At 42.7% G+C, this 60948-nt stretch overlaps 2 protein-coding genes across 2 annotated transcripts in view; both read right to left on the bottom strand.

Annotated features, from left to right (window-relative positions):
• Positions 1-1605: 1605 nt before the first annotated feature.
• Positions 1606-14386, bottom strand: Ier3ip1 (immediate early response 3 interacting protein 1). Its single transcript, XM_059245863.1, has 3 exons — positions 14196-14386; positions 2612-2713; positions 1606-1800 (listed from the first exon to the last, which is right to left on the bottom strand). Exons 1-3 carry the CDS (start codon positions 14284-14286, stop codon positions 1745-1747), a joined length of 249 nt encoding a protein of 82 aa, XP_059101846.1. The 5' UTR covers positions 14287-14386; the 3' UTR covers positions 1606-1744.
• Positions 14387-35481: 21095 nt separating this feature from the next.
• Positions 35482-60948, bottom strand: part of Skor2 (SKI family transcriptional corepressor 2) — a 38537-nt gene continuing 13070 nt past the window's right edge. Inside the window, exons 5-8 of the mRNA XM_059246504.1 lie at positions 54174-54239; positions 53697-53795; positions 43405-43472; positions 35482-35642 (exon numbers count right to left, since the gene is read on the bottom strand). Coding sequence (XP_059102487.1) covers positions 35580-35642; positions 43405-43472; positions 53697-53795; positions 54174-54239 — 296 coding nt within the window. The 3' untranslated portion in view covers positions 35482-35579. The remainder of the gene's footprint in view (positions 35643-43404; positions 43473-53696; positions 53796-54173; positions 54240-60948) is intronic.

The raw sequence follows: 60948 nt of genomic DNA, 5'->3' as shown, positions 1-60948 counted from the left end.
TGTTCTGGAGCCAGTGCTTCATGCTCTCAGAACTGCTTTGCTACAGAGTACGCTGGTCTTGCTGGGCTCCGAGTAGAGTGAACTTGAACAATATTCCAAACTAAATCAATGGAAAGGTGTGCTGTTATGCCTTATATGAACAGTGGGGTTAGGACCAAAGTCTCTGAAAATTTTGTATGACTCAGTACATAGGAACAGGAATGCCCTGAATTGATCGCTTTTTAAAGATCTGAATAGAGGCTCAAACTTGGACTTAATCATCTTCAATGTTTTAAAAAAATAAAATTTGGTGTGAGTCACCGAGACTGGCTTATTAACTCTTAAGCTAGAGGAACATTCTAGTACCAAGTATGCTAGTTCCTCATAGAAGCCAAGCATTCAAAGGCATCTTCCTGGTCCAGCTGCCAATCCTTACGTCCAAATGAAAGATCAGCCCTCTCCAATTGAGACATGACCAGAAGGTCTTCAGCACCTGCTTCAGTTTTAGATCCTGAGTTGAGGATCCTCTTCATTTATGTCAGCAATTCAGTTAATTCACTGAAGAAGTAAATGAATTACGAATATTAATTTTATTACATCTCTATTCAGCAATTTTACAGTAAAGAACAAAACAGACATCAACAAATTAATAGTGCTAGGTTTATACTAAAGCACAAACCAAATGCTTGAGTTGAAAAGTCAACTTTATTTATAAAAGTTTTCCTACACAGAAAGATGCTATCCCACCCCTTTAAAATATTGTAACTGAAACATTTCACACAATAGTTGCACAGTTTAAATCTTCCCATATAAAACTGTACTGTAGTATTATGGGATGAGCAAAGAACTTCACAAAGTTGGCCTAAAACATTAACAAAAGACATAAAAACAAACCAACAAACGTTATCTACCATAAATGGTCTACTGACAGACAGAATGAGCAACCAAGAATCATACCTTTACCATGCTCCTCCACCAAGAAATAGAAATATGACTTGGGAGCAGGGAGCACTTCAGGCCTGCTCCTACAGCTTACTTTGTGATTGTATGGGCTGATTTTGTCAACTAACAGTTATACTGATTTTATCAAACAAATCACTGTTGTAAAAAGGGAAGACTTTCTACCAATGAAAATACGTAAATACTCTGGTCTCACTGTTCAGGTCAACAGCAGCATAAAAAGAACTTAAAACCACAGTTACCAAACAACTGATTTACAGAATTAGAATTCTCCCTGAAATCAGGGTACTGCCCCATGTAGTTATCTATACATTTCTTTATAGCAGAGATGACGTAGACTAGTTAACCAAAGAGCTCAAAATAAATTCCAAAATTACCAATTTGTCAATTATATGTAATTGTTCCTTTAAAAAACTCTTTAAGTTTATATAGGAAGTTAATTACTCTTAGTTCATACCTAAACGACAAGGAATTCCAAAACTTTGGAGAAAAGTCCATCCCTGAGTTGTGAGACAGAACAGTATCTAACAAGGCCGAGACGGCAGCCCTTTAACAACCTCTACCTTTTCTAACCCTAACAAGCGTGTGCAATCCTGGAGCATTCCTGCCTCTGATGATCTCATCTTTTTGTACTGAAACTACAAGTGCAACATTAAAAAAATCAGATAAATAGAAACTGGTTTTATTGTCAACTTTACATTTTCTTGTCAGCTGCAAGATGAGCCTGTTAAAACATGAATATTCCAGTCACGATGGAAAGAGGAACTTCTGGGGCATCTCTTCTGAGTCTCTGGTTTCCCAATGTTCAGCCAAATAACAAAAGCAATACAATAGTAATTGAGTTTACTATTATCAGTGGCACTGAAAGAGAAAAAAAGTTTGTTATAGAATATAACAAAAATAGAAGAAAAAAATTAAACAGTAGCAAGCAGCTTCCAAGGAGGATGGAAGTATCTAAAAATATGCCATCACAATCACACTGTAATAGTAATAATAGAGAAAAAATAAATAAGTAAATAAATAAATATTAAAAAAATAGTAATAATAGAAAAATACACTATCATAAAAACCTAACACATTTTCCTCTGTACCCCAAGCTGGCATGGAACTTGCAACAACCTTCTTTCCTTGCCTCCCAAAGGATGAGATTATAGGTGTGGACCACCACACTGCATGTCTACATGCATGGAGGCATCTTTGGAGGTGCTGGTGCAGCTCTGGGAACACAGAGGAACAGGCACATCCACATGGCTGCACACTTGAGCAGAAATACAGTGCAAAGACAGTTCTGCAGTTCCATCAAGTATAAACTTATTAACAATGAATCCAAAGTTATTATAAAGACATGAAAAGTCTCTAATCTCAATTTTTAAATACAATCTGTCTGCACTCTTTCTTGATTGAAGAATTGCTTCAAAGTATTGTCCAATACAATGGCAAATGCAGAACCTTTATTTCTGCTTTACAATGTGGAGTCACTAGTAACATTCCATCTCCTAGAAATCAGATGCAATGTAAGAAAGAGACCAGCACCCTTCAAGCAGTAAATCCAGGTTAACAAAGAGTTCCCACTACAAATGAGAACCCGATAGTTCTCACTCTCAAAAGCTTTGCTACTTAAATCCTACCACAAAACTGTACCTTAAAGTGCCCTGCACAGTTTTCTTCTTACCTCTCATCACGGTTCTTACAGATCGAATAAGGTTCATTAGCTGAGATTTAATCCCTGGCTCCTCTCCGAATCCGCCAATTCCCTGGTCTGTTCCCCAGCCAACTGTGCAAGATAAAGATGATTAGCTGAGTTAAATGTATTATGTGCTTGTCTTGTTCCCTCATTAGTCATCTTTTAAAAGATTAGTTTGAGCCCTGTAAAGACAAAGTCATACATCTTAAAGTTAAGATACTGAGTTTGATAGTTTTTTTTCCCTCTTTTGATAGTGGCAACAATCATATTCTCTTCATTCCACTTTGAGTTTATAAAATAATCTGTAATTCAAATGATTCCATGGTGTTCAATTCACCAAAGACGGTTACTGTGTCAACCTGATTTTTTTCCCCCCTTTCTTTAAAATTATCAAAGGAACCTTTTCAGTGCAGAACTGAAAATATGCTAGGGCAAAGAATTACTAACTCAATTAAAAAGTTAAATCAGCTGGGCAGCACTTGGGAGGCAGAGCCAGGTGGATCTCTGTGAGTTCAAGGCCAGCCTGGCCTACAGAGCGAGGTCCAGAACAGGCACCAAAGCTACACAAAGAAACCTTGTCTTTGGGGGGGGGGGGGAGTTAAATCATCTAATAAAGTATCTATGGAAATGCAGTAGCTGGGAATCATGTGGGCAAATTTTAAGGTGAAGTTTGGGCATGCCTTCAGAGCACAGAGTTTTCCATTTTCCTTGATCATTCTTCATCTCTGCGTTCTGAGCCATTCTCTACAAATGAGTCTTTTCCCTCCTCTGTCATTTCCCCATGCAAACACTTTCATCGTTATTAGTTACTAGTTCTTTTTGTGTCTTTCTTCTAGAGACATGTCCTCATTTCAGCAATGTGTCCTTCTCCTGTCCTCATTTCAGGGCCACTGTTACTCTCACATGACTACAGAGTTAATTAATTCCTGGCATGCTAACCTCTAAACCTAAAGACAGAGAACAAGTCTATTTTATACACGAGAGAACCAGGCGTCAGGAAACTCTCACTTCATCAGCTCTTGCTGGGTTGAGATAACAGTTAAATAATGGCTGGCTGCACTTCTGTCCTGCACTTCTGTTATGGCGTGAAACCAATTTCAAATTCAACTTCACAGAGCTGACTTTAGTTCCCACCCCCCACCCCCAAGCCTGACTGAGGGTCTGCTTCCAGTCCTTTAGCTCTCAAGGGCGTCAGAGGTTTTCTACTTCCACAGTGCACTCCATTAGAGTTGTTAATACCAGACTTTCAAGTTAGATGTCTCTTAAACCTCACTGTTTCAATCCCTTTAGATTTTCTTTAAACTCAGAATTCAGTGACAATGGTCACTGGACTGCAAACCCCTTAAACTGGCACTGTGGAGCATGTTAAGCACCCCCCCCCCACACACACACACACTAAGGGTCAATGGCCCAGCCAATTACCCATCGACTGTTAAAGGCAGTTTCTGATCTGGGTCTGACTGGCACATCAGGCCCAGGTACAGTAAACCCTCTTTCTCCTTGTTCCCCAAATCCCACTGATCATAGGGCCTTTCTTCTCCTTGGTTAGGGGTTTTCAAGAATTTCCCATTAGATTACAAATTCCTGGAGGATAGGGCTGTAATTCAGTCACCTATCTTCATGTTTCCACTTTGCCCCATACCACAGCAAGTACTCACCAAATGGTCAAGGAACTGAATTACAGTGGACTGAGCTAATCTGGGATAATGGGAGATAAGATGAATTCTTGGCTGTGGAATTGAACTAAACTATAGTAGACTGAGTTAAAACCGAGAAAAGGGAAGATAATGTGAAATCTAGGATCATAAAATCTCTGAATAACCCTATTTCTTTATTCCTAATACACAGGAATTATACTATGAACAAATCCTTCAACCACAGTTTTAGGGACGAGGTGGATGGTTCAGTGGGTAGAGCACTTGCTGTACAAGCACAGAGACCTGAGTTCAGATCCCCAGCTCCCACATAAACCAGCTGCACATCTGTACTGCCAGTGTTCCTGTGGAGAGATGGGAGGTGGAAACAGGAAAATCTCTGGATGCTTAAAGACCAGCAACGCTGGTCTGTGCAGCAACAAACAGGACATCCTGTCTCAAACAGGGTGGAACACAAGGACCTATACCTGAGTTTGTCCTCAGATCTCCACATGAGCTTGCCCTCACACACAATGATCAAAAAACAAAACATTTTAAAATAACTTAAAAAAATTTATTTGTTTATTCTATATACAGTGTTCTGCCTGCATGTATGCCTACATGCCAGAAGAGGGGGCTACATCTCATTATAGGTGGTTGTGAGCCACCATGTGGTTGCTGGTAATTGAACTCAGGACCTCTGGAAGAGCAACCAGTGCTCTTAAACTCTGAGCCATTTCTCCAGCCCCAAGAAAACAAACTTGAAAGGTAAACCAAAATAAAAAAAAAAAAAAAAGCTTTTAAAGAAGCCTATAAAGATGGCTATCTACCAGAGAAGAAATATGAGTGGGACAATTCCTATATGGATGTGTCTACAGACAAACATAAACATGACATGTGAAGGACCAGGGGAAAGAGATAATATATCACAGTTTCTCTCTAAATGCTGCACAGGACTTCTCAACTGTTTTGTTCAGGAATTTGATATGCATTGGTGTGTGGTGTGCATGCACCTGTGTGCATGTAGAAAGCAGAGGTTGACGTCAGGTGCTTCCCTGACTCTTCTCCACCTTGTATCTTGAACCCAGAGCTCCCAGATTTGACTAGTCTAGCTAGCAAGCTTGCTCCAGGCATCCCTTATCTCCACCGTCTCCACCCCTGGATTGCCAGGGTTATAGGCGGGCCACCAAGCCATCCAGTGTTTTTGTGGATGACAGATTTAAATCAAGTCCTCAGGCTTTATGGGAGGCCCTTTACCAACTGAGCCATCACTCCAGCCCCAAACAACAGGTCTTTGAGTTTTCTTGTGTTCTACAACCTTAATAAGCCTGTGGATTATTAGCCTCACAGCTTTCTAATGAACTGTTTAGGATTTTCTATGTAAACAAGAGTATATTATCTGCAAACAGATAGTTTTGCCTTTTAAACCTCACAATGTAGATCTTTTACTTCTTGTCAAATTTCCCTGGCCAGAATCTCCAGCACATTGTTAAACAGAAATAGCAAGAGAGGACCTCCATGTTGTATTCTTAGGCATAGAAGACATACAGCTGTTTGAGAAATTTCCTATTTTTAGTTTGATAAATACTATTTTTGTTTTCTGTGTGTATATGTACATGTATATGCACAGGCTAGAGGTTAAAATCTAGTGGCTTCCTAAATCACTACCCACTTTATTTGTCTTTATTTATCTGTAGCTTGCAGATTCTGTTAGAGTAGCTGGCCAGCAAGCCTCCTGTCTCTGCCTCCCCAGAATGATTGAGCTGGGGATCAAATTCTTATCTGCTTGCTTTTGCAGCAAACACTAGCAACTGAGTCATTCTCCAGCCCCCTTAATGAATACTGTTAACAGAGCACCGGGCTTTCTGAATGCTTTTCCTGTGCCTATTGTGTTGGTCATGTGACTTCTGGGTTTTTTTGTTTTTTTGTTTGTTTGTTTTTGTTTTTTTGAGACAGGGTTTCTCTGTGTTGTTTTGGTGCCTGTCCTCGATCTCACTCTGTAGACCAGGCTGGCCTTGAACTCAGAGATCCGCCTGCCTCTGCCTCCCAAGTGATGGGATTAAAGGCATGCGTCACCACTGTCTGGCATTATTAATATGATGAAATGTTGAACTAATCCTGCAATTCTGGGTAAATCCCATTTGGTCATGATAAAAAATGTTTTTTTATACATTGATGGATGTGGTGGTTTGACAGAAAATGGCCCCAAAGGGAGTGGCACTATTAGGAGGTGTGGCCTTGTTGGAGGAAGTGTGTCACTGTGGAGGTGGGCTCTGAGGTCTCATATATGCTCAAGCCACACCCAGTGAGACAGTTCACTTCCTGTTGCCTGCATATCAAGATGTAAAACTCCTGCTCCAGCACCATGTCTGCCTGCAGCTGCCTTGCTCCCTGCCATGATGGTAATGGTCTAAATGTCTGAAACTGTAAGCTGCCACCTCAATTAAATATTTTCTTTTATAAGAGTTGCTGTGGTCACCATGTCTCTTCACAGCAATAGAAAACCTGACATTACTAAGACAGAAGCTGGTACCAGGACTGAGGTATTACTGTGATAGGCTGGACCATGCTTTTGTTTGAAGTAATATGCACTTTGGGACTGTGGATTAGAAAAGCAATGGAATGCTTTTTAAGTGCTCTTTGGGCTGTCAGCTCACAAATAAGCTTGGCCTTAGCTTAAGCTTTTTCCCAACTAGCTCTTATAACTTAAATTAACCTGTTTCTATTAATCTACATTCTGCCATATGGCTTGGTTACCTCTCCTCTGTACTGTATGTTCAACTTCTTCAGTATTTCGCTGGCATCTCTCACGTGCCTAGATTGATCCTGAGTTCCTCTCTCTGCCCAGGAGTCCTGCCTATTCTCTCCTGCCTAGCTATTGGTCATTCAGCTCTTTATTAAACCAACCACAGTGACACACCTTCACAGTGTAAACAAATATCCCCACAACATTTCCCCCTTTTTGTCTAAATAAAAAGGAAAGGGTTTAACTCTAACACAGTAAAACTATATATAATAAGAACAATTATCAGGTAAGAATTACATTCACAATGTCCAGTCCATTTGTATTTGTCAATTTCAGAGAAAGTATGCTATTATCTATCCTATCTTGGTGAGTACAAAGTTTTGTACTTAATTCACTTTCTATCATAATTTGTATTACCAACCTAGAAATATCTTTTTAGACCTTAAAACATTTTCCTAAACAACTCAAGCCTTTATGTCTCTCAACCTTATACATTTTACAACTCTTTTGTTTGTTTGTTTTAAATCTGGTAACAAAACTGTAACTATCTAATCTTCAACCCCATCAGAGACCTGAGAAGGATATAATATTACCTGAGTAAACAAGAAGTACAGAGTAAATAACTTTCAAAACTATAGGAATGAAAGAGACATCTGGTTGCCTGGATGGTCACCCAAGTTTCCTCTGCAATGTTGGGGCATCCATCTTCAGCCTAGAGGTCTAGAATATCTGACTTTTCTGTGAAGCAGGAATTTTGAAGGACTATCCCACCTTTATTGGCAAAGTTCGGCAGTCACCTTCTTTTATGTCCTGAATACTGTCAGCAGCCGAGGCAAGGTCAGTTTCTTACCCAGTGGCTAGCCTTGCCACATTGGAAGCAAACTCTATATGGAGGTTCTCTGATGCCCATCATCTTTTTTTTTTTTTTTTTTTTTTTTTTTTAAGTAGATTGGTGCTGTCAGGAGCAGACATATCTCAGTGTCATGAAAAGCCTTATGTTATTAAAACATTTTAAATGCCATATTCTGTAGATCTCTGAAGTGTTTGAAGACTGCTGCTTAATGGGCCATACTAGTAGGAGCATGAAAGACAATGGTGCTGAGAATTATTTTGAATTGTGTGGGGCTGGCTCAAAAGGTTTCAAAGGAGAATTTTAGTATGTTGCCTAGAAATTGTTCTTTGTGATACTCTAGTGAAGAATGTGGCTGCCTTTTGCCCTTGTCCAAAAATCTGCCTGAGGCTAAAGTGAAGAGTTTTCGATTAATTCACTGACAGAGGAAATCTCAAAACAGCCTAGAACAGACTCTGTCATGTGGTTATTAGTGGTAACTCTGATGAAGATTTATAATGAAAAGGAGAAAGCTGAACAGGGTAAATTACAAAATGTAAAATTTGAAGAGAAAAAGAACACCAGAAAGTGGAATGGAGCTAAGTCTTCTGTTCAAGGAGATAAACAGATTGAGAAATGGAATAAAAAGAGTGGTGACCTCAGGGTGAGATCCCACCCAGCTAAGTCTCTAACTTGTGAAAAGGAATTATAGAAAAGCTTAGAGCGGGTGTGATGGTGCATGCCTTTAATCCCAGCACTCCAGGTAAAGACTGGCAGATCTCTGAGTCCAAGGCCAGCCTGGTCTACAGAACAAGTTCCAGGATAGCCAAGCTTAGGCAGTGAAGGAAACTATCAAAACCAGAAAGCTGGTGAAGATACAGTTGAACAAGGAAGCCATGTTCCAGCCCCAGCAAGCAGCTGAACTTGGCAGCTTAGGCCATTAGTTCTGGCTTTAGAGATATAAGAAAGGGGATATGGAATCTGGCTCCACAACTAAGGAAAGCTGCTGAGGCCAGGCATGTGTCAGGGGTGTCCCTGAATGGAAGCCTAAGGAGGCCACTGCATGAAGCTGTGTAGTTTAAGCCTGGATTGCCTTGGAGATCCATAGGACTTCCCTCTTTCTCTGCTTAGATTTGAATGATGTTACAATATCTCACTCAAACATTTCAGTATATTTTCTGAATGCCTCCCTATATACAACTCTAATACTATCCTCCCTTTCTCTCTCTCTCTCTCTCTCTCTCTCTCTCTCTCTCTCTCTCTCTCTCACACACACACACACACACACACACACACACACACACACACACACCATGAATTCTAACTGGTCTAATAATAAAAACCTGGAGCCAGTACCATGGTAAATGCTGAAAGATCAGAGAAACAAAGTAACAAGCCACAGCCACACTCTTACCTTGCCAATTCCTCAGCCAAAAAGGGGGTGAGATCCTGTCTCTATGACTCCTCAGACTGAATAGCTGAAATCCTGTCTCCACCTCCCTGGTGCTAGGATTAAAGGTGTGAGCCACCACCACCGACTGGCTCTGTTTCTCTTTTAGACTGGTTCAATCTCATGTAGCCCAGGGTGGCCTTGAACTCCTGATCTTCCTGCTTCTTCCTTCCAAGTGCTGGGATTAAAGGTATGTGCCACCACTGCCTGACCTCTATGGTTATCTAGTGGCTAGCTCTGCCTTCTGATCTTCAGGCAAGCTTTATTTGTTAGAGCATAAACAAAACACACACACACACACACACACACACACACACACACTTCCTTATTGTCATCAAGTACCTATTCAAATCTCATCAAATGTTCTTTAGAGGCTTGTGGTGGCTGTTCTTGGTTGTCAACTTGACCACATCTGGAATTAACTAAAATCCAAATGGCTGGGTACACCTGTACAGGACTTTTTCTTAATTAAGTCATTTGAAGTCAGAAGCCCCACCTTTAATCCAGATCTTCTGAGGAAGTATGATCCACCTCTAATCTGGGCCACACCTTCTTCTGGCACCCTATGTAAAGGACATGGAAGAAGGAAGCTCACTCTCTTTACCTGTTTGCTCTCCCTCTCCCTGGGAAGTTCATTCATTCACTAGCATTAGAGCCTACGTCTTCTGTACTGGCATATACTGAAGACCAGATAACACATTAGCCTTGTGGACTGAACAACTACTAGATTCTTGGACCTTCCATTGGTAGACAGCTAGCTGGACCACAGCTTGTAATGTAAGCCATTCTAATAAATCCCAAATATATATGGGACATATATATATATTTTCATTCTGTAAATTCTGTTCTTATAGACTCTCTAGTCTAGAGAATCCTAATATAAGGTCCCTTATAGCTACATTTTTAAAAAATCTTTGTGTCTACGCGTGCATACATGCATTTTCATGCTCAATCACGCATCTTCATGTATGAATGTGGGCTCACTGGTGTGGAGGTCAGAGGACAACATCCTGTGTTGGTCCTTGCCTACATGGTCTCTTGCTGTTCACCTGGCTACTGAGTTTCCAGGGACTCTATCTTCATCACTCAAATTGTTGTAATAGCAACTGTGACATACACTAAAAACATCTTTTCAGTTTTATACTGGTTTGGGGATCTGAACTTGTGGTCTCTTGCTTGTGTGGTGTTTTAGTCACTGTTCTACTGCTATGAAGAGACACCAAGACCAAGGCAACCGTAAGAAGAGAAAGCATTTAACTAGGGGCTCGCTTCAGTTTCAGAGGTTCAGTCCATTATTATCATGGCAGGAAGCGTGGCTGCATGGAGGCAGGTGCTGGAGCAGTAGCTAAGAGCTACATCATGATCTGTAGGCAGAGACAGAAAGCCTGTACCTGGCATGGGCTTTCTGAAACCTGAAAAGCCCACCACCTCTAGTGACAGATTTTCTCCAACAAGCCCACACCTCCTAATCCTATCAGAGTCCCACTCCCTGGTGACTAAGCATTCAAACATATAAGCCTATGGGAGCCGTTCTTAAAACCACCACATTTGGCAAACACTTTACTCATGGAGACATTTCCCCAGCCCACTCATTATTTCTGAACCAATGTCAATCGGTCCACACGGACCTTACACCTTCCTTAAGAGAGCTTACACATCTCCCTAACCACCACCCCACCTTCTTAAGTTTTGCTCTCTGCCTCATTGTTAGCCCCTTCATCTACTCTGTTAGCACAGCTTATTGAAGAGAACAGGCTAGTTTTCATTGTCAACTCATATTTCCTGTCCGAAAGAAAAACAAAGGAACATACATCCTCACCAAGCCACCCTTTCTGAAGTAAGGATGGTGGGTGCTTTTGCTGGTTTTTCCACTTAGTTCTCAGCCCATCCCAACCTGGACTTTACTCATGGATGTAACTGCTCCTTTAAAATCACCAGCCATTCCAGTTACCAGGACTCTCTAGGACTCTTTAGCTCTTACCTTACTTGGCTTCTCAGACACATTCCATTGTGGTAACATCCCTCCTTTTTTCAAAAATTGTCAGTTTTTCAAGACAGGGTTTCTCTGTGTATCTTTGGCTGTCTTGGAACTTGCTCTGTAGACTAGGCTGGCCTTGAACTCAGAGATCCGTCTGCCTCTGCTTCCCGAGTGCTGGTATTATAAGGTGTGGGCCACCACTGCTCAGCTCAAAAACTGTCATTTTAATGAAACCCCACCGTGTCTAGGTTTTCTGTTTTGATCCATTAAGCTTTCCTGTCATCTGTTCTGCATCACATTATGTATGTAGTACATACATTATGTACTACAGGAGATTTGCAGTCTTGAGTATCAATTCTGTGTGTTCTCTTTCTAGTACTTTATTTTTAGATTTATTTCTATTTGGCCTCATGTAGTGTGTGCAGTACCTGCAGAAATCAGAGGAGGACATTGGATCCCCTGAACTGGAGTTACAGATAGCTGTGAGCCATCATGTGGGTGCTGGGGAACAGAATCTGGGTGCTCTGCAAAAGCAACAAGCACTCTTAACCACTAAGTGATCTCCAGCCCCTTTTTCTAATAATTCTATCTCCTCACACAGCTTTATTTATCATCTGTACTTAACACATCTGAATTTCAATCTCCACCCTGGTTCATTTCTACCATCTTCAATCCATCAACTATTCTACATCTATTTGCATACCCTACAGAAATCTCAAAGTGAGCAAGCCCAGACTCATTCATTCTTGTTTTACCTGACCTACCACCATCATCCAATTTCCTCTGAATTTTTTTTTCTAGCACCATAAAGGTACTTCACTCAGTGGCTTAAGCCAGAAAACCAAAAGAATTTTTGGCTTCATCTTTTCTTCTTCATTACTAGTGTCCAACATGTTCTTTGTGTGTGTGGCTGGGAACAGCATGGACTGAACCTAGGGGCTTATGCACGAGAAGCAAGCACTCTACCAATGAGCTGTATGTCCAGCCATCTTTACCTTCTGAGACAGGCTTTCACTAAGCCGCCCAGTGGCCTTAAACTCACTTGGTAGCTCAGGATGGCCTTAAAATTTCAAGCCTCCCCAACAATACATTCTGCCTTGTTTTCTGGTCTGTATTAGTCTCCTGGGGCTACCTTAATAAAGCACCATGAACTAACTAATGCTTAACACAATAGAAATCACTTCCTCACAGTTTTGGAGGCTAAGTTCAAAATCCAGCATAACTGGTTCCTCCTGAGAACTCTGAAGGATAATCTCATCCATGCCTCCAGTAACATCTATCTGGTAGTTGCTGGAATTCCTGGGTTCCTTGGCTTGAAATCAAGCCACTCCAAACTCTGCCTCTGTGGCCACACTCTCTTCTAAAGTGTGTGTCTGTGTGCTTCTGTATCTCACTCTCCTTATAAGGATATCAATGACTAGATTTAAGGCCCAACACTTCATCCAGTTATGAAGAGCTCAATGTGATTAAAATTTTCATATAAGGTCATAGCCATAGGTACCATGGAGTCAGAACACAGTTCAACCAATCACATGATCATGAAGAGTTTTCTGTATAGTCCAGAGGTAAAGAAATGGACTCTGGAGTCACTTTGCTCAAGGGCACCACCTTCTACCCATGTGATCCTAGAAGTCACCAACTCACTTCCTGCTTTACTTCCTGAAAGCTGGAATAAAACAGTAACTATATCATAGAGCTGCAGTAAGCTTGCCTTCTCTCTCTCTCTCTCTCTCTCTCTCTCTCTCTCTCTCTCTCTCTCTCTCACACACACACACACACACACACACACACACACGTAAAACACCTAACCCAAATCCTGCACACAACTACATAATTACTGGTTATTATCAATATTTAGGCTGTACTCATCTACCTGCCCTATCTGAGAAGGTCCTTTCCAAATCCACTCCTCTCCCTCTCCATCACTTCTCCATACTGCACCTAACAGAACTTAGTAACATAAACCTGGCTGTGTCACATCCTCGGTTACAATATTTTTACCTACCTTGGTTTTCACACCAGAGTGACACTACTCAAGGCTTCGGCCTCCAAATTTTTCCCTATCTTTTGCTTTCAACTAGTTAATGTTTACTCACTTGTCAGACTTCAGGTCAGACACACTTCCTCCAGGCCTTTTCAGATTCTCAGGTTAATATCACCCTACATCTTTCTAATACCTGGCACATCTGTTGCTCATTTTAAATTAGACTAAACTCCATTTTAAGGGCAGGTGATTGGTGTAACCTGCCTCTATTACATAGGCCTGGCACGTATTTGTGTTCATCTCTTCCGAATAAATGAAATGCATCATTCTTGCCTGTGGGTTTGAGTTTCAATGATTCCAAGGACACAGTTGGTAGACTGAAAAAATGACTCACATCACGCAGTCCTGTCTGTTTTGCCCTATACAGCAAGAAGCAGCTGGACCAGGCTGGCATGAAGATCTGACAGTGAGGTCGAAGAAACCACAACGTGTGCGTGTCTTCATTTTTGTATTCCCGGACTCCAGCACGGTCCTTGGCACACAGCAGACACCCAATGGGGCGTGCTTATTGAATGCCGTGCTCCCCGAAAAGGAGTCCCTGCTAACTCCTTTTCCCATTAACGCCCAACTCCCACCAACCTCTACTGCTCTCCATCAGTCAGGCTCCCCATCAGTCATTCTCACAACTAGCATCCTGAAAGCGCCTCCACTCCCAGCTCTTAAGTCAAAACGCCCATGCGGCTTTTCCATCTATAAAATCGGGAACCCCACCGCCGTCAAAAATGCAAGGCTACGACTGAGCGAAATCCGAGGCGGGCAGGATCGAGTCCGGGTTCCTCCGCCGCCCGCCCCAGGCTCCGCACACCCACCCCGGCCCGCCACGCGGGGACGCCCCTCTCCCAGGCAGCCGCCCGGCCGTTCCCAGCCCTCCAGCCCCGCCCGGACACGCACTGTTCTTGAGGAAGCGCTCCTCGTGCAGCACGGCGATGGCGTTCACGCACAGCAGGGCCGCCTGCAGCAGGGAGTACAGCGTGAAGGCCATAGTCACTCCAGACAGTTCCCAGGCCCGACTGACTCCTTCCCGGACGCCGCCCGGGACGTGGCGCCACCACCGCGCCCGGCTACGGGAGCCCGCGCGGCCCAAAACGCGCTCACCCAGGAGCCCCGCCCCGTCTGGCTGAGCCCCGCCCTCTCCGGCTGAGCCCCGCCCCGCCGTGCTGAGTCCGCCGCAGAGTACCGCACCCTGGGGGGAGCCACAGGAAGTCTCACTTGATACAGTAGTCATTCTTCACAGACAGGGGCTGAAAAAACAGATGTAGAGTATCGCAGAATTTAAAAGTGTTCTTCACATTTGAAGTAAATATTTTTCTATTTTCCTGCCTACTTCTGGTTTTTTGTTTTCTGTGGCTGTAAGAACTGAACCACACGTGAAGCTTATATTGTGTTTCTGTTGAACCCGGCTGCCCTATGTGGTCCCAAGAACTGTGTGAAAGTTTGTGCTCAGATTTTACCCCTGAAGAAATGCAGACTGTCAAAATGAACTTGATCTAACTCTAGCCAGAATGTAAATACTACAGAATGGGAAAGCAAGCTCTTTCACCCAAGGCCACATGGAAAGACTTGAATATGTTAACATTTCTAACTGTCCATGGCTGCAGCCCTAGGATGATGACCCAGCCAGCCCTCCTTGACAGGTGTCCAGTGCTTTGTCTCAAATGAGCTGGTCATGGTGGCGCATGTCTTTAATCCCAGCACTCGGGCAGAGCCAGGTGTATCTCTGAGTTCGAGGCCAGCCTGGTCTACAGAGCTAGTTCCAGGATAGCCAGGGCCACACAGAGTAACTCTGTCTCAAAAAATCAAAATAAATAAATAAGTAAACAAACAAACAAACAAACAAATAAAAGTCTCTCAAATAACAACAGAAAAGAAACTAGGTAATAAAAATGTGTTAGTCTGCATCTTTGAAGGTTGAGTGTTTTAAACTGGTTGTGGGTTGGTGCTGAACTTCTGATGGATGTTTGAGAAGGTTTCATGTATTCCTGTTAATCATCCTATCAGACGTTCCTGCTGGAGGTGAAACTGTTTTCACAAGGTCAGTGATGACTTCTCATCATTCCTTCAGGATGTTTTGTTTGTTTGGGATTTTCTCTCTGGGCTAAGAGACAACACAGTTCGTTATCATATAACATCTTACCATAATTTCTTTATAACTGCAAATTTGGAGTCAGTGTTTTTATTTGCTTAACAAGAATCAAGGAAATTTTCATATTTGGTCTCAGGACAAAGGAAGGCTTTCTGGAGAGAAATAAAATTATGGGGTTCAAACTTGCCTTTAGAGTAAGTTCCAGAACTTGGTCCTTACATACATTAGAGATTACCTTATTGAGCCTTTTATTTTTCCTCTCTCTCTGTTTTAACTTTTCCTTGTATCAATGCCTTTGACTTAGAATTGCCTGATCTTTAACTTGAGGTTTCAGCTGTGTGATTTACTTTGGCTAAGAATGAGGAAGTGATAATACACATGCTGTGAGCAGAGACCTCCAACGACGGTACACGTTCCTGCCTTCTTTTTCATGCCTCGATATTGTCAAAAGGAAACAACAGGGCCATAGGCAGGACTTGCCTACACAAGCACTCCCTGTGCCATCACAGAGCCCTGAGAATGGACACCGTAAGTCACCAAACATTAGGATTGTTTATTCCACAGCACTTTTAAAGCAATAGGCTTCTTTTGGATCTACACATGCTTACTTTATTCTAATGGCCCCAGTACATAGATATTCCCTGGAGTCCCACATTTAAGTCACCCATTCAGAGCTCAGTCATCAATTCTTGCCTGATAATCCAGCTGACTAACCCTTGGGTTATCTGTTAGACGTTTCAGATTTACCTTGTTCCATACAGAATGGACTTGTCTTCTGAAACTGACTTCTGTGTCAATTCATTTTAGTGAATGGCAATTCCAGAGCTGAGAGGAAAAGTCTAGGCTCATTACTGGGTCTCTTTTTTACTTTTACAACCTGCGTACAATCCAGCAGTAGGTCCTGTTAACTTTCACTTCAATAAATACTGTGGTTTCAATGTTCTCTCCAAAACTTATGCTGAAATTTAATCAACATTGTAATGCAAGGTGTGTGTGTGTGTGTGTGTGTGTGTGTGTGTGTGTGTGTGTGTGTGATATGTATATGTGGTGCGTACACATGAGTCTGTAGTACAGATACCCATTCTTAATAGTGGTAAATCCAGAGGAGGAGGTTGGGTGTCTTCCTATCATTCTTTGCCTTATTCCCTTGAGACAGGCTCTTGCTGAGCCTGAAGTTCAGCTAGGCTGGCTGGCCAGTGAGCTCCCAGATCCATCTGCCTCTGCCTCCAGTGCTGAGGTTACAGGCACAGGCAGCCATGCCCAGCTCTTTACACGGGTTCTGAGGATTAGAATGCAGGGCCTCATGTTTGCACGGCAACCTCCCTTGCCTGATAATAAGCACATGCCCATCTGTTGTGGAATATTATTTTAACTGGGCAGAGATGTGTTATATTGGTTTCCGCTGTGGAATAGTACTTTAACTGTGTAAAGGTGTGTTCCATTTATTTTTTGCTGCCTTTGTTAACGACGAAAAGATGTGTTACATTTGTTTATGCTGCATTTATTTGTTTGATTATGAAAAGATGTGCTGCTGTTTCACCTTCTCTGCCTAAGGCACCTGATTGATCTAATAAAAAACTGAACGGCCAATAGCTAGGCAGAAGAAGGATAGGCAGGGCTGGCTGGCAGAGAGAATAAATAGGAGGAGAAATCTAGGCTCAAGAAGAATGAGAAGAAGAAGGGGAGGAGAGAACGAGAGAGAAAGAGAGGGAGACCCCTGGGGCCAGCCAAGCAGCCGCCAGCCAGTAGACACAGAGTAGAACATACAGAAAGGAAGGTAAAAAGCCCTGAGGCAAAATGCAGATGAAGAGAAACAGGTTAATTTAAGTTAAAGGGGAAAAAAAGCTAGCCAGAAATGAGCACAAGCTAAGGCCAAACATTCATAACTAATAATAAATCTCTGTGTCATGATTTGGGAGCTGGTTGGTGGCCCAAAAGAAAAAGCCTGGTACACCCTGTGGTGGTTTGAATGAAAACAGCCATCACAGCCACATTTGAGTACTTGGTTCTCAGTTGGTGGAACTGTTTGGGAAGGATTGAGAGGCATGGCCTTATTGGAGAAGATATGTCACCGGAGGTGGCCTTTGAGGTTTTAAATGCCAATGCCATTCCCAGTCACCTTTCTCAGTCTCATCCTTATGGATCAGATGTAAGCTCTCAGCTACTGCTTCAGAGCAAAGCCTGAAGCCATGCTGCCATGCTCTCTGCCATGATAGACATGGACTCACCCTCTGAAACTCAGCCTCCATGAAGTGTTTTCTTCTACAAGTTGCCTTAGTCATAGTGCTTTGTCATTGCAGTAGAAAAGTAACTAAGACACCAGCACTATAACCCAAGTTTTTAGGCTCAAAGTCTAGGCCCTGGCAGCCCCAACAAGTTAGGCCTGGCTACTTGTCCCCAGTATGCCCACTAAAAACACCAGAGTAAAGAGCCAGGAAACTTAGTTGGTGGGGAGACATCCAGAAAAGGAACAAATGAGGGGCTCCAGTGACCTCCAAGCCCGTATTTGGGGATACTAACATGAGGTTTAAGCTTAAATAAAGGACAACAATTGTGCACAACTAAGCAGTCCTACTCAAGATGTGGCCCCACCCATCACGGACCTGTCATTGCTCATCTCTCTCTGGTCCATGTTGCAAGATGGCCTGATTAAACTGTTTAGAATGGTGTGACGTCTCTTTTTGTCAGGCAAGTTCCTCTTCAGGCTAGCACCAATGCTTCTAGCATTTCCTTATGTTAATTCTTTAGGCTTCACTGTTTCCGTCATCTGGTAGTCAAAGGGAGGGCCATTTTTAGTGTATCTCCTTTCCTTCCAAGGTGGATACAGGGCCATTAGGAAGCAATTAGGTCATGAGGACTCTGCTTGTGAATAGGTTAATACTGTTATTTCAAAAGCCAGTTCATTATAAACGGGCAGATTCCTGTCTCTTTGCCCTTCTACCAAGAGATGACACAGCAAATATTCTCTCTCCACTTGTTAGCTACAATAGTTAGCAAAATTAGTTACAAGTGCTTAGCTACTGCTTCCACACTGAGCGTGAAGCCATGCTCCCAGGGCTTAATTTCTAACTGCTTCCCGCCTTCTCATCAACGGAAATCCTGGTCTCAGCTTCCATCGCTTCTGGTGTAGCTCTGTGAGGCTGCCCTCCAAACAAGCTTGTGTGTCCTGGGAAGGCCTTCCTCTTTCTCAATGAATTCTTCCTAGAGCATCCTAAGTACTTACGAAACCAAAGAATGAAAAGAAGTTCTTTGTTGGGAGAGTTTGGGTCATCTGTCCCATAGAACTCCCCACATTTTTCTATTCCCATCGTCCTGTCTGAGCCAAATCATAGGAGAAAAATGAAAACATTGCCTGATTAAAAAAACAGTCACTGTATTTACACTGCCTAAAACCCTTCACTGACAATGAGAACAACGAGGTATGTGGTAATTGTTTCCCCAAGTTAGATCTTAGAAGACTCCGCAAACTTTTTGACTTGGCCCTTTCTTGTTCTGGTTTTAAACCTCAGCATCTCTATTCCTGCAGTCATTAAAAAAAAATAGCCCATGGAGAGAGATATTATTTGTAATTTATTAAAAATTTAAACTCAGTTTGAAGTTTGACAAAACTGGATTTTTTTTAAACATTTTTGTCCTGGTGATATATTTAGTAGATATATTTATTTTCTTATCTATGTCTGCAATGGGAATCAATGGTGACTGAGGTATGTTTGCTTTTAATCCTGTTATTTACAAGAGCAACCCTGAGTTTAAATGGGCTTACGGCAGCAGAATTCACCCAAATGGCTTCTATTTGGGTCAGCATTGGACCAAAATAGAAAAATGCCACAAGTGAGCTCCATTCATGTTTGTGGACACGTATAAGCTATTTCTGCTCCAAGACTCAAATGAAGCCATCTGCAAGCTGAAAGCTTGTGAATTATAAAGGGTTTCTGGAAATAGGGCCTTAAAACGGAAAGTTTCTTCAAGAAATAAAAACGAGTCACCATACCTATTTTAAAATGGTATTAATCCTAAGTACCTATGTTGAGCTGACTAATTTTATGTCAAAAAGTACCACTTCGAGTAAATAAAATCAGAATTGAAAAAATTAAAGAAACTACTTAAATGAGTATCATTTATTCACCCATTCATTCATGTGTTCATCTTTTTCATTCAACAAGAATTTATTGAACTTTAGGGGATGAACAGATGGTTTGGAGGCCAAGAGCACTTGTTATTCTTGCAGAGGATCTGGGTTTGGTTCCTAGCACCCATGTGGTGGCTCAAAACCATCTGTAACTCCAGTTCCTTGACCTGTGAGGGTGCCAGACACACACATGCACAGACGAACATTGAGTCAAAATACTCACACATATAAAATAAATAAATCTAACAATAATTTAAAGGAATTTATTCAACTTTGAAGAAGTATGTTACATCATGCAGGGGGTGGGGGAGGTACAGTAGGGTGAGCACAAATAATCAGGTGTGTTTCTTTTGCTGGAGTGGGAGAGGCTGCCTACTAAGAAAAATGAGTTACAGACTACAAGCAGTTATAAAGATGCAGACAGTCAGTGCTAAGATGAGTTGGACATGGAACAAAAGGATGGGTTAGGACTGGGCTGGGCATCAGGATCAGCTGAAAGCTTTAAAAATATATGTAACAGTCTTTCAGTTCAAGGTGGTGCATGAAACACACAGGGATGGAACTTCATGGGCCCTGCTGTGGGATGTCCTTCTGTATGCTGTGAATGTATGTTGCTCTTATTGGTTGATAATAAAGCAGTTTTGGCCAATGGCAAGACAAGATAAGGTTAGGCGGAACAATCAAACTGAGGACGGAGATGAAGAAGGGCAGAGTCTGGGCAGAGGAAGCAAGACATGTAGAAAATGATGTAACAAGCCATAAACTGCATGGCAAAGCATAGATAAGAAATATTGGTTAATTTAAATGTAAGAGTTAGCTAGTAATAAGCTTGAGCCATTGGCCAAGCATTTATAATTAATATAAGCCTCTGAGTGGTAATTTGGGAAGCACCTGCTAGGTATAATTGGGCATATGGGACAGAAAACTCTGCCTCTGTTTACAGGGCCCCTTCCTGCTCCATGCTTGGATAGCTTGCACTTGAGCAGGCCTGTGTATGCAGGCACAGTTGTTGTGAGTTCATGCATGTAAGGGCCGTCATGTCCTGCAAATACTGTTTTGCTGCAGATGCTGGTTCTTAGAATCTTTCTTCCTTATCTTCTGCAAAGGTCCCTGAGTGCTCGCTCTCTCTCTCTCTCTCTCTCTCTCTCTCTCTCTCTCTCTCTCTCTCTCTCTGTGATATATAGCTTTTTCATTTGGAATTTGTAGAACATCTCTTCAGGCCCTTCTGGCTTTTAGAGTCTCTGTTGAGAAGTCACGTGTTATTCTAAAAGGTCTGCCTGTATATGCTACTTGGTCTTTTCCCCTGCAGCTTTTAATATTCTTTCTTTGTTTTGTATGTTTAGAGTTTTGATTATTATATTGTGAGAGGACTTTCTTTTCTGGTCCAGTCTATTTGGTGTTCTGTATGCTTCTTTGTACCTTGATAGGTATCTCTTTCTTTAGGTTAGGAAAATTTTCTTCTACGATTTTGTTGAAAATATTTTCTCTGCCTTTGACTTGGGTTTCTTCTCCTTCCTCTATTCCTATTATTCTTAGATTTTTTTCCCCCATAGTGTCCTTGATATCCTGCATGTTTTGTGTCAGGAGTTAAAATTTTTCTTTTGTGAACGGGCAATACATTGCCGAGATTCCTCCATCTTGTATTCTTGCTGTGGCCATTTAAAGTTAACTAGAATCTGATCTCCTTGATGGAGAATCCCGTGGAAAGTTACCCAAGTGTATTTTAGAAACCTGAGGTCAAGATGCTAACTTATCTTCGCTTCTGTTAAACTGACTGCTTGGGCAAACCTCCCCCTCCAGCTCACAGCTTATCTTAGCTTTTGTTAAACTGCTCAATTCCACAAAACATCCCCCTGCAGCATCTGAGTGAAATAACAGGATATGGTTTATGTCTTTAAAGCCTTTTACCCTAAACACTCAGGGCTACACTTGGGTCCCAAATACCCGAGTGTAGTCCTAGCCAGCTGGACTAAAGACTTTCAACTGTCTATAAACTGTGTCAGAGTGGTCATCTCTGATGGGCGCCTTGTAACACTTTGACCAAGGGAGGTATCCATTTCTTCTATCTTGTCTTCAGTGCCTGAGAGTCTCTCTTCCATCTCTTGCATTCTGTTCGAGTTCCTAAATTTTTTTGTTTCTAGATTTCCCTTGATTTGGGTTTTCTTGGTTGATTCTATTTTCCACTTCCGAGTCTTGAACTGTTTTACTCATTTCCTTCCACAGTTTGTTTGTGTTTTCATAGATTTCTTTAAGGGATTTCCTCACTTCCTCTTTAAGGGCCTCTATCATATTCATGAAGGCTGTTTTAAGGTCTTCTACTTCAGCTATGTTGCAGTTCTCAGGGCCTGCTGTGGTAGGGTTGCTGGACTCTAGTGAAGACATTATCCTGGCTGTTATTGATTGTATTTTTATGCTATTGTCTAGGTATCTGGGTTTGGAAGATTGCAATTCTAGGTGCTGATATCCAGTCTTGTCTTTGCTGGGTGAGTGTTTAGTTCCTTGGTTTCTGTTGCCTTCTCTGGTTCTTAGGAGAGTGTGCTGGCTGTGTTGCCTGGTAGGATATTCTTCTGGGATCCTGAGAGGTGTGGTCACTGGAGGTTTCAGGTAAAATGTGTTTCTGGGTATTGGGAGGTGACACTCAGGGATGGGGATGGGCTAGAAGAGGGAACTTAAGGGCCCACAGGAGGGAGAAAACAGGGTGTTCCACAAAAAATCTGCTTATTCCCCTCGGAATAGAAGCAGAGAGTGAGGAGAGGCCACAACAGGTAGTCTGTTACAGAGCTGGGGATGAGACTGGGGGATTGGATTTGGAGGACCTTAGGGTGAGGTAAAGATCTGCAGTTAGTTTATCTGCTTCCCTGGCTAGAATGGTGGAATTTTTTTTTTCCAGACAGGGTTTCTCTGTGTAGTTTTGGTGCCTGTCCTGGATCTCACTCTGTAGACCAGGCTGGCCTCGAACTCACAAAGATCCACCTGGTTCTGCCTCCCAAGTGCTAGGATTAAAGGCATGTGCCACCACTGCCTCACCTCTATGGCTAACTAGTGGCTGGCTCTGCCCTCTGATCTTCAGGCAAGCTTTATTTGTTAGACCATACACAAAATATCACCACAGGCGTCAGCTTGGCTCACTTGGCAGTGGGCAGTGGCATTGGATGATAAAACTCAAAGATTTCAAAGTCTCACTGGCTCTAGGTTCAAATCTTTGCTTTGCTACTTCCTAATTTAATATCTTAACCTTGAGGTCAAATTCGATAGGCTCTACTTCATAGGGTTATTGAGAGGATCATATAAATTAATAGACCAAAGCATTCGGCACCACGTTCAGCTTACTGTAAAAACTCGACTGCTGCTCACTGCTGTTACACACTGTGAACGGCTGCCAGTAATTGGATGGTCTCTTCAGTTAGGCAGAGCTGAGAAGACAAGCACATTTAAAATTGCAGTTTCACCAATGATAGTTGGTGCTGAACTCCAGCAGTATTTAACCATGTTTTAACGTACACACTTTGGGGGAAATGTCGAGTCTTTGAAAACGTCAATCTCTAGAGGGCCGTAAAAGCTATTTAAATCACTACAACTAATTACAAGGAAGTATAAATCAATCAACTTTGCTAAATGGTCTAAAATATAATAAAGAAAACCATCTTTAACAATCATCCAGGAAGCCACTGTCCTTAAAAGATGATGTAAAAGTTGGATGAGAGCAACGAGTCTTATCATCTGAGAACTCCAAGCACTGCTTGCTGGGAACGCCTTGCTTTCGTGTGGAGTCAAGGGGTTTGAGAATGATTACTTATTGTGGAGAATGTGAAATTACTATTTCTAAATGACATGTGTATTTGTCCTAGCGTAGGAAAAGGTGGCCATCTGTGGACAGGTGTTTTCCAAGCATCCTTCTCAAGTGAAAACCAGTCCACTTGGATGTTCTCCTTGAGACGGCAGTTCTGTTTCAGAGCCCAAATCAACTCAGACCAAGCTGTAGACAGAGTCTTATCTCCTCTCTCCCAGGCGTGCCTGGCAGATCCTGGCTCAAATTTAGGTACCCCAGGGCTGTGGCCTGATATACCAAAGTCCCCTTGCTACCCTACTGTCTAGGAGAACCAATTACCATAAGAGGTTTGTCTCTTTACACCGTGTTTGTTTTTTTTTTCTCAGTGTTCTTTTTATCCAAAGGCTGCAACCTGCCCACACAAGCCACGTTTGAGCAGCAGGAGCGAGTGCAACACTGGACAGATGTGCTTAAATAACTATTCTGTGATTTAAAGGACCCGTGAGTAAGTGAGCGGCTGATAAGGGAGCAGATAAATGCATTTAGAACTTTGCCTTTGATGGCTGCATTTCCAGCCTTAATACTTTCATTTTAAAATCCACATTTACAGCAAAGCTTTGCAGTTTGAGATATGTACATTTGATGAGCGAAAGTGAAATCAGTTAGAGTAAATCTTGGGGAGAAGAGATATGATGTAGCAGGATAAGGACTCAGAGAAGTACAAGGCAAAATCAAAGCACTGAAACCAATTTCCTCATATCTGGGCTCCGGAGACAGTTCCAGAAGGACTTGAGCATGGACAATCACTCTGAGCTAGGCAGACTCATCTCAAAGTAACTCATCAGAAGGGCTATGCCCATTTGAATGGACGAAAAACTAGCACACTCATTTTCTGGCTTTTCAAAGCTATGTGGTAAGGTTACACAATATTTTTTAAAGTGAAACTAGGGGGAAATATCTAATATGAAGTGAATAAAGGCTCCTTTGCCCTGCTTTCTTTCTGATGTAGAAGACATCTGGAAATAGGAAGCCCAAGGTTGGAACGGTGACTCAGTAGTTCCCAAGGACTCAAGTTGCCTTCTGTTGCCTTCCTGTGTCCTATTAGGACATTGTTTCCATCTTCAAAATCACCAGGTTGCCCCAAATGGCTGCTATGGCTTCATTCACCTTACAGACTTCAAGAGACAAGGAGAGGAGGTCCAGTGAGATGGCTCAGTGAGCAAAGAACTTGTACAAGCCTCAAGATCTGAGTTCAAACTTCAGAACCCACATAAAGGTAGAAAGAGGGAACTGACTCTAGAGTTGTCTCTCTGGCCTCCACATGTGTACCATGGCATGTGTGTATGCCTCTCACCATTCCCCATCTCTCTCTCTCTCTCTCTCTCTCTCTCTCTCTCTCTCTCTCTCACACACACACACACACACACACACACACACACACACACACACACACGTGTGCACACACAATATCAGTTCCTTTTCTGTCGATATATTAGAATACCCTGATGAAAAGCTTAGAGGAGCAAGTTTATTTTGCCTTAAATTCCAGAGATAGAGTCCATTGTGGATTGTGAGGCTGCATAGTCAGAAAGCAGAAGCCAGGAAGTGAAGGAACAGGAAGTAAAGGAACAGGAAGTGAAGCCAGGCTATAAAACCTCTGAGCCTGCTACTCCCTCCCACCAGTGATGTGGTTGCTCCAGCAAGACTCTAACTTCCACACATAACCTTCCAAAATAGTGCCACCAAGGGTTCAAATACCTGAGCTTATGGGGGACATTTCACATTCAAACCACAATAACGCTTCTCCCCACAAAAGAGGGTACAATGGAAAGAAGGTTTGGGTGGGTATGGGAAATGTGATGAGGTGATCAGACCTGGGGCATGCTGTACAGAGGGACAAAGGAGCTGTCATTAGGCCTTGGAGTCAGCTGGATGACCCTCTAAGTGACATGGTCCCATATCCATTCCACATGACAGAATTCCTTTTCTCTGACTGTCCTGGCTTCTGCTGCTGTGATAAACACCCTGATAAACATCAACTTAAGGAAGAAAGGATTTATTTAGTTTACAGTTCCAGGCTGGAGTCCATCCCTGTGGGAGAGTCAAGGAAGGAACTTGAAGTGGCTAGTCACATCACACCCACAGTCAGGAGCAGAGAGAATGCATGCTTGCATGCCTACACTCAGCTCATCATTTCCTCTTTTATGCATTCCAGGACTCAAACCCAGGGGATGGTGCTGCCCACAGAGGGCTGGGTATTCCCATTTCAAAGAACAGAATCAAGACAATCCTCACAAACACGCCTACAGCCCAACCCAATCTAGACAATCCCTCACTGTAACTCTCCAGGTGACTCTGTATCAATGACAAAGTGACCATCGCACTAACACTCCACACTGTTGATCAATGCTGTCTTTACTTCTTAAAGGACAGAACTCTTCTCTGATTGATCATGTCCCCTGTAGCTAGGAGAGAGTTCTCCCTCTATTGTCCACACTTACTGCTCAATGTAAGGAAATCGGGATGTGATGCCCCTCTCTCCTTGCCTGCAGCAAAGTCAAGAACAATTACGTTGGCACTCTGAGGACTGGAAGCATCAGGCTGACGTCTCTAACAGGAAATGCGTTATGAGTTGGGTGGGCTGAAAGCTTTGCTTTGCTTCAGCCTTTTTTGATCTTATCATGCAATTGGACATTAAATAGAGAACACTGTGTGTCTGTCTTGCCTGTCCTCTTCCTTAGCCAGCATTTGGGCTGACTTTGGATTTTGACATGATAAGACAGTGAACAAGAAGAGCGTGACATTGTTCTGGTGTCCTTTTGGAGAGCTTAGAATTTTTATTTGTCCTTCCAAAGAGTGACTTTATTTTTAGCCCCCCACAGCACTGCAGATGGATGTCCTGTCGGTTTCTACTAGGCATCTCAGATAGCCCAGGCATATCCAGTTTGAGCAAGAAATTCTTTTTGTTCCAGCTGAAAAGCACCACATGTTACTGCAGGGGGGTGGGGGTGAGGTGCTCTCTGTCTTAATGAGAAGCTGCGTGGGGCAAATGCCGTGTTTCCACAGCACATGCTGGATTCCTTGATCCTTTTTCTACGAATGCTGTTGGGTTCTGATGAGTTGATTTATGCTTGCACGGTGGACTGTTGAGTTCTAGCGCTTAAAGGAAAAAGAGACTTAGATAAAAATACCTTGAGAAATGGGGCTCTGTGGGCAGAAAAGCCTTAGCACTCAGGGAGAGGTGTGCAGTTAAACATCTCTGGAGTCTGGGATTTGGGAGACTGGGAAGACACCAGCGTCGCTTTCTCTTCTCAGGTGCAGAGGCCACTGGTCTCTGCACTGAGTGTGCTCATCAAATCAGTTCAGAGCTATGCTAGGGTTGGAACTCGGACACAGTTATCAAGTTATCCAATTCAAATTTCCATTTTACTTCATAACCATTTGCTGGTATTTGTGCCACCACAACCGAGACATTTGAAGTTGCAATTGGGAATGAAAGAATGATGTTTTAGGCTGGTTTCTCAAACAGGTGTCTCCCGCTGTCCAGGCCCATCCTTAAAGGGAGCACTCTTCATTGTGGCATCTTCGTCCATTTCCTCAGGTGGCTGCATGGCACAATTTACATATTGTCTCCTATGTGGCCTCTCCTTCTTCATGAGCCAAGAAAAAAGGTACAGATGAGTAGGCTTCTTTTGGTTTCATAATGTGTGCTATGGTTTCCTCTCCAGTCACTAGCCTGAGATGCTGCTGGCTGTGGTTGAACCTTAGATGTACAGCCTCATGGGAGGAAGTGAGGTGATGAGGGGTGTACCATTAAGTGGAATATGGGGATCCTGGGCTTCCCTATTTTTGTCTCTTGGCATCCTGGTGCCTCTACACATTTCCATCACAGTGTGATGCCTTGTTATCAGCCTAAAGGCAATAAGGTCAGCTGACCATGGACTGAAATCAGTAAAGCAAAGTAAGTTTTTTATTCTTCTATTTTTACTCGTGTGTGTGTGTGTGTGTGTGTGTGTGCGCGTGTGCGTGCGTGCGTGGTGTATGTTCACATGTGTGAGTGCAGTCATGTGCATGCCAGAGTGCATGTGTGAAGGCTAGAGAAAAACCTGCAGCATTGGTCCCCACCTTCTACCTTATTTGAGATATAATCTCATCTATGCTGCATATACCAGGCTAGCTAGCCCATGAGCGTCCATGGCTGTCTTGGCCTTTCATTCATCTTAGGAGCAATGGGATTATAGATGCATGCTATCACATCGAGGTTTTATGTGGGTTCTGGGGGTCCAAATTCAGTTCTTCAGTACTTCTGAGGAAAGTGCTTTATCCACTGAGCCTTTTCTCAATCCTTTCTTTTTTAAAATGTGTATGTGTGTATGTCTGAATATATGTGCACCATGTGCATGCAATACTCAAAGAGGCCAGAGAAGGGCGCCATGTCCCCTGGAACTGTAGTTGCAGTGTTGTGAGCCACATGACGTGGGTGTTAAGAACCAAATCCAGATTTTCTGCAAGAAGACCAAGTGCTCTCAGCCTCGAGGCCATTTCTCCAGCCCCGACTTTTATTTTTATTTTATACGTCTATATATTTCAGATATTTGTTACAACATCAGGAAGCTAACACAATGTTTCGGCAAAGATAAGAACATGTATCTATCTCAGGAGGAAATTGGGGGCACTTGGTTAGATAGTTCATGATAATAGAGATGGTGTCTAAAAGTGTTAGACATCATGAATACACGTTTTTAAAAATTCACTTTACTATTATTATTGTGTGTGTGTGTGTGTGTGTGTGTGTGTGTCCAAATGAGTGTGAAGACGCTGCATAAGTACCAGAGCCCTGGATCTGGAATTACAGGTGGTTGTGAGTCCATGGACGTGGGTTCTGGGAACTAAACTTGGGTCCTATGCAAGAGCAGCAAATGCTTTCAGTTGTTGTCTCTCCAGCCCCCCGGGATGCCTTTCAGGTATCTTTTAAAGTCTGTCAAGGGATGCTAATAGTGGTGAGTATCTTCAGTTAGGATGGTCCTTGGCAATCTCAGGAAGTCATCCATGGTGGACCCAGAGCTACCTTAGAAACTATTACTGCAAAGGGTCACAATTTTGGCTCTTCTGTTATTATATCTAAAACCTCTTTTCCTTTCTGCATAAAACTATTATCTGGATTCGGATTTGCCATCACAGTGAGGAGGAAGCCATGCACTAACTCTGTCACCAAGTCTCACAGAAGACCTGACAGGAATTTAGAAGGATCCTGAGGTCATGGAGTGGCTCCCCGATGCTGACAGAGTCTAACCTTTAATAACCATTTGTGAAGGAATTCTGTTTTCAAAAATAATTTATTCAAATACTTTATGCCAAAATAACTCTAAAAAGCATTAGTTACTATGAGATGCCCCCAAGCAAGTATGCATTTAACTACATGAACACATCTATTACTTCATAGTTTTTTTATTATAGACTTTTTATCCACATGAATGTTAAAGAAACTACAACAGAGTTAAATACCATTTTTGATAACATGATTATATTCTTAATTACACTCAATATTAAACTGTAAAATATTTCCAGAGGAATACAATCTTCATACAGCAGGCAAAGTACCAGTGAGGAAGGGGCCACATGTGTTTGTCCCAGCTTGCTAGGAAAAGCAGGTTTGTCCAAACATAAGTCCCCATTCCCGGGATTGCTTTTCTGTTTTCTTTCCACTACAAATCACTTCTGTAAAAGCAAAGGACAACCGTGTGGCACCGCAGACCACACAGGACCATCGTGGATTCCCCACCCAGCCTGTCGGCCAACAGTGCTTCCTACGCTCTGGGTTCAGGTAGGCTTTAAAAACACAAACATTCAAACTTTGGTTCCACCAAAAGATGTGACAAGCATTGACTGCTCTGGTTGGCTCCCCCCTCCCCCCCTCCTAATGAATGATGGCCACAGTCTATTTTACATGGCTGTCCATGCTGCTGTGAGGTCACTTGTCCTTGGCGTCTCTTGAACCTGATTTTGATTCCCAAGCCCTTTCAATTTGCAGTTTTCCTGCAGGTCCGAAGTGCTCAGTGGTAGGCTGTATCTTACAAGAGAACAAGAGTAAGTGGGTCTGTCACCTGGGAGAAGACAAAAGAGAGAGAGAGAGAGAGAGAGAGAGAGAGAGAGAGAGAGAGAGAGAGAACATGACAACCTCAGCATAACACGATCAGATAATGAAAACACTTAAAGTGATAGAGAAGATTTTTTTTATTACAGTTTCAATACATTTAAAACAAAGTGTGTGTTATATGCATGTATATAGGTTGTTGTGGGTGTATGCATGCAGGTGCACATGCATGCCCATCAGTGTGTATGTAGAAGCTAGAGGTCAATGCTGATGTCTTCCTAGATCACTCCCCTGCCTAGTTTTTGAGGCAGGGTCTCTCACTGAGCCTGGAGCCCCCTATTTGGCTAGGCTGGATGGCCAGTGAGCTCTGGGGATATGCCTGTCTCTGCTCTACCAGTGCTGGGGTTTCAGAAACGCACAGCTGCATGGTTGATAAGGCTCCAAACACAGACACTTACGCTTGTGTAGCAAGACCTTCACCAGTGAATCCATCTCCCCAGATCCTGAACACACTTTGTTTTTAAAATGCAAGGACGATAGTATCTTTGTTTGCACATGTGTGTCCACTGTGTTAGATTGTGCATCTCTGCTGACATTGAAACAAACTAGAACTGTTCATTAAATTGGAGTGTGTTGCCTCGCTGGGCCTTCTTCACAGTAAAGGTATTTGACTCGCTTTAGAAACTCCAGTTTCCTGTTGTTGGGCAAGTATTAAGCCAGCCTGCCATGGAGGAACAGATGCAGTCCATGCTCCCTGGCCTGCTGGTTTTGGTTGGATGCTCTAAGTCATGCTATTTCATTCATTCATTCATCCGTCCATCTGTCCATCCGTCCGTCCATCTGTCTGTTCGTCCGTCCATCCATCCATCCATCCATCCATCCATCCATCCATCCATCCATTATTTGCTCTTATGGTGTCAGTGAAACTGTAGAAGCACGCCTAAAGGTTTTGTGATTCAGAATCCGATTGACACATTCATAACTGATGAAAAGACGTGAAGAAGGCCGCAGCTTCAGGTCACAGGTCAGAGAAGCACAGATCAAGTTCAGGGTCTCAGGCCACACTGCAGATATCGTGCCCATGTCTCTGCTCACCAGATGAGGGACAGCAGAGCAGCAGTCTGCATCTCAGGGGGTTGACTTGCATAGGACGATTGACATACTATGCTGAGGACAGTGGGGGCACATTGCTGTTCCCAGTAGAGGTTCTTGTCCCCTAGGGACTGACTAGAGCCATCCCCGTCTCTTCATCTTTGGTCATACATAGGGAAGGCAGAGTGTTTGGCTATGTCCTCTCAAGATCCTTTTGCAATGTTTTTCTCATTATTCTTAGGCTGTTTTTTGTTTGTTTGCTTTTCCACAAGTGAAAAGTGGAAATGCTAGTAATTTAGCAAAGAGGTAGATATTCTTAACATGGGGGCAGAAATCACATTTTCAAACTCTCTAGAAGTGTCCAAAGCAGCAGTTGGTGATAGAAATAATGCAAACATAGGCAAAACCGGGGAGGGTCATCGTCTGTGGGTCTGTAGCTTCTGGGCTGTAGAGATGGCTTAGTGGTAAAGAACGTGCAATGCTCTGGTGGAGGACCCGAGTTCGATTCCCAGCAGCCACATTTGGCTGATTACACACGCCTGTGACTCCAGGGGATCCAACACTTTCCTCTGAACTCTGTGGGCACCTGTACTCATGTGTACCCCTCATGTAATTCGAAATAAAATAATATAATATAAAATTTAAAAAATAAGCAAAAGCAGCCCTTTAAGGAAGAGAGAGAATATAGCAGAAGCCTGGGATGCAAGAGCCATCCTCAGGGCTACAGAACAGGAAGAGAACTTGCCCTTTTATAATGTATGGCTAAGAGCAAAGGCGAAGACATTGAATGGGATTACTCCAGGTAACAAAGGCTACTGTGTCATATTTAGAATCCTGTCTGCTCCTCATCAGCCCTAGGATCCGAAGAAGGCAGGAAGTATCTAAGTGGCAAACAGACCAAGGCTGAATGCTGGTGTTATCAGCTGGCAGCTCTAGAACCTCCCTAAGCCTCAGTGTTAGAATCTATGAAATGGGCTCTGAAATGTGGTCTGCCTTATAGATTTATAACACCCACCTTACAGAGTTGTATACTACAAAGGTAAAAGAGCAAAGCATTTAGTCCCAGATCTGGCACAGTTACTGCTAAAGTAATGATAGATATTGTCGTCTACAGCTTGGAAAATAGTGTGCCACTGTAAATGAGCCATCCTATGATTCACTTCCCACTCAGGTAAAACAATTTCATTATTTCCTGGTAAAGACACGGGTGTTTCCACAGGTCACACAAACGGCATTTGGAAAACTTTGAAGGTAATTAAAAGAAAATGAACATAAAGTAATAATTAAATCAGTGTTGACATCGTAACATTTTCTGTTTGGGGTAGAGACTGCATGTTGGTGACCTTGAGGTATCTTGCAGGAGCTGTTCAGAGCAATAACTGCAGACAAGGAACAACATCAGAAGTGACTCCAGAGTTAAAAATGGGTCCACAGGCTGGAGAGATGGCTAAGAACACTTACTGCTCTTGCAGAGGACCGGATTCAGCTCCCAGCACTCATGAGGAGGCTCACAACCATCTGTAACTCCAGTCCAGGATGGCACTTTTGTCCTGTGTGAACTCCTACACACACATGGTACACACACACACATACATACACACACACACACACACACACACACACACACACACACACACACACACACAATAAATGTCTAGAAGGGCCCAGGTGAGTATCCACCCATAACTCCTGGACATGTTTCTCAACTCCTTCCCATTGCTCTCCTGAGCTCACAATACAACAGACTAGCCAAGCAGAACAATGTCTAATCTAATGGGGCTTGTTTTAGTAGATGGTTTAGAGATAAATAAACCAAACTACCCTTTACACAGCTGGTTGCTAAACAAATAGAATTCATTGCCCCAAAGGGGACTGTGCCTAGGTTGAAGAAAGACTTTAAATAAATCCACAGATAATGAATATATTAAGGGCGAGTTAAGAGTGCTCAGCGCATGGGCCTTAACTGTGAGGTTGATGTTAATAAGAGGAACTTGGCTCTTCGGGCGGAATTACAGTTAGTACGCTGGCCTGGGTAGCCACTTTAATTTGACACACCATGGAATTTCTTATGTTCTAACTGAGGGCCAAAGAAGATGTGTGGAGCAGTGATATGTGGCAGTACTTGCTCGGCTTATTAAATGGATTGCCTGCGGTTTTGAAAAGCTTCCTCCCCTTAATATTCATATTGGAATCCACTGGGTGGGCATGAACACTACCTTAAGGGTCACTCTTGCATAAGATGGTAATGCATCAGTCCCTAATTTGGAAACCTGTGGTCACTCAGCAAGACAGAACCCGTCTCTCTCCCTTGCTGTAATGATTTTTATCTTATAATCTCTCTTGGGGTAACTCCTTGCAGACTCCACACGCTGAAAGGCAGAGACTGCCTCTAACAACATGGTCATGATTCTCTGCATGGCTGGGTGAGCTAAGCAGTTAAGTAACCGCTAATCTTCCGAAAGCACCAGGGTCTACTTAGAGAAATCCCTGTTGTCTGCAAGGATGGAAACGAAATCAGCATGGAGGAAGCATTAGTTACTAACCATAAATCAATCTCATTCTCCACCTAGCCATATGCTATGCCATTGTCAGAGATTTCAGAGCAATGAGTCTTCACTATGTAGGTGCAAGATGGGATTTGTGAACGAGCGGGGAAGATGAGATGGGGAAGTGGGAGGAATTAAAGAACTCATTGAAGTTCCTACAGATAAATCAAGCCACCCTCTAATGGATGAATCTCACAAACACGGAGTCAAACATTCAATATGACGTCTTTGATGTGAGGCGCACAAATACACAGAATGAACTCACACTGGGGGCGGGAAGTGGGAGAAAGGCTGTGACCCAGGCAAGACAGGCACCAAATGCTGGAAACCTAAAAGCCAATTTATCTTGTATACATGGACTCAGTTTTGATTGCAGACGTCACCACTTATACAACTTCATACTTTGTGGACTTTGCTGAATGTGGGTTATACAAGGTTCTTTTTAAACACTCATGCTAGTATTTTCTCTGTGATTTGAAAGACAGTTAGTTTGGCATTTTCAGTATTTATCACAATTCATTTGGGTTATTCTTGTCTTGATCACCTTGATATTCTGACTTAAGATTCATGGAATCTGAATGACATAAAAATTCCCATTCACTTTACTAGTACCAAGCTGCTCTACTATAATATGGGAAAAAATTGTCCAGTCAACACCAGACTTAGTACAAATATTTCAGTTGAGAGCCAAACTCACATTCACATTTGAGTTTAGGTTTATGGAGATGGAAAAAGAATACTTTTTTAAAAATATTTTTATTTTTATTTTATGTGTGTGGGTGTTTGCCTACATGTCTGTATACCAGTTGTGTGTCTTGTGACCATGGAGGTCAGAAGAGGGTGTTGGATCCCTGGAACTAGAGTTAACAGATGGCTCTGAGCTGCATGTGGGTGCTGGGAATTGAATCCAGGTCATCTGGAAGAGCAGCCAGTGCTCTTAACTACTGAGCCATCTCTCCAGCCCTGGAAACAGAATACTTTTTCTTCCAATACTTTTACTTTCTTCTCCGCTGAGAACAAGATGTCCAGGCTGGAGTAGACAAAGACTGTATCTAAGGTAGGGTGCCTTGGCACGTCTTCATAGCTTTGTAACCCAGACACAAGATGTCGCGCGTCCCTTCTCTGCACTTCATTTCCCCGTGCACAAAACAAAGAGACAGCATATGAGTGTTTCTCGGGGTTTTTGGAGAAGATGATATGTCACATTATCATTATCGAAGCAAATATTGAAATATATCCCTGACAGAGACGGTGGCAAAGACAGTCATCCGCACATGGTAGGCACACGATGTGCAAAAGAGAAGCATGGATGACAGAAAAGACCATGAGCCTCCTTTGTAAGTCCCGCCCCCCCACCCCCATCCCGCAACAGATTCTAGTGAGTTGAAGATAAATGTCAGGGGGAGGAAAATCTCAGTGTCATCTGGAAGGAATGATAACATGCACCTCTTGTCCAGGAGCAGGAGGGAATGCTACCTTGAGGCTCGGGAGATGGCTCAGTGGGAAAAGTGCTCGCTGAGAAAGCACAAGGACCTGAGGTGTTCTTGGGACCCACAGAAAAGCTGGGTCTGGCCGTACGTATCTGTAACCCAAGCACCAGGGCAAGAGGATGGGCAGAGACAGGTGGACCACGGTAGCTTGCTGCCAGCTAGTCTAGCGGAAGTGATGAGTTCCGGTTTCAATGAAGACACAGTATCAAAAAGGAAGATGGAGCGCAATACAGGAAGATAACCCAGCACTGACTTCTGGCCTCCATATGTATGCATGGACAAGTGTACCTGCATACACGCATGCACACGCCACACACACACACACACACACACACACACACACACGGGGGGGGGGGGCGGGGGAGTCTAACACTGGACTTGGCTTGATTTACCAATTCTCATCCTTAGGTCATCCTAACCTAATCATATTCTAACCCTAATCACGTTGCAGCTTTTTGTTGTAGTCTTACGATTCTAATGACTGCACATGCCTTCCTCAATAGACTGAAAAGACTGCTTTTGAAATTCTTAGGCGTGCTCTGACAATGATCAGAGAATTTTCACTGCCTGCTTTTCTTTAAGTTGAGATGTTTTTCTTTTAAATTTTTGCCAGGAATGTGACCTCGAAGCTGGTTTCATTTGAGAGAAATGTTTTGGTTTAGGGAAAGGCCAGATTATTATTCCCTGAACAGGAGGTCTCCGTGGTCTGTGTGACTCCTCAGCTGTTCATGTGAAAGTCAGACTGGGAGAGACTTTTGGAAACAGCCGAGAGAATGGGACACAAGGATGACTGCTAACCTACAGAGAAAGAGGCATCAGAGCAGAATGGCTGTCACTTCTAAAGCCCGGATAGAGAAGTTTTTAAATTTAGGAGTTTGCGGTGGCATTTCTTAGAAGCCCTCAGCCATTCATTTAGGAAGTCCAAGCCTGGGATAACAAATGCATTGGTGTATTGACTTAAACACCGGATACAACTTCTCAATCCCTCGGGTCATTACAAACACTTCATTAAGGAACGCCCCCAGCATCGGCAGGAAGGATTATGAAGAACCGTCTCCGGCAAGCTCACCTTTTAGCTTTTGCTGAGATGGGCGCCAAGCTTCTCTTTCCTGATCAAACTTGCTGCATAGGGGATCTGTAAGACAAACAAACAAGACCATCAGGCTGGAGACAGATACTTAATGGAGAACCTTCATCACCCCTAACAACTCAAATGTCAGTGGCTCTTCCCTGCAGAGAGCTCCTTCTGCTCAGCAGTGTGAGGCTGCTGAGGTATACAGACAGCATCACAGAGCCTGTCTTCAAAGCACAGCAAGGACAGAACAGGCAATCACACACCGGATTGTTGCTACGGCTAATCACTGAGGTTAGCATGAGGCATTTTCTTTTAAAAGGGTTTTAAGGTCTTTGTATTTAATTGTATGGTATTATCATTATTTGAAAACTGAATTACAATGTTGAAATAGGTCCAAGGTCACAAAAGATGAATGCTATTACAAACTAGTTCAAGGTAATCATTCAGTTTAATTAGAATGTTTTCTTTATAAGACATGCTATCATCGTGAATCACAAAGAAGACTAAACATAAATTATTACTTTGGGTAAATTCTCAATTACTGATGAGAAGAATTAGAAATAACTGCGCTGAATGGGAGACATGACCTGAGAATTCTATCTGGATGGACTTGAAAAGTGTTTTTGAATAGTGGGTTGCGAATGAAAGCCTATCACATTTGATATGTGACTTTTCATTAGAAAATTCAAATGGCTGAGAGCAGACCCATACATTATTTACATTTGCTTTTATACTAACCCCAGTCAAGCAACTCTGTCATTGGCATTGTGTTCTAACCCTGGCCAAGGAACTCCGTCATTGTGTTACCTGCTTGCATCATTATGAGGTTAAATTTAGGACTCTAAATTTGCATCTGTATTACATTTGAGGAGATAAATAACCAGCCCATTTCTGATGATTTATTTATTTTTATTTTGTTTCACCTGCATCTTATGTCTCTGCACCAATTGCATGCAGTGCTGTGGAAGTGAGTGTCAGATCCCCTGGGATTAGGATCCCAGTTATGCTGGGAATTGAACCTGGGTCCTTTGGAAGAGCAGCCTGTGATCTTAACAACTGAGCCATCTCTCCACCCCCAGTACTCAGTCTTTTAGAATGTATCCCAAAATATGACTGTTACATAAAAGCAGTAAGAGAAAAAATACAATCATTTTCCTTTAATTAGATAATACTTCTCTCCCTCTGTCCCTCCCTCCCTCCCTCCCTTTCCTTCCCTTCCTTCCTCCCTCATCTTTCGTCTTTCCTTTCCTTTGTAGCTCAGGCTGAATTCAAACTTGTGATCTTCTTGCCTCAAGCCTCCTAAGTACTAGAATTAGAGGTGTGCACCACCATGCTTGGACACGGAATATTTTAATATTTTGTTGTATGCATCTCCCCACCCCAGCACTTTATTGAGTATTTGATTTACTTTCTTTTTTTTACAATTTCTTTATTTTTATTTTTTATGCACTGATATTTTGCCTACATGTATGTCTGTGTGAGGATGTTGGGTCCCCTAGATCTGAAGTTACAGACAGTTGTAAGCTGCCATGTGGGTTCTGGGAATTGAACCTAGGTCCCCTGGAAGAGCAGTCAGTGCTCTTAACCACTGAACCATCTCTCTAGTCCCTTGATTTACTTTCTTGGTTCACTGATCCACACACAGGACTTTATTAATGGAAAGAGACTGTGAGCTTACAACAATTGGTGACTAAGATAATAAGCAGGACCATTTTGCTATAAAGCTGGTCACTTGAATCAAGCAGTGTTTTAATGGACAAAGAGAAGATAAAAATAAGCACGTCACCCGTTTGATACACAATATATTGGATAAACTGAAAGTTGCAGCATCGAAATGAATGATTCACACAACAGCATAAGACGTTCAGCACTCTAACCTCATATTTTAGAATGAGGCTTAAGAACATCTGGATAGCTATGACAAGGCAGTTAGATGGGGACCTATGCTAGTTACCTCTTCTTCTCATGGGAGGTTTATGCTCTACCTGCTGCTCATGGAGACACCCTTGGATGGGGGTTTCCCATTCTGGTGTAGGCTGTAAGTGCCAAACAACATGGGTGACCTCTCTTGTCAGATGCATGACACCAGAGTCTTGAGTGGGATTTTATTATTTAGGGTAGCAAAATCTGATATAAGCCTCCAAGTGCGAGAGTTAACAGTGAGATGCTCTCACTCCATTTTCCTGCTTAAAATGATGGTTAGATGCTGTAGGACTTCGTGTCTGTTACATGCCAGACACTACAGGAGAGAAATTCATACCACCTGGACCACTCACCAAAGTGAGTAAACCACATCCTAACCCAGAGAAAACCGCAGGATGATGATGTTGTCTCAGCCAAGTCACATGTCTCCCCTCTCACTTCCCCTCCATTCTGTTCTCCCTCTTTCCCTCCCTTGCTCACATATTATCTAGCTAGAAAGATAAAGGAGGGGGGGGGATATTTCCAAATAACTGCATCAGAGTCTCAAAGCTCCAGATTAGAACTTAAATTGCGACAGAGCATTGTCCTCCTACAAATGCTGAGTTCCCTGTCTGTTTCCTTGGAACGAGGATAAAATGAAAGCCAGGTAATAACAAAAACAAAGGGCAAAAGCATCTGGGCCAACCGTTGTGTGTTTTAAATTCCAAGCCCTGAGTCATAAATGATAAATAAAGATTACCACATGCCCCACTTGTTGCCTAGATCTAGGCTATTTTACTGGTTCCAAGACACACTTTCCGCTGCACATTTTAACATCTCTGAAACTGGATGTATGATAACTGATGGTATATTAGAATTATAATTAGAAGGTTTTTTTCTTTTTGAGTCATTAGGTAACGGTGTCTTGTACCACTGACAGTTCCTCAGATTCTATAAAACATAATATTAAATTTACAGATGTCAGCGAATACTCCTGACTTGGGAGTTTCATATTCTAGAGAATCTGTTTAAGCTATTTATTCCCATGGAAGTCTACTATAGGACTTACAAAAAGCTTTCTTTTCATTTTGATCAGTGTGGAAATCACCAAGGCTTGGACAAAAACTTTGAAATGTTATATACTTTATATCTTACCCAGTTGACCCTAGTAGGTCAAAAACATTGGTGTCTCACCAAAAAAAGATAAGTCTCAAGTTTGTGCTGAGAGAGAGCTGGTTTGAACTCAGACACTCTGGTGAGTCAATATCTCAAAGCTAGAAACATGAGAAGAATGCCTCAGGATGAAAGGACAATGGAGCCATTGTTAAGACACGGAGCACTTGATCACTAGTGGAAAAAAGATGCATACTGTCAAAGTCTGTCTACTGCTATAGAGTCTTACGAAAGCTTCTGTGGGAGTTCAGATGTTTTCATCAAGCCCAAAGCTTGCAGGGACCTTCTTACCACACATGCTTAGCCACAAAAGTGAAGCTGGGACAGGGTTTCTCTGTGTAGTTTCGGTGCCTGTCCTGGATCTCACTCTGTAGACCAGGCTGTCCTCGAACTCACTGAGATCTGCCTGGCTCTGCCCCCCAAGTGCTGAGACTAAAGGCATGTGCCACCACCACCACCACTGCCTGGCTCTATTTGCCTTTTAGAAAAATGATAGATGATGCAATGTAAAGAACTTTCTAGTTTGAAACTGTGGAAATTTGCTCAAGTTCTCATCCCAAAGAATAGTGGACAATATCTAAGGACAGATAGTTACCACTGAAAAGCTGTGTCCCCACTTCACTGGTGCTCACCAGCAATGATAAGGACTTACTGTTCCTCAGTAAAGAGCTACTGTGTTCCCATCACAAGGAAGTGGTAAGCTGATTTTACAAGTCCACCACGAATGAAACAATAATACTAAATTTATTGCTTGAATGTTATTTTAATTGGAGTCATTTGATGGAGAACAATGTCCCTGGCTGAATGTCACTGCAGCACTCTGGAACAACAGCAGAGGGCACTTCAAGACTAGCACATTCGTCCTGTCTCTGCGTCTCGCCTCACTGTAGCTGCCAGGCAAGTTCAGGTGCTGAGTCTAGGCCTAGTCCTGGATCGGGAGCTCTGTGCTGGTAGCTGACAGCATCCTCGAAGAGCTCGGGGTTTGAAGAGTGCACCTTAGGCAAACCTACAGTAATTGCTTATATAGATGTACTTTCTTAAAGAATGATTGTCAAATTAGCAATGAAAAAGAAAGCCAAGTTCTTGCTATAAATTATTACACATTCCAGGACTCAGGTAAATTTCAGTGGAAAGGGTATATGTTGCGTAAAACATCTTCAGATTTTTTTTTCCAACCCTAATAGACGATAGAATTTACTTTTTAAAATTGAACACATTTCTCCCAGAATCGTAATGTATTGTGACTGAAAAGTCCTTTGCCTTTTATTATGCTAACACTTATTTTTTTTTTATAAATTTGCTAAATTTTAAAACGTTTGCGTTTTCCCCATAGCTAAAGGAATGTCTTTCTCTGTTTAATAGAAATAAATCTGGTTTAGCAAAGAAAACACTTTAAGTATTTGAAAATTCAGATCAGGGATGACAGATTCTTTTTTTTTTTTTCTTTTCTTTTGTGTGTGTGTGTGCACACAAGTAGTAGAAAATTCAAATTTTAAGTGTCATTTTAAGAGTTATCTTGTGGCCATTTATAAACGTTAAGTAACCTGATTCTGCACGGGCTTTAACATTAGTATTGTAGCATATGCACATTCACTTGTAAATGCAGAAGGAGGCTTGATCATTTGACTGTATAGCCATTACATGTTTGTATTCAACAAACTGGAAAAAGAAGGCACAGAAATTATAGTCAGCAGAGGACCTAAAAATGTAGAAGCCAAAGAAATTCACGACTTCTCTTTTATGGCAATGATACCCAAGATGTTTTCCATGTAAGTATTTTGAATAGGAACACTGCGTAACAATACAGAGTAAATGTGTTGTGCGTCTACAGGAACCATTACCAAATGTGATGGTTTTAGTATATTTTAATTCTCCATGATTGGAAGACAGGCTAGGTTTTTACTTCATCTAAAGGAAAGAGTGCGTGTTCTGTGACTCTTCGCTGTGTAGACTTTGAATATTAAATGGCCCGAGTGGTTCGTTTTGTTAACAGGGAGCAAAGTTCATAACCATACTGACCAATGAAGAGACCATTCTACTGAAATACTGTGAGAACAAATCAAACTGTGATGCTTTGCAACTCCTCGATAATCTCCAGAGATTCTCTGAAGACATCTCCTTAGGTGCTTTACAGAAACATAAAGCTGAATTAGGAACTAGATAAATAATTGTTCAAACAAAATTGCATCTGTTGTCTCCTTTCTAAGAGTAAGCAGAAGAATTAAAAAACAGGTCCTTCCTATTCAAAAGCAACTCTGACACCAGGCTTTTTTTGTTCCGCTATCTTGAGAAGGGCCATGCTATTCTACTGGCCACTCATACTGGCACCATACTGCAAGGTCTCCAGGTACATTCATATTTACTCTTCACGTGACTTTGGATTATAATATTCCTGTCAGGTTCAGCCTTACAGCAGCTCATTTTTGGGAGACCTGACACTCAGGATGGGCCTTGAGTCCAATTTGGTAGACCTTACACTGTATCTGTTAGTGGCAGGCAGGACAGTAATAACACATGAGCTCTCTGTAATTCACTACTGTGCCTTCTTTTATTGGTGTGTGAAGAACATGTGAGGACATCAGTACCAACCCAGGAGAATCTGAGAAAGAATTAAAAAGAATGGCTGTATTGTGTAGGGATTAGGTTGGGGTGATTTGTGCAACAACATGTTTCTTTCAAGCGTTGAAGGCTATACACTATGCTGGGAGCTATACACTATGAGGCAGCTCCATAGCCCTGGTGTCTTATTGTAGGGGACCCAAAAGAGAGGGAATAAGGAAAAAGAGGCCATGTTTGTTTCGTTAATTTTCATGTTGCTTGCCTACAAATGTCTTTGTGAATTTCAGGAATTATATTGTACCCAAAGAGGGGTGTGTGTGTGTGTGTGTGTGTGTGTGTGTGTGTGTGTGTGTGTGTTTCATGTGTGTTGGGGAGGTCTTGGCTCTCTCAAACTGTTTCATTCACCCCAGGAGCACTTTACTACCTAGTAGGGCATGAATAAATAACACTTGCCATGCTTAGTAATACAATTTGTATCTTCCATGAACGCAACACATAGAAATATCTGAGACATTTTCTCTTCTAGCAATAGTACATGCTTGTTATGGTATATACTGTTCTTTCCTCTTTTCCTAAGAAACCAACTGTCAAAGGAAATTAAGACATTAAAGTTACACAGATGGCCTTAAAAGGGGGCCCTGAAATAAACGCCTAACTCCTGTCCTAAGGCCCATTTTCTTCTAGTCACAGTCACCCTGAAATCTCAATTCTTGTTTGTTTCTTGGATGGCAATTTCCGTTTTAAAAGACAGAAAAATGATCCCTTAAGTAGATTAATTCAGGCCTTAGTATTCTGTCCCAGCTGCCTCCAATCTTATATTTACATTTGTCCTCTGGAGGGAGAAAACGATCAGCATATTCACCATAAAGAATTTTAGCTCTTACCATCCAAAATCAAAGTCTGAGAATAGTAGATACATTGGTTTTTACCCTCTGTATGGAATGTACTATCAATCAATTACAAATATCCTTAGCTTCCCAATGAATTTAGGTGCAATCAAAACCAACACACAGAAACACACACACACACACACACACACACACACACACACACACACACACAAATACACACACCATGACCACTACCACCACCACCACCACCAACAACAACAACAACAACAAAACATCAACAAAAACCCACAAGAAGACCCTGTCTACGCAATATTTGGCATAAAGGTTTTCCAAACTTGGAGCTATTAATGAACACCTGAGACCAGAGAGACCACAGTGAGAGTGTCACAGTTATCAATTCCACTTTTAGCTGAGACCCTCATGCAGAAAATGTAGTGAAATCCAAGGTTGCTTTACAATACTCCCAGGAATCTCTGTGAACATGGGCATGCTTCCTCCTCCCATACAAAGGGAACATCACCAACCATCTTCCTCAAATAATCCTGACAGAAAACGACTTACTTGGCTCTTAAGATAAGACACTTTAGACATGCTCAGGGGTCTGAGGGAAGAACAGATCAGCTAAACCTAGTATCAAACAACCCAAATTATGACAACTGTGCTTCCAGAGATCAGTATAAGTCTTTAACCAGGTGTTTAAAAATAATCTCAAAAATATTGAGTCTAAGTTATTTCCTCTATTGCTTGCTCTTTGGAAAATGAAGAATCTTGGGAGACTGATTTCAAAAGCCAGAGCTTATACAAGATGTGTCTGCATGGGGTGGAACAGCGAGGTGTTCAGAACAAAATCTTCCTGACTGCTGCTGTTTCCCATTTAAAGAGGTCACTTTTAGACACGATGAGGATGGAGAAGAGTGCTTCATTTGGAAATGATTTGCTCCTTTTCATCACCCCTCGAGTGCACGTAATTGGTTAATTGTGTGTACATTCTGTTCTATTGACCATGGAGGGCCTGGCTGGTGCAAGGTGCAGAGGGCAGGAGCTGTTCCCATTTCATCCCCACATGGTGCCTGCTAGTTTGCACAGTGAAAGAATGCTATGTACCTCTGGGTTGCCCACAGAGGCAATGCACACATCTGTCTATTAACACATGGGAGGTAGTTACAGTTAGAAGAAACACACTGACACATCTGTTTACTCAGAGTCTACGTAAATCCCTTGGTAATTATCATCTCAACCAGCTGAGAGGTAAGTGGACCAACAGTATGGCATGCATGGAGGGCTTTGAAAACAAATCAGCGACCTTGCATGTATTTATAAGCAGAAATGTCTCTTACGATTTGTAACTGCTGCACCATTTCTTCTCGGTAAGCCAGTTCCCTTTTCATCTGATCCTGAAAGTTATCTGGGGAAGAGAGAAACAGAAAGGACATTAACCAAAGTGCAAAATCCAGGCTTAGTGTGCGGTTGGTCCTCCAAACCCTAGACTCCTGGCGCTGAGGATTGACCCAACCTCAGAACAACAACAACGTGACACTGAACCTGTCATAAGGAAAATGGAGTAAAATCCACCCACACAGCATCTATCTGTATCAGTTATGGAGACGATTACAGAGCAGGGTTTCTGAAACTCTCTCTACTCAGGACCCTTTTTCATCTGAGAAACTTTTGTTTCTCAGAAACTTTTGTGACCCAGGTATGTAGGTATACAAAATAGTTATACAAGCCAAATACTGATTGATATATAAATATATAAATCATAAAGAAGTTAATTTTAAAACACGTCTGGGGTATACATCTAACTTCACAACTTATTAGTGACAAAATCGAACCTGCTACACAGGTAGATATGCTGTTTAGTTTTATGTAAAGAGTCAAATATGGGCAGAATATTTGATATTATAGGATGTCTTCAGCATTTCTCAGAGTTGATTGATATTCTGATCTTGTAATTATCAATAGTGAGAATGTGGTTTTTACATAAACATGTACCACAAAATGGCAGATGTATGCTTAGGAAATTGTTGGAAATTAGATCCTAATCCCAAACCAAAATTCATTTATTTATCATTTCAGGAAACAAGTCAGCAAGCAACTCAAACAGCAGTTTTTAAAAACTGAACATCCTAATACAATATAATCAGAAGATACATTAAATTGATCTTTATATGATGAAGAATGATGATAGAGAGGTATAAAAAAATATGCGTTCAGGTTCCTGGAAAGATGGAAGTTAAAAGCACTGGCTGCTCTTCTAGAGGCCCTGGGTTTAACTCCCAGCACTCATGTGGTAGCTCATAACTGTCTGTAATTCAACCAAGGGGATCCTAATCTTCTTCTGCCTCCCCCCCCCCCCCGGCACTTTACATGTAGTGCACAGACATACATGTAGGCAAAACACCCATATACATAAAAATAAAACAAAATAATTTTTTTAAAAAATTCTGTAACTTAACCATTATGTTTAAAGATCACAAACTTTGTATGGTAATTATAAAATTCAAAACATGCAGTTCTTGAGCCGAGGTGTTCCTGTAGCGTTCCTTGGCACTGCGTGACTTGGTCAGGGGTTAGTGGTGAAGTCGTGCTACACAAGGACCAGCGCTGCCCCACACGCCTTGGATTCATTCTGTATTTGATTTTGAGTTAACTTTTTATCAATGAATGTTCGGAAACCTTTTACTCTTGCCCCAAACTGCATGACTCCCACACTCACTTATGTGGCCCCATGTGAAGGTTGTGGCCCACGGTTTAGTGTTTGAGGTGTAGTCTAAAGTATGTGGGAGGGCACACATGGGTTATATGAAGACACTAAGCAATGCTATACGACACTGGGGTATACATCTAACTTCACAACTTATTAGTGACAAAATCAAACCTGCTACACAGTGGAATTTTGTTATCTGTAGAGAGTTCTGGAGCTAATCCCCCATGGATACTGAAGGATGACTACATCTGAAAAAATATGGCTGACAGCACCCTAGAGTCTCCTACCTCTTCTGCTCTCCTCTCTCCTCCCCTCCCCTCCCCTCTCCCCTCCCCTTTTCTCCTCTCCTCTTTCCTTTTCCTTTTAAGACAAGATCTCACTGTATAGCCTGGCTAGTCTGCAACTCTCTAAGATCAGGCTGGCTTTAAACTGTTGTTGATATTTCTGCTCTCAAGTGCTGGGATTACAGGCACATGCCACAGGTCTGATTTTTTTTTTAACTAAACAATTTAGTTATTTGAAGAAATTGTTTTTTAACACTCTATAATTTTATGAGACCCCACAGGAAATTCTGAGAGGTAAGACATTCCTTTTATAGTATCTCATCCTTCATGGAGTCTATGCCCTGGCTCGTAAGCATCACCCAGAAATGAACAGTGCGGTTGTGCTCTCTACTTATGCAGGTCACAGCATGGAAAGCGTCTACAGTCTGCAGTGCTACAGCGGAGGGGATGCAGCTCATACAGTGCTAACCACAGGGAACGCCTGTGATGTGATGCCTGCTGGGTAAGACATGAAAAATGCCTGCCTGGCTCCCATGTGCCCTTGTGCTCCAGCCTGACTCTACAAACAGCAAGCCTTCTCACCCCCGGCCAGCCTGGTTTGGGTCTTCTCTGGTCTCATGAATGCTATAGACTTGGCCACAATCCGAGGAAAGGAGAGCTTTAAGAGACACCGCCATAGAGCCGGCGGCGGAGGTGGCACACACCGACAGCACACACCGACATCACACCTTCAATCCCAGCACTCGGGAGGCAGAGGCAGGTGGATCTCTATGAGTTTGAGGCCAGTCTTGTCTACCGAGTGAGTTCCAGGACAGTCAGGGCTACATGGGGAAACCCTGTCTGGAAAAACCAAAAGGAAAAAATGAGAAAGAGAGAGAGAGAGAGAGAGAGAGAGAGAGAGAGAGAGAGAGAGAGAGAGAGAGAGAGAGAGAGAGAGACTGCTGTATAAAATAACATTGGCCGGGCGGTGGTGGCGCACGCCTTTAATCCCAGCACTCGGGAGGCAGAGCCAGGCGGATCTCTGTGAGTTCGAGGCCAGCCTGGGCTACCAAGTGAGTTCCAGGAAAAGGCGCAAAGCTACACAGAGAAACCCTGTCTCGGAAAACAAAAAAACAAAACAAAACAAATAAAATAACATTGATATCCTATGAGTTAATTATTTTAATTTGATATAAATGACTTCCAAACTTATTGCGGGGCATGACATATTCTCCACGTGGTGTTTTTAAAGCATAGTCATGTACAACTTGGCTCTTTCCCCTTAAAAAAGAGAGGAACCTGAATTCACACTGCACTTGTGGTGGACGGGCAGAAGCTTGGAGAAACCAGAAACCACCCACATCTTTCCCTTTCTTCTTTCTTGGTCTTTCCAGTCAGTCAGCTGGCAGTGAAGCCCTGTGCTCTTCCCCGACCACCCCCTCTTCCATCTCCCATATGCAGCTGCCTCTTTCTGAACAGGTTCTGACTGACCTCAGGCCTCTAGTTCCTTCTCCACAAATCCTTTTCACTTTCCTAAAATCCTGCCTGAAAAATCAATGGCCACCTGACATTTTCAAGGTAACAAATCCAAAGTCTCTAGGTCCCTATAAATAATATTAATAAAAAAATTGGTCATTTCATTTTCTTGGCATCTACTTTTCTATATGATTAGAATTCCTTCCTGAAACACTCAAGGTGTATATTATCATTCATGTTTTAAAAACATCCAATCTATACCTTCACTTCCAAGTGTGATGAGGAGGACTTTACAGTTTAGGGCAGAGGGACCAGTGTGGATCATGAGAGGGAGTCAGGAAGGAGGAAGTGCGGGAGCAGAGAGGCAAACATCTCCCTAGGCAGGCTTGGAAGGAGGAAGGGGTACTGCAGGTAGCTGGCTGCAGCAGAGGGCAAGGAGGAAATTTCCCGAACTCTGTTGCCCATTAAACCACTCTCGCATTTTTAATCAGACATTGTGTTCCTTGTCTCTGGATCCCTGTTCCTGCTGTGGTGAACCATCACAGAAAGTACCTTCATTTTCCTCAAATTCCAGTTCAAACACTTCCTCCCTGTAAAAGTCTCCCAATTTTCTTGACTCTCCCATCAGAATCAATTATCTTTCTTCTGGACCCTTCCAGCTAGCTGCCCATACCCCTACTCAGATCCACAATTACTATTACTAGTTGGAATACACCTGACTTCCAGCTAGCTATGTAGTGAGTTCACAGGACAGAAAGGTGAGTTTGCTTTAAAAATCTCTAGGCCCACAGCAGTCCTCAGCAGGCAGTGAGGGAGAGGGATGGAATGGAGAGTAAGAAAAACCAAGCCATATCAATAGAGGTCAGGCTTTGGCCTTGGGCCTTCCTCAGAAGGAACAGGGTGGGGATGATGCCCCTACGGAATATTCTTGCTCTAGCATTTTAAGATCTGATGACAAAGCAAACATTTGGTCAGGGTCCAAGCACCCTTGCTACCAGCAGTGCTTGATTCTGATATGCTCTGGTGACAGTTAGAAGTCAGGTACCATGTGAGAAGTTAGGAGCCACCGCACAACATCAGGGGGCCACAGTCTGGACACCAGGCAACAAGAGAAGCATCCCACCACAAACTCCGCTCGTCCTCACGCCCTTCTCCCACAGTCTGCTCCCAGAACCTTCATCATAGCCACCGTGTGTTCCCAGACACAGTGTTTCTTTTTAACTTTCCCCACAGCAGATTCCTCTTTTCACCCAATGATCTGCCTAGAGGGCTGAGGGGGAGGCTAAGGGGCAGCCAGGGGCTGGTCACCCACCTGGGGCACTTCCCTGGATCCTGGAAGGTTCCAGGGGTGTGAGGTGGAACAGCCAAGGGCACTTCAGAGTGGAATGATGGTGACCAGACTTTCCCTAATTCACGATCAATGCCCGTCTACGATGGAATGAATACAGTTCCTTGAAAGGTGGAGGCATCAAGGGTTAGAGAAAGGGTGGATGTTTTTCTTAGACTGGAGTGGGAAAGGCCCAGCATGCCTAAGGTCTTGGACTCCTTCCTTAGTACCGAAAAAAGAAAAAGAAATTCCTGTAACTCGGCAACAAAATAACACATCAAAAGAAATGTGTGGAGGGAGGGCTCACAAGACATTTAAAGGATGATAAACAAAATGTGGCCAATGTGCTGACCCGGGAAGAGAAGGAGATAAAAAAGAAACTACTTGGGAATTTAGCTCAGTGGTAGAGTGCTTGCCTAGCAAGTGCAAGGCCCTGGGTTCCATCCTCAGCTCAAAAAAAAAAAAACAAAAAAAAAACCCCAAAACAACAACAACAACAAAAAAAACCCAAAAAACAAAAAACAAAAAAACAAAAACAAAACAACAACAACAAAAAGAAACTACGCTGCACGTGACAGCTGCACGTGGTACCGAGGACAGGAATACAGACCACTGCATTCTTTCCAGAAAAGGACTTGGAGTTAGATATTAAGAGATTACAAGTTCATGCCTGTGCAGTTCATTTGGGAACATCACAAAAAGACAATAAAGTCTGGTGCATAGACTGAACTGCAATGCCATGCCTCGTCTGGAACTCTGGACAAGACTTGGTGTCCAACGTATGTTTCACTCTTTTTTAAAATTATTTATTTTTTAATTTCAAATACGTGTGCTATATTTCTATCATTTCTCTTCCCACTCCTCCCACACAGCCTCATGCCCCCTCAAATTAATTTTCATTTATATATCACATTCTTTAATATTTATTTTAATATATATATTTTCTTTGACACACACAATGAATTAATAAGTAAAACAACCTACTGAGTCTATTTAGTGTTTTCATATGTACATGTTTCTAGGGCCGGCCACTTGGTATTAACTAATTAGGGAGTTCATCTCTAAAAAGATATACTGTATTTTTAATAGAAAGACTGAAAATACTAAAATATTAACTGGTTTTTTTGAGGGGGTTGGCTAGATAACATAATTATGAGTGACTTTCTTCTCCTCCCTTTGTATTTCTGTCTAAATTTTTCTGTGGTAAACATGTGTAGGACTTTTGAGGTTAAAAGATTGCCAATTCGAAAACAAAACATGTTTTAAAATTTTGCTATTTTCAACCGCTGAGGAAGGTCTAACTAGGGGTGAAAAACCACCAAGCTCACTCCTCTCGCAAGAGGCAGCTGAGAAAGGCCCTGCAGAGCAATGTGCCAGCCAATATGGGGGCGGGGCTCCGCAGGGCAGCTGAGGACGCTTCGGGAGTACGGTTTTCCAAACAGCAACCGAAAGTGTACAGCGTGCATTCCTGGGACCGAGAGTAAGAAGAGCACCATCTGGCACATCTGGCACATCTGGTTCACCGGAAGGCCCTACTCACAGAGCAGTAAGCGTGTGGCTCATCATCTTTACCTCTTATCACTGTTTGCAAACAACTCTCCCACGCTCACTTCCAGAGGAGGCCACGGAAAGAAACAGGAACGGAGGAGGTGAACCACTAAGTGTCGAAGGAAGCCTCGCAAATAAGTCACACATACAGAAGGTGGACAATGGGATCCATGTAGGTGACACTGCGTTTGTTTCCAGTAAGAAATAATCAGGGGGCTGTGGCAATGCTCAGTAGGTGAAGGATGCCTTGTGACCCGACTTCAACCCCCAGAAACCATGTGAAAACACGAGGCATGGCTTCACAGATACATAATCCTGTGATGGGGAGGCAGAGGCAGAGGGATCTCTGGGGCTGGCTCTCCAGCTAGTCTAGTCTAATTGGTGAGTTTGAGGCCAATGAGAGACCCTGTCCCAATGGACAGAAAGGGCTTTCCCAAGGAATGACACCCAAGATTGTCTTCTGGCTTCCACAGTGTGCATATATATGCATATGCTCCTGCGTGCGCATTTGTCTACCCTTGACAAACACGCACGCATGCACGCACACACACAAAGAAAAATAAAAAAATAAGTAACCAGAAAATAAATGTGAAGAGTAATTCTTTACAAGATCTAAAATGAGGGCACTTTGGATGAATTCTAACACCCCCCCCCATAGAACTGACTGGCCTGTCCACTCTCTTCTCTGAAAGGCTACAAGTTGTCTTTAAACCCACAGAACCCAGAACCAACTCATAATCCAGCTGAGCACCTCTGTTCAACAGCCTTTGCTGATCCAACATCGTCCTTCACAGCCAGTGTTAATTTCAAATACAACGTCAACACGGGAATCAACCACTTCCTAAGAGCAGTCTGCACCACAATGCACCAGTGTTGAAGACAGCAACAGAGGAGTGCCGGGGTGGAGGTCCGCAGCAAGGGTGGGTGAGAGTCATGAACACTGGAGAGATACATCCAGGAGTACTCTAGAAAAGGGTGTGTGTTGGGGTGGGGAGGCTCCCGGGTGGTGGAGAAACCTGAGCCTTGTCACAGATGGGGAGGAGGATGTGAGCAGGGGAGGCCTTGAGAACTAGAGGGACAGGGAAGGAAGAGGGGTCTCTGTGGCCACTGGAGCAGAGAGGGTTAGAAGTGGAAATGCGCAGCGGCAGATGGTGCCAGGTGCGGGCTTTCATGGGCAGGATTAACGCAGACACTTAAATAAGCAACGGGAATGAAGACAGCTTCTTGGGTGCAGAACTTGGTGTCAAAGGTGGTGTTTAGGGGAATGGGGCGGGTTGGAGCAAAGAAGGATGGGAGTAGACATAGAGCATCCATTTACTGCTGTACAGTTGGAAAGGGGGCTGGGGAATGTGCCTTGGGCAAGCAGGAGGGCATGCTTCAGCCAAACCTGGAACCCTCCCTCAGAACCCCTGTTCTCGGCCTGCTGTAGTGACCAGTTGATCTGCCTGTGTTGGGATCCTGTCCTCCTCCAGTGCTTCTCCGAGCAGGGCCAGATGGTATGCACATGAATTTTAGTTCTGGAATGCCCTTCTCAACACAGGGCCAGGTTAGCTTGCTACCCCACCCCCAGACTTCTGCTCCCCTGTAAGGATGCAGGCTCCTCCTTCTCACTTTCTTCCTCCCCACTCTTCTTCCTTCTTCTCCTCTCCCTCTGCCTCCTTTCTAGCTCGCTCTCTGTCCAGGACTCATGTCTGTGACTCTGCTCAGCCCTCAGAACCGCACAAAGACCCCACAGCCCAATGTTTAGAGATCCTCCACACAGCCGAGTCTCCCCTCCTCACCCTGCGACTACAGATGACAGCTATTGAAAACCTCGCGTGAGCCAAGCGCACACACAGAGCTTTGTACGGATTGTGGGGCAGGAGTTACCTGGCCCAGCTGGCAGCTTCCAAGTTCAAACAACCAGTGAGGAGAAGCGCTCCCTAATAGCCATACCCTACAGCTTCTCTCCTGAGCCTCAGTGCTCTAAGGCACACGGACTTTTTTTTTTGAGACACAGTTTCTTTGTGTAGCCCTGGCTGTCCTGGATCTCACTCTGTAGACTAGGCTGGCCTCAAAGCCGGCGATCTGCCTGCCTCTGCCTCCCGAGAGTAAAGGCATGTGCCACCACTGCCTGGACTAAGCACTGGATTTTGCCTGTCTATGAAGATCTGTCCACCTTTGTGAAAGGCTTTTCAGACTTCTTGGGGGGGGGGTGTCTCATTTGCTTCCTCCGGGTTTTCCTCCTCACCAGGGAAGGCTGAGTCTGTTCACGGGCTTCACCACAGCTATTCTTAGTCAGCGAGCATGTAAGGCATACTTACTATTTTCATTGTGCGGAACTACCTTTTCTGGTACGTGTCTAAGCCATGCATTATTCAGAGTTGGATACATACACACCACTTTCTTGGGGAGTGGAGCAGGTTGCAGATTTCCAAAACTGGGAAGGGTTATTTGTTGAAATACCTCACATGTGTGGAAGTCACACGCTGACTCACATCAGTTCAGATCAAAATGATGACTACTAGGTCTAGTTTTTTTCCTTACAGGGTTTTTGTTTTTTGTATGGTGGTGGGGACTGAACTCAGAGCTGAGTTATGCCCTAGGCCAGTCTAACATTGTTTTAATGTATGTGGTTTATGTTAGAGTAAGGACAATGTATAAGTATATACATTACTGTCAGTTACTTAATCCCTTAAATGATTGTTAATTAGCTGTTACTAATAGAAGAAATTATGATCACACTGGCCTCACGGGAACTGAGAGGGTACTCTGGGGCTTCTCTGAACCTGAACCCACTCTACTGGATCTAAAGCAGTGATTCCCCAGCTCCACACTTAGATCAGCCCGGCTATGTGTGCTGTGGAGACCATGGGTTACGCTCTTTCTCCAGCAAGAACTCTAGAGCTCCACACAGCTCAGGTTTTGTGATGTCCAGATTAATTACAGGAGACATGCTGATATTTTAAATAAGTGTCTCAGAAAAAAACTGAAGTTCACAAAATTTAAAAAATACTGGGGTTGGAGAAGTGGCTCAGTGGCTAAGAGCATGTCCTGCTCTTGCAAAGGACCAGAGTGTGATTTTCAGTACCCGTGTTGGGCAGCTCACAACTGCCTATTAACTCCAGCTCCAGGGGTGGCTGACATCTCTGGTTTCCTTGGGCACCTACATTCACATGCACATACACACACACACACACACACACACACACACACAGATACATACACACAATTTTAAAAAATCATTTGCATGCTATTTTGTTTCTCACTTTCCTTTCTCTGAAGAGGGGAATATGGCTAGACAAAACTTGAAAAACACCCCCAAGATCATTTGTTCCTGGGCTATCCCGCTCATGGCCGGTGAAGTTTACAATTTTACATGCACACCTACCATGAAACCTTTCTGAAAGTCTACGGCTCTGGGAGAAGACTGATAACCTGGAGGCTGCAGGGTTTCCTGCTTCGCACCGGAATGGAATTTCACAGTAAAATGGCTTGAGAGTGTAAAACTACTAAAATTATACCGATTTAATTATGGTAATGCCCCTTAACGCTGGGTTTGCTTTCTTTGGCTTTGTTTATACAAGGTCAAGTGTGGCCTAAAAATATTAAGGTGGAAAATTCTAGAAATAAACAAATCATAAATTTTAAATAACTTTTATTATAGTATAGATGGTCATAATTGTTCTATTTTTGCCCTTGGCTATTTTTGCTAATCTCTCACAGGTTAAACTTTATCATAAGAATGTGAGTAGAGGGGGAAAAGGGTACAGAGAGGGTCTGAAACCATCTGCAAGTTCCATGCATCAAGTGGGTGCTGCCAGGCATATCCCCTCAAAACAACGGGGAGCTATTGTAATCAAATAGATTTGTGGACATCAAATTGTTTAAATCTTCATGTTTATACATCGCTCCCACACCAGTGGCTAACAGAGCTATCTGAGAATGAAGGGTCCTTGTCCCTTGCTTTTCCTATTCAGAAAATAATAAATACCAAGGGATTGTTGTATATTAAAATATATAATCTGGACATATTTGAACATGTGAATACATTTCATACTGAATTATGTGTTTACATACATATTTTAAAACGCACAGACACAGCTACCCATATATCAGAACACAAATAGCAAATCGTGAGAAGTTTTATCTTTGAGTCAGTTCAAAGCACAGATATGGGATTAACATGTATGACTATTCTGGCACAGCGTGGAAAGGCTGTGTGGGCATTGCACTTAGCCCCTTCTGGCTTCGACTCACACTCTTAAACCTAACCGTAGAGATTCCAGCAAACATCACACACGGAATGAAAGGAAAGGGATTCCTTACTGAACACCGGGAAGGATGTATTTCCTTTTAACACTTGGAATTCCTGCTCCAGTCGCCTCCGTAAGTCTATTTGCTCAAATAAAACCTTCTGAAGTTCTTCTAATAGAGAAAAAAAGAAGAGCTGTTTTACTAATCTTTACAAATAACTCTCCAGAGAACTGTTCATCTGGCAATTTGTTATTATAAGACAAAATATTTTACCAGTTTAAAAAATGTTGCATAGACATAGGATAGATTTTGTGCAGAAATCCATGAATATAAATCAATGTAATATATTATTTTAAAGTATTATATTACAGTGTCATGTATTGATTGATATGTATGCATTAATCTCAATTATATCCACCCAATGGTCCATATATTATTCATATGTTGCTTGTCAGGCTTAAAATATGGTGCAGAACTAAAATATCTTCTTATTGTCTCTGTACTCTTTAAAAGCTAAGAGAAGTATACAACATTCAAACTTGTCTTTACCTTTCCCCATATTTTCTACATCCTTTTTGAGCGAATGAGGTGAATTGGTTTCTTGTGTGTGTTCACCTAAAAAAAAAAAAAAAAAAAAAAAAAAAAAGGAAAAACGTTAGTTTGCATGGACTACTTTCCCCCAGGTTTTCTTTTTATTTATCTATTTATTACATCTAGAAAAAGACTTTATTTACTATAACCTGACGTAAGGAATTCACAGGACTAAATGCTATTCTTGTGAAGGGGTACCACGCCTCTGAATCACAGAAGTCCTCCAGGAAGTGAGAGCAGAGCCTCTCTGCCTCTTGGAGAGCAGGATCGCTGAAGTGAGGATGCCTGCTCTCCCTGGAAGGCCCTTGAGAGCGCGACAGGCAGGAGTTTCCTAAACTTTTGGGCCCCCCAAATTTTAAACAGTGGAAAAGGAAGTGTGGAGAGTCCATGACTTGTCCGAGGAGAGCACTCATGTGCCTGGAGGGTTTCCTGGCCATTCATAGCTGGCTGAAAAGAAAGGCACACTGCCGCAGAGATGCGAAGTGACTTCCCCGTTAGTTTGTAAATATTTACTTACTCAGCGATACTCTCTTAACTACTCACTTGGGACCAATAAAAATGATTGTGGGAGCCGTGGGAGCTGAGGGTGGAGCCCAGGAGCGAAGCACAGACTTTGCAAGCACTAGGCCTCTGCTTCAACCCCAGCTCCTGAGCCAAACTAAATAAGCCAGCCGTCTATATTATGAATGAAGGTTAGATTGTTCATGCTTTGCTATGTGCTAACTTGAACAATGGCAAAGTAAATAATGCATTCACTACCGTAAACTGTGTCTTCATGAATCTGAGAGCCCAAATACATCAATAGTTTAACCCATTCATTCAGCTAATTAGATAAGTGTGTTTTCAAATTTCAAGCTAATTTCTGTGACAGCCACATGGGTGATTAGGCTTCTGCTTTTGTCTAAAGAGGTGTGGTAGTGCAGGTAATGGTTCTCCAAGAAGGTTTTATGGATTCACCATACTGGTTCCCAGAAGTGAGAACTCCTGTATGCCTGCAGATCCCAGGCATGGGCTTCGCCTGCCCCCCTCTTTCTTTTCACCCACTAGGTCAGGTGCTACTGGCTGGAGGCAAAGGCTCTGTCTCTTCTCTTAAGCCAGCCGGTGCCTAACAGTGGACTGGACATGCAATAAGCCCTCAGTAAATTGTCTTCTGCTGTTACTGAAGGAACCCCAGGAGGACATAAATTCTAAGTCATGGCTCCAGCCAGAATGTATCACTTCAATTCTCTGCTTGCTATTTATTCATTTCCCTCAGAAAGAAATGGAGTGTAATGGCCCCCAGGCACTTGTTGGAATACTGAGAGATCTCACTGCCAAGTTAAAATTTCTATAAAAAGACAAACAGGATTTCTTCATAAAGCAGCAACCTGTACCTTGGACAGACATCTATATTCCACATTCTAACTCTCATGTGAAGGTGCACATGAATGCACATCCCTCTCTTTAAGGACTTATATGTAACTGATTCATACATTTAAATATTCCCAAATAGATGCATACTTGAGGTGGAGCCCAATATATCCTGCACACTCCCAAGTTCCTTAATTGCAAGCATTCTCTAACAAGTAGAACATATTCACACAACTTCATTCCAATACATCTTGAACATGACCTCTCTGACCTCTCTCTATAGTCTCAAGTGCACTCTTGAACCTTGACAACTTGGTTCTCTCTTCTTTACAGCGAGGAAAATACCTGTGAAGCATCCCAGTTGTAGACCTCATTAGAATCCCTAAGAAATCTGATCATCTACTAGAAAAGTAATAGGTTGATAACAAACCATTAACATGTAAACCAAGCATGGTGGCATTTTGAAATGAAGATAAATGTGTGTTAGGTGCAGGTCTGCCTATTTAGTATCAGTTGACCAGTACAGAAGTTCCCTAATGATGCAATACTGAATCTGAACAGAAGAGCAAGCAGGTACCTGTCTCCGTGTTTGCTCACATGTGGTTTGATGACACTGTCCCATTCTACAACTTTCTCAACCTAACTTTCAAAACATGACTTAGATGAGATGTAAAAGCACATCTAGAAGGCTTGTTCTTACCATGTTGTAGACTAGATTTTTCGATTCATTAATATATTTTGAGAACTGTTCATCTTGTATTACATTTCAATTAGATGAATAAATTTAAAAATTAAAATAGATATAACAATGTTTCCTTTCTCCTTCATAATTACTAGCATTATATTCATAGAGTACCCCTAAATCAATAGCCAATAAATGGAAAAATACTGACTACAGGAAAAATATGCCGGTGCTATTAGCAATGGGCTGGTCTTTTCATCAGCTCTGTGGAGGTTTTATTAACATTTGCATTAGTGTCTATTTCAAATTGAGGTTTTACTGCAATTTCTGTGCAAAAAATGGCCAATTTAGAGCTTAGAAGATATAAATGTCTCCTTTGCAATGAGTTTTTTAAAGTGTCTAGGTGTTAGGTAAATAAGGACACAGGGCTGTCTCAGCTGCGCTCCGTGCAGCTTTTACTGGACTACCGCTTTCTACATTATCGCTAATCTGTGAAAACCAGATTGTTAATGGTGGTTAAAAATGACCTCTGGGAGCCTGGATGTTTGTTCACTATTACTGCTAATGTTTTCCATCTGGTTGAAAAAAAAAAGGCAGTCTAATACTAGATTAAATAAATGTGATTTAGTTGACAACGAGCGTCCAATTTTTATAAATATTCCATCAGGTTAGATGCATTTCACTTTTTAAAATTAATGAATGGGTTTGGAGGCATCCCCAAAATTAAAATGCTTACCTTCTTTCCCCCTACATTCTTCTTTTTTTAAAAAAAATATTTACAAGCAGAGAAGGTAGGGGGAAGCTCAGAGATCTCAATGGCTTAGAGACAGAAGACAGAACATTATGCATGGAAGGAATATCTTTCTTAGAGCCCTGGCCTAAACATGACGGACAGTAGAAGAAAGTGTTCTGAAGTGGGAAAGGAATGAATCATAACGAAGGCATTAGTGGAGGGATGAGACACAAAGCTGCTGCTCAGGGACGTGTCACCTTCTTGTGGAACCTTCATGATTCCATGGATGGTGCTCACCACAGTTGACAGAGGCAGCAGTGTGCCAGGCAGGACCAACCCTGTGGCAGCCTGAAGCCGAGGCCTGGGCACATGGTTCTGCTTCCCTATTCTCTTTGGAGTCCTCCAGCCCAGGTGGCCTCCTGTTTTAGGAGATATTCCGTCCCGCCCCTGGCTTTGCCCCCACTCAGCCATCAGATAAGGGACAAGAGAGACGAATGTGATAATGTGCCATGTTACAGTAGGCATAAATAGTAAATCAAATGAGCAGGGACTAAAATTCACACACATATGCACACAAAAAGAATCAGTCAATGACTACACTAACATGACCTTTACAGGCTCAATAGCAATCACTTTCTCTTAAATATTGTGGCATATTCCTGTTCAAAAACTATAATGGATCCCCTGGTCATCACAGGGAAAAAAAATCCACTCTAAATTTCCCTGGAGTTTCCAGCTCTTCTTATAACCTGTATTCCTGCTGCCCCATCCCCCTCAGCTCACCTGTCCATATCGCCAACACAAATCCTTCACTGCACTCAGGCCTGTATTTCTCACTGTGGATTGTTTTGCCTTGTACTGTGTGTCTTGCCTGGGGTACCTGACCCTCTTCCCATTTTCTATTCCAAAGCAAAAATGCCATCCAGGTCTCCTTGGCATGGACTGAAGATTTCTAACTCTCCATCGTTCATTTAGTGAAGCCCTATCTTCTTCACGACGATGGTTTGAGGCAGTTCCGCCTATGGGGTTGATTAGGTCATCAGGACAGAGCCCTAATGGATGGGAAAGGTGCCGTTGTCAGGGCTCTGTTCCATCATGTCCTGTACAGAAGGGCAGCAGCTGCCTACGGGTCTCCTAAGAAGCCCTCATCAGACACCTCAGTCTGCTGCTTCCTTGGTCTTGAACGTCACAGCCTCTAGAGCTCTGAGAAATAAAGACTGTTGAAGTTAGCGACGTACTTTTGTTACAGCACAGGACTAAGACACTGCTTCCTTGAGCCAGTCTCAGGATCTGCCAATGCCGATGACGAGGGTGCCCTTCCTGGGCTGAAGTTCTAAGTGTCTTCCCATTACCCCTCTGCTTCCTGACTAGGAGATTTCCCTTCTAGAGGCAGCAACATCTATCACCCTACCCCAAGGAGGGTGCAAATGTTTTCCACAAATGCCTGCTGCACTAACTTATTCTAGTTTGTGAAAGAAACACCAGCCGAGGCTGTTCTGTCTTCACTTGTTATGAGGGCATTTAAACTCATTCTTATAGTTAAACCTAACTCTTGTAAGTGAAAAAAAATACAGTTTGATTCATTTTAAAAATCAGACTAAGTCAGACTAACTATATTTTCAGTTCTATTGGGAAGTTTGTGATGTCCCAATAAAAAATAAGTTTTCTTTCTGTCTACCATTTTCAAAGTCTCTGTGTGAAAATAATAGTCTGAATTCTAACTACAACATGGAAAATATTAATTAACATATATGTCTGCCATGGTTTCCAATAAAAATATCACATATATTAGAATTCATGAATTTTATTACAATAATAATTTTATTACCAAAATATTTCATTTTTCTGTTTATGTTAAAGATTTATTTCTATTTTATTTGTTAGAGATGAAACCTAGGGCCACATGCAAGATAGGCACACTCATTTGCCCGGGCTCAGTGACATGAGCCACATGAACAGATGAGATGCCATGTTCTGTTGATGGTCACAGGACAGGAAAAGAAGCTAATACAGCCAGGCGGTGGTGGCGCACGCCTTTAATCCCAGCACTCGGGAGGCAGAGGCAGGCAGATCTCTGTGAGTCCGAGGCCAGCCTTGGCTACAGGGTGAGTTCCAGGAAAGGTGCAAAGCTACACAGAGAAACCCTGTCTCGAAAAACAAAACAAAACAACAAAAAACAAACAAACAAAAACAACAACAACAACAAAGAAGCTAATATGACAGATGGCACTGAAACTCTCCCTGATTGCTAGCTTTCACAGTGCTGGAAAGTGCCACGCAGGCTTCTGGAAGAGAAAATTGTCAGCGGTCTTATCCAGTGCTGGACCCACATTCTACAACTCTGGCCAAGATGTGGTGTGCAACACTTACACAGTCGTGGCAAGCCTGCTTACAGAGGCAACACACTGCTCTCTTTATTAGTTTTGAGGCCTGCTCTACAGGAGAGAATTCAAGCCTGGTATTGTGAGTATGGCCCAAACCCATGGCTAGGGAACTTGTTGGCCCTAGGGGGAGAACCTGCGGATGTCACCGTGTGGTCAAACTCCTTCTAAACATTCATGTTTATACCCATAGATTTGTGCTGCTCCCAGCCTTGCTCAGATAAGCTTCTAACTGAAGTGGGCAGTAGTCGATGCAGAGACTCATACCTGCTCAAAGGGCTGAGAATAAGTGACTGTGGGTGCTCATCTGGAGATGGGACACCTGCATTAAACACCTTTCCCACCCAAGTCTCAGAGAATGGAAAGAGTATAAGAGCTGGAGGACCTGGAGGAGTGCTCCGACATGCTGTCTTCTGGATATGACATGACTATTGCATACATGAGCTCACGGTAGTTACCTGTAGTTACCTGAACAAGATCAAGCCAGTTAATGGCTGTTGGGAAGGGGAGAGTCACATTCCTTTAGGAGTGTGGCCACTGGTAGGCACTCCAAGCCCCTGTGGATGAGCCCATTGAACTCAATGGTTAAAAATAGCAATAAGTAAGTAAACAATTATAAAAGGAGGACATGAATTTGGGAGGGAGATATGATGGAGCATTCTGGGGGCAGTTGGAAGGGAGCTATGAGGGGTAGATATAATCAAGAAACATTGTATGTATGTTTGAAATTTTCAAAGAACAAGAATAATATTTTTTTAAATTTGAATTCAATAAATAAGATTTAAACATTGTAAAGTGCATGTTCAGGTTATATACCCTAGAATGCAGGATGTCATCTGTATGGGGCACAATATCAAATTCAAGCATTAAAATAAGTAGTAAAAGATTTGGCTTTTGCCTGTCCTTTTAACCGAAAGGCTTCCCCTTCCTTGGTGTCCTACTCCTTGGCTTAGCCAGCTCCTCAAATTCTTCCTTGAGCCACACACAGCTCTCATGGGCTCTGCCAGCCAGCAGCCCCAGCAGTCAGCACATTGCTCCTCCCAATACTGTTACTGAGAACACTTGGTGAAAGTCTTTGGAGACCATGTTTGCTTGCACAGGAAGGAAGCATGCATCCCTTGGAAGGTCACTTCAATAGAGACACATACTTTGATTTGGGACAGTTTCTGTATATGAGATGTACATGTATTCTCACATTCAGATGACTGTGTCCAGCCAACAAATGCTTCAACAGCCTGTGTGGACTCATGCGCTCCCGTCTGTGTTCTGGTGCAGGAGAGCAGATATCTCACACACTCAAAGGTGCAGATGGGCCCTACATGATGTTCCCAACACACCGCCACAGCCTCTCCAGCTGGATGGCTGCTCTGCATTCTTGCCTCCCAGCACTCTCTTCACAGGGCCCTGCATTTGCCAAACAGGCTTGTGGAGCTCCCAAAAGAAATACTAAATTTTTGTAACTGATTTAGTTTTGTAATCTTGGCTTAGGACTTTTCTCTTTTCCTTATAATGTGTCTTAGAGGTACAAGATTGAGTCAAAAAAAAGTCTAAATTGGAATAATCAAAAATTTAGCACAACCTGTGGTT

Source organism: Peromyscus eremicus, chromosome 19 (genome assembly GCF_949786415.1).
Source record: "Peromyscus eremicus chromosome 19, PerEre_H2_v1, whole genome shotgun sequence".
In the NCBI taxonomy this organism is placed as follows: Eukaryota; Metazoa; Chordata; class Mammalia; order Rodentia; family Cricetidae; genus Peromyscus; species Peromyscus eremicus.
Note: the sequence above shows the minus strand (reverse complement) of the source record. Positions and strands in the feature narration are given on the sequence as shown.

Excerpts from the sequence above, each read along its gene's own strand:
- Ier3ip1 (XM_059245863.1), bottom strand. The coding sequence starts at position 14,286 with ATGGCCTTCACGCTGTACTCCCTGCTGCAGGCGGCCCTGCTGTGCGTG. Across the intron at positions 2,714-14,195 it reads GGAGCGCTTCCTCAAGAACA|TTGGCTGGGGAACAGACCAG; the intron begins GTGCGTGTCCGG and ends TATCTTGCACAG. Across the intron at positions 1,801-2,611 it reads TGTAAGAACCGTGATGAGAG|TGCCACTGATAATAGTAAAC; the intron begins GTAAGAAGAAAA and ends TTTCTCTTTCAG.